A 72,089-nucleotide genomic window follows, 5' to 3' on the forward strand; every position below is an offset into this window, starting at 1 on the left:
GCGTGGTGTGGAAGAAGAAGACATGGTCTGCATTTATTACGACAAAGATTAAACTAGGGTATAAAATTTGAATATATGATTAAAAATTTACACATTGATTTTTTTCAAACATTGGATTTTTTAACATTGGATTCTCTATAGTATCCAATGTTGAAAGAATCCAATGTGGAAAGAATCCAATGTGTGTCTACAACCTATAAAAGAGTATTGCAAAGCCTGGAGTGCTAATAAGATATTAGTGTGTGTATTGACTAATAAGAGATTATTGTGTTTATGATTAGTGTGACCGATTGCGCGATCACTTGCACGGCCATTGGGGCCTAATACGTCACCTACGACTTAATCATGGAGGTATGTTTCTGTTTTTGTGTTGATTGTTGTTTAATTTAACATAATTAGTGTGTGTTTTAGTGTTGGCCAATGTAATTGGCTTGTGCACACAGTAATTAGTGTGTTTTAACATACACTAATTAGTGTATGCATTAGATTGTGCACACACTAATTAGTGTGTGTTAACATACACTAATTAGTGTGTGCATTGGCTTGTGTAATTGACTTGTGCACACACTAATTAGTGTGTGTTATCATACACTAATTAGTGTGTTTTAACATACACTAATTAGTGTGTGCATTAGATTGTGCACACACTAATTAGTTTGTGTTAACATACACTAATTAGTGTGTGTTAACATACACTAATTAGTGTGTGCATTAGTGAGTGCACACACTAATTAGTGTGTGCATTGGCTTGTGTAATTGGCTTGTGCACACACTAATGCACATTGGCCAATGCACACACTAATCCCAAACTAATTAGTGTGTGCATTGACCAATCACATTGGCCAATGCACACACTAATCACAAACTACTTAGTGTGTGCATTGACCAATCACATTGGCCAATGCACACACTAATCACACACAAATTAGTGTGTGTTAATGAGCACTAATTAGTGTGTGAATTGGCCAATCCCATTGACCAATGCACACACTAATTAGTGTGTGCATTGACCAATCACATTGGCCAATGCACACATTAATAACACACTAATTAGTGTGTGCATTGACCAATCACATTGGCCAATGCACACACTAATCAACACTAATTAGTGTGTGTTAACACACACTAATTAGTGTGTGCATGGCCAATCCCATTGACCAATGCACACACTAATCACACACTAATTAGTGAGTACATTGATCAATCACATTGGCCAATGCACACACTAATTAGTGTGTACATTGACCAATCACATTGGCCAATGCACACACGTGTAGGAGTTGTAGTGTGTAAATACATTTTGAGTTGTATTGAATTTAAATAGAAACCCGCGGGAGAGGGAGGGGGAAGGGGGTCCAGCCTTAGCAGTAATGTGTGCGGCAATATTTGCGGAAATGCATGCGGTAATATTTGCGGTAAAGTGCCGCTTGAGTATCAAAAGGATTTTCTCTCCTCATTTTGAATTCCTCTCTCTTGTTTTGCGGTAATGGCCCGCGGTAAACACCACGATCTCTCATAGTGTCATTCCATATCCTACCTAAGAGGCCGTACCCTTCTGGAAAACTCGACAAGCATTTGTATACCATGTGGGGGAAATTTCTCGGTGCGATTGCAGTCTGTGATCACAACACTCAAATATCAGATATATTGAACACTCTTGGCTTTAGGGAAACTAGGATGTATTTTGAAAAGACGGAGAATTCTGTGAGATTGTCTGACCTATATGGTGAAGCACAAAGATGATCTATACGAGTTTGATGTATATAAAGTTGTAATCAAGAATATTCAATAACTTTAAAAACCATTTTCCCTACCATGTGTACTTTTTTGTACAATAAGTAATGCCACATTCTCGTCTTATGTTTTTTGAGAGTCAAATACATTTATGTTGATAAGCTCTTATTTTTTATAATCTACAAAAAGACAGCTCGAAAATAAATTCTAATGGAGAGAAAGTCGGAAAGACATATTCAACAAATGAATAAAAAAATATGTCCTTTGTTAACAGGATGCATTTAGATACATGTAATATATGTAATTGGATGCACCATATTGTTATGCCATAAAAATATTTACCCGTCTCTTTGTAATTAAAACCATTAGTTTATAACTTTGAAAACCATTTTCCCTACAATGTGTATTTTTTTCGACAATGAGTAATGCCACATTCTCGTCTTATGCTTTCTGAGACTCAAATAAATTTACGTTGATAAGTTCTTATTTTTTTAAACCTACAAAAAGAGAGGACTGGAAAATAAATTTGAATGGAGAGAAAGTAGGCAAGGCATATTTGACAAATGAATAAAAAAATGTACGTCCTTTGTTAAGAATATGTGGATCATGAGAAAATGAAGAAGGTGTTAGTGATTGGCATGGATACAGATTCTGAAGAAGTCATGTTTGAGGTTCCTAGATTTCTCTATAAAAATGATAGAATGGTACTGCCTTGTTTGTGAAGTAGTTACTTTGAAAGAAAGAAGATAGCAATTATGAGCATAAAGCAGCACAAGTATGTGACATTATCCATAACGCTAAGAAGATTGAAATTTGAACGCTTTAGCATCCCCTCAACTTCCGATGGATTGATCCTTGAACACTTGTGTTGATCTTCTTTTCCCTCATTGTGTTGAGATGTCTTTGTCCTTGAAAATCTTTCGAGATGGTCTAGAATGTGAGGAAACACATCTCTTCCAGAGTGCTCACCAATAAGAAGATCATTGTGACCATACTTAGGTACCACAATACGAGAGTGGGAGAAGCTTGGATGGTGAAATTGCATAAAGGAATGAGCCATGGAACTTGTGTCGAGCATTACCAGGATCTCCCTTCCCCCAGATATGTAAGTGGTGGGCAATGCTAATCGCTCTGGATGTTGCAAATATGTATCATTTCCATTTGCATCCACAATGCGTCCTGCAAGGCACACTAAATGAAGATGTCGCAATGCACCAAGCGATAGCTTGGTAGTGATCTCATTATTCATCCACTCATGCATTCTTGGTGTCAAGTTTTCATGCCATAAAATGTTTCCGAAAATCCCTGAAAACACCTCACAATCTTCCCGGTTGCATCGTTCCACACGAGGTAATAATTGTGCCACTTTACGAAGTAATGTGTGCCTCCATCCATCAACATTGCTATGACCCATGGAGAGAAGTCTATTATCTCGTGCTATAGCCATCAAAACCTAAGGAATAAGTCAAACTTTAGAGCTTGTGTGTGTGTGTGTGTGTGTGTGTGTGTGTGTCGCGGTGACACAAACACACATATGTCCAGGGAAAATAAGAGAGAATCACTTACTGCAAGCATAGGAGGGATGAGTTTCGCTATTGTCAAATGTGTGGTTCTGAAGAACATTGAGGAGTTTGTGCAAAGAATCGATGTCACGTATGAAGTAGGAAGGTAGCCAACCAAGAGAGCCATATGTATCGTTAATCCTCCAAGGCAATGAGCCACGACATGGATAGATGCACCTTGCCCCACCACCTCATATATCTTTGAAAAGGCTGAGATCAAAAGTAAAGTGGTAATTAGGGAAATTATAGTATGTAGAGGAGGAATATATGGATTTAATATATGGACTGGCATGTCAAGGGGGGGGGAGAGAGAGAGAGAGAGAGAGAGAGAGACCTGCTGGAAGATCAAATCGTGCGATGTCATCAATTGTGAAGTGCTTGGGCGTTGCATGGGCTGGATGAGCCCGATTTTGTAACAACCATGGCTCATACTCCCCTCTAAGCAGACATCTAACCAAGTCAGATTCTTCAGTAGGAAGCCAAAAGCTTTCTGTGCAATAACCATTCAAAAGGAGAACAACTTCTGCGCGTTCATTATTTAGTGCATCTCCACAACTTTTTGATTGGTTGCACGGCCATTGAATCATGCTAATCGGTGTACCATCGCCTGCAAAATCATTCTTCTGATGAGTTTTTTGTGTGTCATTCCAAGGGCTTAAAAAAGTGGCTAACTAGTTATGCAAAAATATAAAATGTACTTGTATGAACATGCATCTTCTACGAATCTGAGCAATAATGATAGCAAATGGTATATATATCACTCATCATATATATACTCTATGTAGTAGTTGGCAAAGCGACCATCGATGGGGAGTACCTGTCTGTAAATCATAATGACGATGAGCTGGGTATGGATGTTTCTGGGAGATTGCAACCTTAGAATCTTGACAACATTGTGCAGCTTTGGATGTTGAGCTGGATAGGTTTGGATTCTCCAGGGAGTACGTTTGAAAGATGCTTTGTAGTAAGGACTTGACAAAGAGCAACTTATGCGGTCCACGGAGGGTGAGTATAGAGCGCACCAGCTCAAAGAGACTGATATGCAGTCTCCCTTGTAGTGGTGGTAGTGATGATGAACTAGTATCAACATGACCACCAGTTCCTTTGGATTTGTTCACCTGCTTCTCATATAAAGTAGCATGTAAGGTGGTGGACTCTCTCCAAACCAGTAACCCCTTGAGAAAAGGTCACATCTCCTTGTATCCATCAAGCACATACCTGCACAAGATTTGACATTCCATGCGTTAAATTTGAGATGAAATTACAACAAGATACACTGCACTCACAAGTGACACAATTGATCTGAACATAATCAATCCATCAATCAAACAACAGACCATTCTCAGAAATGTAACAGGTAGAATTGAGTTTTGCGCTCCATCTTAGAAATGTACTTATACATGATCCTTTATAGAAATATACCTTTTGCCTGAAGGACCAGACAAGAGCAGATGATAGTGCATATATTGAGTGAAAGGAGTTCGGGATGTTGCCTGCAACACATGTTCACTCTTCCACTCAAAACATACAACACCCCTCCATCCACTGAGTTCAGGAACAATTTGCCACCTACTTTTCCCTGCAACAACGAAAAATTGCTATCTTTCTCATCTACCCCAACATCCATATGAAGCACAAGTTTTAGGCTGCAAGGCATTCCACCCAAATTTCCTTGCAGAGTCTCTCTCACAATGACCACTGATGATCTACCATACTTTGATGATATTTCCACTGGCAAGGACAATTTTTCCTCCTTGGGTGACACTACTCCATTAAGATTGGCATATGCAGCTTGTCCATTGCCCAAGTGCCACTGTCTCTCCTGTTTATGCAGATTATGTTGAAGCGCATCACGCACTATACATCTTGAAACATGCTCTGCTGCTGTGGCTATGGTGAAACAAGGATTTACTCCGACAGAACATGGGATCAAAGAGGCATCACAAACATAAAGACCATCATGAATGACATCGCCATCTTTGGTAGAGAACATTTGGCCACTGGCGTTGGTAACACCGGTGGATTTGTCCTTCCCAACAGTGCATCCACCCAAGTAATGCACGGAGGTACTGCGGAAGCGCGAGAAATATAGAAGTCCTTGGAGACGGGTGGCTAGCTTTTGCATTGATTTCACCTTCTTAACAATTAGTTCGTCACGCGGCGGGGTGAATTTGAGGCGCTCACTTCTTTGATCGAACTGCAAAACACCATCTGCAGCATCGTGTCCCATGACATTGACTAGGATTGACCTGCCATGGTGTGATGGTACCAATTGTTTCATATCATTCCATATCCTATCTAAGAGGCCGTACCCTTCTGGCAAACTCGACAAGCATTTGTATACCATGTGGGGGAAATTTCTCGGTGCGATTGCAGTCTGTGATCACAACACTCAAATATCAGATATATTGCACACTCTTGGCTTTAGGGAAACTAGGATGTATTTTGAAAAGACGGAGAATTCGGTGAGATTGTCTGACCTGTATGGTGAAGCCCAAAGATGATGTATACGAGTTTGATATGGAAGGACCAGGTCTAGATGACATGGCGATTCCTGTGAAATCCTTGTTGCTTATGCTAGTACCTTTTGTTGGAGCTTTCGGAGCTCCAATAAATGCCAGATTATTGCCATTGCCACTCACTCCGCAGCCCAGGAGATCCGACACATGCAAACCTCTTTCCTTTGACCGGAACAGAATTTCCATCGTCCCATGCACGCCAGCTGTTTCACGATTTTGACAAGGAATGAGGACCTAGGAACTTAATAAGATTCAAAACAAGCAAAAGATTAAGGTTTGAAAGTACCTGCCAAGATGACAAAGTCTGCCGTGAGATAATCAACTTCATTGAGGTATATGCGCCACCTTATCTCGGGCTCACTGTAGTCGTGTCTAGAGCAGCCTTCGCCCACAGAGTCACACACATAACTATCCTCCTCAGCTGGAGCTCGTGCGATGAAGGAAACTGCACACTCTGTACGAATCTCAGCACCTGCCTGCAGATACCACACACGTTGATGTTTAAAGTACGGTGTTGTAAGAGGCTTTTCACTATAAAACCGGCTGGTAATTTGTTACCTGCACGGCAGCTGCAAGGTAGTTCTTATCGGTGGAGCTCTTAGCGTTGTAAGGGCATCCGTGAAAGCAGTTACCGCAGGCCTTGCAACCCGCTTGCTCCACTCCTGCAACATTCTTCTTATTGCTAAAGGTCACACTTAGCTGGAGCATATCATCTTTTTTAAGGCCACCTTCGTCCTCAATACTTGTTGGATCATTGGCTAACATAGTGTCCATCACAAGGGTTGTGGGAAAGGCATGAGGAATGGTCTCAGGTTGAAGCATGGCACGAGCTCTTCGTTCGGCTGCATGCCAGTTCTGTTCCCATTCTTTGGGCCATCGAGGATCTCTCCGCGTTCGGAGAGGAGTGGGAAGAATAATGCCACCATTGACGAGGGAACCTCCTCCCACTCCCACTCCTAGCATGGAAAGGCAGTCAGCTTGCAAATAAACCTGCGCCATTTAGGTCACAACACTTTCATGAATACGAGTGGCAAGGGAATCTAAGTAATCAATATATTTTATTAGTATAAAAGCCATATCCATTACCACCAAGCATCATTGCTTTGCGGCCATTAAATTTCATTTGATGAACTACGTGATCACTACAAGAGAAGAACAGATGGTGGTGACTGTGTGTGTGTGTGTGAGAGAGAGAGAGAGAGAGAGAGAGAGAGAGAGAGAGAGAGATATGTGTCATTTTCCTCGTGACAAAATTGAGGAAAGGAATTTTGCATGTTTGGAAAATGATTTTTCCCGAACACTGTCAATGGTAAGAGACTAGAGTCGATCTTTACCTGAAGTAATGCTTCTTTACTGCCGATAGTACCCAAGGGAGTATGGATTGTTAAAGTACGTATGAGCTGCCAGAACGTCGTAGGAAATTGCTGAGGCTGCCATGAATGGCCCTTCTCCAGAACGCAAACACTAAGGCTGGGGTCGGCTTGGGAGAGCCTGAAAGCAGCAACCGAGCCCCCATAGCCTGAGCCAATCACGATGGCATCATAGTGCAGACGTTGCGGGGGTTGTGATTTTCTTCTCTGTGTGTCATCGAAGCGTGATGCCTTCTCCATTCCAGAAGTGGGTGTTGGCGGCTGCCAGCCGGAGCAAGGAGCTGGAGGGCGAAGGAATGACAAAAAGTGAGGAGGGCTAGGAAGTTGAAAAGGACACTTTGGTGTATAGTATGCAGAGCACTGCAGTGGAGACGAAATATATAGAAGAGGCACTGAGAATCTGCGGTCAGCACGGTACAAGCTAAGTCAAAGGATCATGCTTGATTTAACATGTATTCTGAAATGAGCCGCAGCGTTCAAAAACGCTTCCTCGACTTTTCCTGCATCTGCACACAGTTTCCCCCTGAGCCTGGTCCGAATTTGAAGGCCTTGACTGCGCTTCTTCATTTTGTGCGCACTGCGCGATCATCCTTGAAGATTTAAATTTGTATAACATAAAACATGGAAAGTTGGAACCTTTGGATGAGTTGAAACTTGAGCTTGCGCGTCCTCGTCGGAGTCGTCAATAAATAATACTCAATATGCTAAAAAAGCACCGGTCATAGCAATAAAACTGGGAGTTGTAAACTCTCTTCTCTCTCTGTCTCTCTCTCTCTTTTCACAGAGGGTCTCTACACTGCTGGTTTCATAACACACACTTTCCATAAAAAATTCTTAAGGAGAGAATAGAGGAGAGGAAAAAGTTTGGAAAAGTATAAAAGTATAGGCATTTCTAGAGTTTAAATTAGACACTTAACTATCCCTACCTACTTATAGGCTACTTGAGAAAGCGCTATTCAATTTTTTTGGTGAGTTAATAAACTCACCGTACGAAAGCACCTTAAATCTCTCTTTTTAAGGTCTCTTGAGGACGGCTGACGTTAACTTCTTTTCACACACATAAACATTAATACATTGCACGTTTAAATTGCGAAAAAAAAAGCTAACACGAGTAACTAAAGTTTCTTACATCATAAACTAACGCTCAAAAGTAACAAAAGTAAAATTAAAAGTTTCAAACGTAGCTATACCATGATGGAGACCATTGATAAAATTCTTGCACCATAAATGAATACAAAAGCCTACAAATGCTCTAATTAAATACATGCGAGTCCTCGTTGGAGTCGTCAATAATACTCAATATGCTAAAAAAACACCAATCAAAGTGTGGTGAGTACAATCATACAATGTATCCAGTCTACGAATAAAAATGGGAGTTGTAAACTCTCTTCGACCAAATATCTCTCTCTCTCTCTCTCTCTCTCTCTCTCTCTCTCTCTCTCCGTGGGTCTCCACACGGTGGGTTTCATAGCACACACTCTCCATAAAAAGGTAGGAGAGGATGCGTTCCACAAACTTTTGCAAATATACAAAAGTTTGGAAAAGTATAAAAAGTATAGGCATTTCTAAAGTTTAAATTAAAAACTTAATTATCCCTACCTACTTATAGGCTGCGTGAGAAAGTGCTATTCAATTTTTTTGGTGAGTTAATAAACTCACCATGTGAAAGCACCTTCAGTCTCTATCTTTTTAAGGTCTCTTAACGACGTTAACTTCTTTTCACACACGTGTACACACAAAAACATTAATACATTGCACGTTCCAATTGCGAAAAAATAGCTAACACGAGTAACTAAAGTTTCTTACATCATAAAGTAAAGCTAAAAAGTAACAAAAGTAAAATTAAAAGTTTCAAACGTAGCTGTACCATGATGGAGACCATTGATAAAATTCTTCCACCATAAACGAATACAAAAGCCTACAAATGCTCTAATTAAATACATGCGGGTCCTCGTCAGAGTCGTCAATAATACTCAATATGCTAAAAAAACACCAGTCAAAGTGTGGTGAGTACAATCATACAATGTATCTAGTCTAGGAATAAAAATGGGAGTTGTAAACTCTCTTCGACCAAGAATCTATTTTTCTCTCTCTCTCTCTCTCTCTCTCTCTCTCTCTCTCTCTCTCTCAGAGGGTCTCCACATGGTGGGGTTTATAACACACACTCTCCATAAAAAGGTCTAAGGAGAGAATAAAGGAGGAGAGGATGCGTTCCACAAACTTTTGCAAACATGCGAAAGTTTGGAAAAGTATAAAAAGCATAGGCATTTCTAGAGTTTAAATTAGAAACTTAACTATCCCTACCTACTCATAGGCTGCATAAGAAAGCGCTATTCAATTTTTTTGGTGAGTTAATAAACTCACCGTGTGAAAGCTCCTTAAGTCTCTCTCTTTTTAATGTCTCTTGACGACGTTAACTTCTTTTCACACACATGTATACACATAAACATTAGAGCGCCTCTACACGGCACGTTTCAAAGCGCCCTGCAAATGAAGCAAAAGGTGCTCGACTGCTCAGCATAAAAAAAAGTGGCGCTTTCACCCGTTCTGCGTCTGCAGCAGTACATAGCACAATTGAGCGCATGCTTCGTCATTTTTGGGACTGGTTCATCGGTTGTTGCGGGTTGTTGTAGGTTTGCGACATGCGACTGCAGATTTCGAGGCTTAGTTTCACAAACTTTTGTTGTTTTAGCAATAGCTTGCCAAAAGGAACGCGGAGGCGACGGATCTGGGAAATTTTGCCAAACGCACCGTGTGAAAATGTTTCTCTGCAGGTTTGAAAAGGAAAGTGCCCCCTAAACACACCGTGTGGAGGGCCTCTTCATACATTGCAAGTTTAAATTGCGAGAAAAAAGCTAACACAAGTAGGGTACAGGAGCCAGTAGTGGGATGGGTAACTTGGGAGGGAATTTTATTCCATGAATTAGTTGAATTTTTGAGTGGGGAGGTACTGGCCAGCTCGGCAAGGTCTACTGGAGCATCTGGTAGTGGAATGATACCATTTGAAGTAGCTCAGTTCAAATTTTAAAAAGATATACTATTCTTTGTGTATCAAAAAGAGTATCCAATGAGAATACCTATCTACCCCAAAACCTGTCATCAACGGGTTTGCTGGTGAGGTACTGGGTCTCCAATGATGGGACGACCACTCGCCTAAAGTTAATGCTAAGCCAACCCATACAATGCCATGTGCAGTCCATCACGTGGACTCCCAAGCCTCCACCTTTAACTGCACCAGCATGGCAAGCGACCTCACATCAGCCTCAGCACTAGCATCATGTAGCCTCCACCCACAGTCGCGAGATGCTCTGCATGGGCGCATTCTCCCAACCCCTTTCTGCTCAATGGCTGAGCCAGTGCATCCGAACATCTTACTGCTAAAAATGCGATCACATCCTAATTATCAGATTAAACCACAAGACACTGCCCGCTTATTGCGTTCAATCTTGATAGTGCCCGCACTCTGTCTTTGTCTTCATAGCTCCTAAGGTCGCATTCAAGATCCTTGAGCAGGAGATTTGTATGGCCGGTGGATAGCAAAGGCCACGGCATTTCGAGAGGAGGGCAGCTCCACCTCCATATCCCTATGCAGCTATGCTTCTTGCGGAGCGGACAAACACTTCTGCTCCTTCTTGCCACCAATTCTTTGCCCTGCAATCATCCCCCGTCTGGCTCTGGATTGTGGCGATGCACTTGTCAGAGAACAAGCTACGGAGATAGGCATGATATCGTAGGAGGTCACGCACCTTGTTGCGGCAAGAGGGAGAACTCAGGATGAGCTGAACACCAGCGATGGAGATTTTGGCATCGAGGATGTTCTTGAAGAGAGGCCCGCAGCGAAGGGAGGATTTGGTGTATTACATGTACAGGTGCGAAATGCAAGGGTTTCTAAGTATGCAAACTTCTACCCTTGTTTACTGCCTGCTGATGAGTTTGTTTGGTGTGAATTTGGTAGTAGTTAGTAGTCAAAGATCAAGGTCTCCTGCGACATGTAGATATGCCATGGACATTGGTGAGCTTCCAAGCTCACTCAGTATTTATGATAGAGGCAAATAGAGGTGTCATCGTGATGCATATTGCATATTGGAAGGGTTGTCGATATTCTACGATAGTGCTTGTGTTGAACTTATATATCAATTGATAAAAACATAGGGTTAATTTTAGTGTATTTTGTATAATGTAATGGTTGCTTACCTTCTGTGTTAGGGGTTGTGTGGACCTTCTATGCTACTTATGAATAATGTACTTGATGGATTGTGTCGTTAACAGGCAGTAAAGCATAATTGAAATGCACGAAGACAAAAATCATGAGTGTCCAAAATAGATGAAAGTCTTGTGGATTAAGACATAAAAGGTAAGATTGGTGTAGCTTGGGGAACGCCGCCTAAATGATAGATATGAGGAAAGAAATGCTTGTCGAAATGGGGGAAGTACAAGGGACAAAACATGTACAAAACATGATAAATTGCTATGAATGGAAGTGACCCACAAAGCTAAACTATCAATCAAGAAGAGCTTGTCGCGTTCTTCATAACTTCTCCATCCGCTGCCTTTGTGCATAGGCATGATGGTGTATCTAGATGCAATGGCATGAGAATTAACTCTTGTGTAGAACCTTGCTTCCAAAGAATGGAGGGTAGATTGTTCTCAAAGAGTTGTTGTTGTGCCTCCCAATTCTTCCTTGAAGCCTTTGCTTGCTGCATATGAAGTTTCCATTGTCTAGCTGCCTCTTTCTTAGCTAGTATTTGTAACCGCATGTTTTCTTTATCCACCTTCTTCTCCTCTCTTGCCTTTGCTATTTCATCCTTTTTTGATTTTTTGGCTTTCATGCTCTCAATATACTGATTGGAAGTAAGAATCAAACTATTGGTATAATCTACAAAGGGCTCTCTATTTACTTGCCATGTAGAAACTTCCATCATTGGCACTCGTAGAATGTTGACAAGGCTGACAGGCTAAACTGAATCGCTTTGCTGGCTGATGTTGAGATTTGTGTTCTCATTTCCAAATATGTCTCATTGCATGTTGAGGGTAGAATTGCCAATCTGATTTGTGTTCTCGTGATTGTTGTTTCTCACAATGGGTTGCAAGAGAGATATGTTTGCTTCTCTTCTTTGCTGCCTGTAGCAGTGATTGGTTGTTGAAAGGGATGGAGGAAGAGAGTCACATGTTGGGTTAAAAGATGTTCCTTGTTGTTCAGGATTGTCAAAAAATTTGCATGTATCACCATCTTCTTCCATCAGCCGGGTGTATGTGACCCCATTGATTGTAGGTGTATTTTGAAGAAGTGTATCTTCGTTTAAGAGTTGCCTTGCCATCATGTTGAGTGTATGAATGGCTTCATCCTCTCCACTTGGTGGTAAAGGTGTGCTCGGTACCTATGACAAATAATCTTCTTCGGCTGCTCCATCCTCCATAACGCGGATATGATGTTGTTAAATTTTATTGCATCGGGTTAAATGGCCAAATTCCAGTTTCTTTGAAATCCACTTTAATATTGTCCTCTGTTAAAGCGGAGTGAATGGATTTTGTTGCAATTGTGGCCAGCTCTAACTTGCTTGCCTGCCTTGAAAGAGGCCGCAGATGCCAAGTGTCCCGCTCTTTGCGAAAGTGAGTCTTCAAGGATTTGAATACAGAGACATTCAAAGGTTGAAGCTTGTGTGATGTGTGTGCTGGTAGGGTAATAATATCTATACTTGAGTCAGGAGCCTTTTCAACAACCTCGAGGGACACATGACTACCATGGCCATCCAAAATTAGAAGATGCCGATTTTCCTTACCAACAAGCTCTGTGATAGCTTTGTCAAAGTGCTCGATCCATGCTTGAAACAACTCACTCGTCATCCATGCCTTCTTTTGCATTGCCATTGGTGCTCCCTTTCACAATTTTGAATGTAGTTTCCCAAAAATTCGGCTACCTTTGAATATGTAATATGATGGAATAGCATGCCCAGCGGTGTTCACACAACATAAAACCATCATCCACTCACATGAATCACATGTAACATTATACACAAATTTAGTCCCCTTTCTTGTTAGAATCTTCATACCTTTGTCTCTTGATCCTTGGAATCCGGTTTCATCTGCATTCCATATGTTAGAAGGTGGATACTTGTGCTTCTGATATGATGAGCGAAGGTTGTCATGCAAAGACTTTACAATGTCGGGTCGAAAGAAGGTTGCCCTTGACTGATCCAACCTCTCTCTAGCACGGAAAACTAGGCTTGGATGCCACTTTTGAAAGCCGGCCCACCAACTTTTTCTAGGGATTCCATTGGAAAAGAGTGTATACCTTGTTTGACAAATTTTTGCCACTTTCAATTTAACATCCAACACTGGGACGCCATGACCTAAATCGCACTTCGCAAATATCCAATGTAGTAAAGCAGTCTCCTCTTCCTCCGTCAAAATTGTTTGTAGTCCTTTTCTCTTCTTGAGAGTTCTTCCTTCTTCCCAATTTGCAAATGCCGTTTTGCTTATATATCCCAAATTGCATGGAGCACTTGACTAAGGAGAGTCCATTCTCCCATGCTTGAAGGGCTTCAGCCATGTCTTCTTTTGTCCACGTATGCTAAAAGCAAGATTTTGTTGTTGGTGGTGGAAACTCTTCAGAAGTGTTGTGATCTGGAGGGTCCATAACAATTGATGAAGTCCTAGGTTTAGGGAATGTTGGTTTGGCTACCACTTCAAGTGGAGGACTTCTAGTTGTAGACTTGCTGGTTCACTTCATTTTGTTGATGGGATGAGATGTTGTCTTCGTGCATATACCTTGTGGAGTGGACCTTTATGGCTTGTCTGTTGCACCTCTATTAGCTTGTGCTCTACCTCTTCTCTTTGCCATGTTGTTCCTAAAATGAAAAATCCATTAAATGTATGGTATTTGTAGCAAACGGTCACAGAATATGCTAATACATTGATAGAAAGTGGTGTAGCAAGTGAGTTGATGCAAAGCACTCTTGTGATTGAAGATTTTAGTCCTTGTAGATTTTGAGGAGATGGGAATAGTCTTTGATTGAAAACTTCTTCTTAGGTGCAGGTTGAATGGACTTCTCGAGACTAGGCAATCGTTTTTGTAATAATGTGGAAGTTTGGGGAGTGAATATGGAAGGAGCTTTGGGATTTATGAAGGGAGCTTTCTTTCTGGGTATTTTGCAAGTGAAAACAGGTAGGACGTGTGTCATAATAATCAATATCTAAATCTCCTAACTGATTTTCTCATGTTAAACTGATCATTTGATATGGGGAAGTGCCAGGGGAGAAAAATCTAGAATATTGGTTAAGTTAGCAGACCGGCCACAGTAGGGATCCAAAGGAAGGAAATTAGGGATCCAAAGGGGGGCCCATCTACAAAAGATCTATGTGCACAAATGGGCTTAAAATACCCTAAGGTTTAGCCCATTAAGACTTTCAAAATGCTAAGACTCCAAAATTCAAAGATTGTGTCCAAAGGTCAAACATTAGGGGAATTGGATGCTTTGTGTGTGTCCCAAAAAGTATTTGTCAATCCCTACATAGGAGGGGGAGAGCCTTGCAAGTAGGGTATGAGAGGGAAACTCACACACACACACACACACACACACACACACACACACACACACACACACAAGCTCCCTTTACACAAAGTGAATGAGGGACACATGTCAGCTCCCTAGCCCAGATGCCCACAAGGTGTATTCAAATCCTATTGGATGGCCTTGGAGGTGGACCAATGAGAATTAGGCTAGAGTAAATCTAGTTTAATTAATTTAAAAACACTTAATAAAAGAACCAATGCGAATTAAGCTCTCTAGAAGACTATTGGACAGTCTCCCAAGGGGTCCAATGAGCATTCAACAGCCCAATGGCTTGCCTGATTCCTATTGGCCAGGAGGCAAAGGGGTCCAATGAGAGTTTAGTTGCATTTATCAATTACCTAAAGCTCTCACAAAAGGGGAAAGGGGGACACATGTCAGAAGGCTATCACTTATGCTGCTTAATTACCATTGTCTAAGCCTGGGGAGGTCCAATAGGATGCTAGTAGCAAGAGCAAATAGCAAGAGAGGTCGAGCAAGAGAGAGAGGGGACTGATTTTTGCAAGGCATTATCACACACACACTCACACAATCTCATGTGTGAAGCAAAGAAGACTCTCTCTCCTTCTCAAGCTTTAATGGAAAGCTTACCACCTACTCCAAGCTTGTGAGAAGGAAGGCCTACACCAACAACTCTTGGCTTTGTGATGCAAATCCAACCAAGAGCCAAGCTTCAATGCATGCTCATCTCCTCTACCATGCTAATTACTAAGCTAAGCTAAGCTAATATGAGTGATTATGTGAGGAGATGTACATCTTTCTCGTAAGAATACTCCTTCTTCCTCTCAATCTACTCTCATACCCCACTAGCTCTCACCATATTCGAAGGTGTGTGAGGTCTTGGGTATGAGACCGTGAGGGAATTGATGTTGTGTTTGATAAGTGTTTTTCTTAGTGCATGAAGTTTCCATCTTCATTGCACTAGCTAGTATTGAAGGAACACAAAGAATTGTATTGTAAAATGTCTCTCTTGATGGGAGAAACCATAATACAAAGCCTTTTGGAGGGGGGACCAGCTTCATGAAAATCCGATCCTAAACTGTCATCAATTGCTTATTTCTCTCTCTTTTGAAGTATTGTTCATGCTATCTAACTAGGTATTATGCTTTTTGTTGCTCTCTCCACCCAAGCACTCTTGTTAATCTCATTAGGAATCTATTCTAATGAAATGCTCACTATGTTCATGCTATTTTCTGCTACACACAAGTTATTAGGCCATTAAATGTTACATTGGTATCAGAGCACAAGGTTTCTCTTTTCTTGCTCAAGAAGGGAGGTCCTCAAGCTAGCTATAAATGGTTGGTACTATTAATTGCATGTGAGTAAGTACAATGGGGATTTTTCAGCCTTGCAGTGCGCCTACCTCTGTGCAATTATCAGGGCATCATCATCGAGAGCTACGGTCTTAATAGAGGAGTCCTATGGGGCTTGCCTACAGCTTAACCACTATTGAGCTATTAGAAGCTTGACAGGAGCCGGTGTTATTTTGGTGTTGAACGACCCTCTCTTATATTCCTTGCAGTTAATGGTATTCGAGCCACGGGTATAGTAGGTTGAGTGCTTTTTCTAAAGGAGTAAAGAGGAGTAGCAACTAGGGCTTGAAGTGCCAAAGTATACCTAAAATGTTTACATCTAGCAGTTGTTAGAATGGCTGACAATAGTAAAGAGAGTGAAACTAATGTTGATAACTTTGATTTTTCCAATGAGCAAGCTACTAATGATGCCCCGATGACTACATTTACGTAATTGTATATACTTAAATTACACTTAATTGTGGAGAGAACATAATTGTATATATGTAAATTATAGAGATGTACGTATAGATTTGTTATGCATGTTGTAGGCACTAAGTACGGGAGAATAGCACGGCCCAAAGGTTATACGCTTTCTCTTGGGTATGGTCCTTTTTTAATCGTGGAGTTGTGGTCGTTGATCCACTCATGCATGGATTACTGCAACGAACTTTTGGTTTTACCATGGTTGAGACTATGATGATATCTAAAGAGGTGTTACTTGACCTTTGGGACTAGGTCTAGTAGTATGTATATGTATCTATGTGCTTGTGTGCACATATATTTAAGTACATATATATGGGAGAGAAAGATAAATCTCATATTTCTCTTTGTAATATAGATTTTAGACGAGAGACTACCTGGTGGGGAGCAACCATCTGGTTCTTCTTTTGGTTGATTCACATCCAGGTGGGCTCCCTCTCGGGATGGACATTGCCTCCAGTGGACCCGAGTCTTGAAGCAGTGAGACCAAGAAAATAAATTAAGATTATTTGTGGCTAGTTTTTTGTGACCATAAGTGTTATAGGTTTCTCTTTGTTATTTGTAGGCATGGTCATCCTCCCAGGGGATTCACTCTTTATACAAAACAAGACGCCACCTGCGAGCGGACAACTTTGATAAAACCTCTAAATACGACTCATATTAGGGGACCCCCCTTTTTACACTTATACGACAATCAATGCAGAAAACTACCATACCCCTATCTTAGATATAAAATTTAGGTCTCACATGATCTAACTGAGTAAAACTATTCAAGGAGCGTGTAGCATAATGACTGGCAACGTACTAAGAAACCACTTGTGTTGATAACTAGATGTACCCTCAATGTGTCTTAGTTTGACTTTCAAACTATGTGCCCGTTCAGCCTGTACTCTAGCTACTCGTCCAATTTTGACCCATCTACATGACTCAAAGAACATGGTTATAAAGTTGTGCTAGGTTCTCCATGTACATACAAACTCTTTATAGCTTTCATCCCTCAACAAATAAACTAAACAAACTATTGATACAAAGAAGTGTTAGACTCTTTTGTAAAGCCATGATTTTGAAACACAAAAACTTCCTTTTATTTTCTTCTTTTCTCACTTCTCCCCTCGCCTCCCTCCCCCTCACCCCATAAATATGATACCCCCTCCCTTATTTTTAATCTTGGGAGATAAATTATTGGGGGCCTTCCCCTAACTTATATGCTTATGTAACTTGTAAAAAAACCCCCCTCCCTTTCACTTATGTGATGCGGTAAGTTTTCCATGGTGAATCCCCCGGGACCATCCTACACCTACTCTACTCAGGTTCCTCAATCGGTGGCAGATCCAGACCTACAACAGACGATCTCTTACCAGATCAATACCTCCATTCAACAGATGCATTGTTTGGTAGGTACACTCCACAGCAACTTGTGAGCTACGATCTTTCTCTACGGTCCACGCCATGGGGGACTCCTTACATCAAGAGCCTCGCACCGACGACATCTCAGTTTACAATCCCTTCTTACCTTCCTACTCCACATCGTAGGGTCCCACTCTCATGGCATCGTAGGGTCCCATGCCAGTCCACCCCACTCTTGCTTCGTCAGAGCACCGTCGATGCACTTCTTCTAGCGGTGCGCGTCGAGGCTCGTCTCAAGGCAATAAGTGTCGAGAGAGACGGAGCGGTGAGTGATCTTGTGGCTTCGCTTGTTCTGGTAATGGGGGGAGACGGAGTCCCCTATTTCAAAGCGTGTTGTCCTAGACGTAGAGGATGAGGAAACTGATGCATACATGTAAGAAACGCATGGATGCTACTATAGGATAAAGTATGGTGGGGAGGTGGACTTTGGTACAACACAAGACCTGGCATTTTGATGCCATCTTATACATTCAACGTATAAGAATTGTTTTGTAAAGTTTAGAAACCAATTGTCCGATCATGCACGTTACATTGAGGTCATGTTGCATGCTAGATTTTCAAATGTCCCCGATCAACATTTTCACAACAATGGTTGTGGGGCTATATAAATACATTTTTGAAAAACAAACAATTCAATGGACGGTGTGCAGTGGCCAACCAAGTGAGAGATCCAGACAGGAGTGAGGCGAAACAGGAATGGCAGATGCAAAACAGGGAATGCATGCAATGAGTGAGAAGTGCAATGAGGAGCAATCAAGGAATGACTCATCCTAAGAACAAAAATTGGGCCAACCAAACTCCCACGTACTATGGCTCGAGAGGCAAAGAAACATGGAAGGACAAATATGTAAGATTGATTAAATTACAAATTAATTCAATGATTATAAAGATTTTAGTTGATGATTATTTTTTGTTATTGCTAACTTAGGAAAATATCACTCTTAGTCGACCAACTAGAGAGATGGTGAAGTTTCGAGAGCGGCATACAGAATTTGAAAGTTGGCGATGGTTTTTGGAGAACAACCACATCTCTCACGAGCAATTTGACGCAGCAGTGGGATCACTACAAGCGGTAAGTTTAAACAAATAATATTTGTATCAATTGTTTGGAGCTGTTGATATTTGTTTAATTTGGTTTGGGTTTATGTAGAGTCAAAGCGATCAAATATATGTGCATGTGGACGACGATGAAGAGGAAGAGTATTAGATACAAAATTATTTGTCTAAACTCTCATAAGTCCCAATGTGGCACAATGTAAAAAGCAACTATTTTATTTTTATTTGTATTTTTTTTACATAGTTGATCTTCTGCACATTAAATTGTCAAGGTAAAGTATATTCAATTTCAATTCTTTGTTTTATATATACACTCTTTCAAAAAACAATTGATGTTTCATATGTTTTGTACATGTCAAAAATAAAGGTGCTCATTTGGATACGCGATAATAGTCGCGGGTATATTCTTGCACTATTATCACGTGTAATACTATTCAATCAATATCGCGTATTTTGCCGCTGTTATTGCTGCACACATGTTATTTTATCTTTCTATTTTTCTTTGTTTTTCCACACAATGCTAGCAGTTCTGTGATTTTCCTCTTATATTGTAAGCACTCTTTCTTCTCCCATCATCATGAGTCCTAATCAATTTTGGCAATTCATATTCCAAGCCACACAAGACCAAAGGGAAATCATGGTAGGTGCACTCTCACTAAACGTGGAACCTTCAGACACCATAACAATGACTCCGCCAGAGTAAGCAAAGTCCACCATCATGGTAATTTAGTGATCGTAGCCATCGATATTGTGCTAGCAGTGGGAGGGGGGGGTGGATGTTGTGGAGGGTATGATGCCATCACTCCTCCATATCAAAGGCCAACAATTGATTGTATGCCATTGACCCCTCAAAGTTGTGGGAACATTAATCCACATCATACATCCATGTCATCACTCAGTCACCACACATGTGGTCAGATGCCAAATGGCACACACCCCGATGAATCACATGAACCTTGTAACCATGTAACAACCTCCCATCATGTGTATATAACTGCACCCTTGGTCATCAATGAATACACGCTTATTGCTTATCATCTTCTTGCATGCCTCATGCTTAACAGCATTCTCTCTCTCTCTCTCTCTCTCTCTCTCTCTCTCTCTCTCTCTCTCTCTCTCTCTCTCTCTCTCTCTCTCTTTCTCTCTCTCTCTCTCTCTCTCTCTCTCTCTCTCTCTCTCTCTCTCTCTCTCTCTCTCTCTCTCTCTCTCTCTCTCTCTCTCTCTCTCTCTCGGTGAGATCTCTCCTTCTCCTCTTCTCCACATGGTATCATTGCAGTAGACGACCCTGCCTGCCCTATGCTGAGCCCAGACATGCTTCCCATGTTGCTTACTGCGCATCCATTAATGCTATGGGCAAAGAACCTCCTGCTGGTTCTCCTAGATGCCATACAGCAAGCTCTCCAAGACCTCTATGGATCCTATGTTGTGGGCAGGTGACCCACCTCAAGGCGGAAGTCCCCAAGGCTGTTGTACCTCCATCAGCCTCTTCTCTTAAGGCGCAGACCCCTCCTGCAGGCACCGCTACTCGCCCTACCTCCTGCAAACATGCAGATGTTGATGTTGCTTGTGATGACCACGTCATGATAACTACCTTTCTTTGGAATCTTGTTGTTGAAGATGGTGATGGTCATGCAATTGTTCTTTCAGCGTTCCCTATGAACCCGACTTCTCTAAACCAAACAATGGTTGAAGCCACCCGACCTAATGCAACTGTTCCTTCCCTGCATGGTGCAGTCGAAGGTGCCACAACACCTCGGTATGTAGACCCTGCAGCCGGTCCTATTGCTGCCAACACTACTGCAGCTAACAAGACTTCCACGCCTGCAGACGACGAACCTGGTGCAGTCGAAGATAATCACGCTGTTGAACCATCTATTGTAAACACTTTTGAAATACTTGCTATCGACGTAGGCGCATGTTGTACTGCCACCTGTGCAACTGTGGCAGTCGCCACCCCTGTAGAAGGAGTTGCACGCTCCTCCTCATGCCAAGATAATGCAGATGCGTCGATATCTGCGTGGAAAGGCTTTATTTGCGACGCAGATATGGATGCATATAGCGACGCAGATATCGACGACCATAACAGAAAAAAAATTTCTTGGGCAGAGGACAGGTAGCCTGACCTGTGCCAAGTGAAAAGATGGACACAGCCACCACAACCAGACTTCCTGCCCTCTGCCCAAGAAAGCGAGCAGCACCAAAATCAATCGTGCTCCCGCAGAAATTTTGGCAGAGTTCCCTTCGTTTTTACATAAACTTTTCAAAAAAAAAAATCATGTATATGCCTCCTACATGCTATCCATGTAGGATCTCACATGAGATTTAAGGCCAATGACCATAACGAACCATAACCATAACTTAAAAGCATAACCATAACGAACCATAACCATAACTTAAAACCATAACCGACCAATATAACACAACTTTGATCATAACCAGAAACAAAATTAACAATAACCATAAGCATAACCAGAAAGTTAAACATAACCATAAACAAAACCTGAACCATAACTATGTCTATACAAGAATAGGAGAAATAACCATGTCTATACAATGACAATGACAATAACAATAACCGTGAGGGTCAGGAAAACAATAACTATCTGAACAATAATCATAACCATATATATATGTCTATACAAAAGGAGACACAGAAGCGTTTCTGTGTCTCACAAAGCATATATATGAAATCCGGTCCACTGATGACTAGGCGTCACAACCTGCACATAGAACAACTCACAAAATTAGTATTGATATTACTTCACATATACTTACTTAATTAAATCAACTCACACATATTGACGTCTCACCTCAAGCGATCAGCGAGACTGTAAGGCCGCCCAGTCTCTGAGCTCTCCTAAAGCATCAAGATCATTCAATACTTCATAGATACCTCTGCGATATCCATCTGACTCCTCCTGACGTGTCGGGGCTCGATGCATCGCAAGATTCTGCGTTTATACAAAAATCAGAGTAAGAAGAATACATGATTCATCGCGTTTTAAAAAACGCCATAGTTAAGATTGGATTAGAAACTCACAAACTCATAGCGAAAGGTGTCGAAGCCTCCGCTGCCAAGATGAGATGTCCCCCTGGTCATCTGTCGTATCTGCGCGGCCTCACGCTGCTGTCTGAACCGCGTGGCCGTTGTCCGCTCATCCTCCTTGATCTACAACCACGTCTCGTGTGGGATGCCTGAAGGCTTCGGCGAGCCGGTCCTGAAAGCCTTCTGAGCTGCATCTCGTCGATGTTTCACGGTGTCCCGTGCAACACCCTTGATCCACCTCCTCGGAACAACGTTAGAACCCGGAGCAGGCTGGTACTCTCTCGGGATGGTCTCCACTATGTAAGTGACTTTTTCCTTTTCATGCTGATCCCAAGACGTCAGAATGCTGGTCGAAAACTATAGCTCTGCGAGCTGGCGAATCCGCTGTCTCATCTCAGTCCCAACTCTATCCATGTCAACAAAACCATCTGGCTGTACAATATAGAGCTTGGAGGCACTAGGATCGTGTGCCCCCCAAGGTGTCTGAGGTGTGCCAAAAGGTGTGTCGAGAGGTGTGCCTGGGTAGGACGGGGGTCGTGAGCGAGGAGGGGAAAAATAGCGACAAATTCATAGGGACGTATATATCGATGCAGATATCGACGTTGTGCGTCGATATATACGTTGATGACAGCTTATTTTGTTGTAGTGTATGGTTATGGTTGTGCAAGGTTATGGTTATGGTTTTGGTTCAGGTGATGGTGATGGTTATGGTTTTGCTATGATGGTATAGCAATCGTATGATGGTTATGGTTATGGTATAACAAGCAAGTTATGGTAATGGTAATGGTTATGGTATGGCACACAGGTTATGTTTATGGTTTTACAGTTTTCGACTCATATTTTAATCATGTTAACAAGTTATGTTATTCTTACAATTTTGCTAATTGCCATACACTCACTCTTTAGCGTCAGCTTGTAGGTGGAGTGCGGTTGCTTGTGCACTCTTCCTTTGGGCAGAGAGGGCTGTTTTCTTTCTTTTGCAGTACATGCAGCATTAGTTCCCAGCCTTCTCTGCCCAAAAACATTTTGCAGGTTTTGATCGTCGGTACAGGTTACGGTATCGCCGTCGGTAGGGCCAACGAAATGAGCGTCAAAATTTAATTTATTAATATCGATGCTTGTTCCGTTGATATTCTGACGCCTATTAATAGGCCTACTCTGACACCTGCTACACCGATAGACATACCAACCCTATGATACCGGCGTCTCTTTCAAGGCTTATTTCAGCGCTTTTTAGTTTAAAAATTAGCGCTATTTTGTCGGTACCTGCACCGACTTCTGTGCGACCTCTTGTAGTGAAAATACACACATTACACCCTCACCTTTGGGTGGTGTTGAAGAGAATTGCTACTTGATTGAGACCTTGATTAGAACCCCTTAGAAATAACTTATGTCAAATAGAATGACAAATACGACGTCGTGTTGCCTTGAACCGCAGGTTGATGTGTTGAGAAGTATAACGTGGGACATTTGCAAGTTCTACTTGGTCAAAGCTTGCCACATTGCCTAGTAGGTAGTATGTGCTTCATAACTGCTAAATACGAAGTCCCCGCTACTTTTTGTCTCTTTTTTGAAGGTGAATGGTATTGAGTGGAATGCCACCCATACTAATGTCCATGAATGTCACGTTTAAATAGTAGTTTGCCAGATGCACGTTTGGATTATTGATGAGCGGACTGAATATAGTGCCTTCCGCCACTACAAGAGGTACTTCACATTAGCGACGCTCAAAAGTGAAAATCCACGGCGTCGCTATGGGTATTGCTATAGGCGTGGCTATTTTATTTGTTGCATAGTGACGTCTATAGCAACGCCCATATCGACGCTCATAGAGACGCTGATAGCTAGGGTAAAAAATAAACCGAGAGTGCCAGAAACTCAGATCTCAAATCTGAGTTTTTAGCGCTCAAGTGAAAGAGCTAACCTGCGCTCTTCCTCTATCTCTCTCTCTCTTCTCTCCCCCCCCCCCCCCACACCCACCCACACAACGACGATCACATATATCCTCCTCCTCTCCTCTCAGGACCGTACGTTTATCTCTGCCCTCTCTCTCTCTATCACTCTCACTCCCTCTCATCCCAGTCAGAGAGTCAGACGTCTATCGAGTCTCACTCTCTCTCCGTCTACTCACACACACACACACACACACACACACACATTGTGTCTTTAAGAGAGAGAGAGAGAGAGAGTAGAGAGAGAGAGAGAGAGAGAGAGAGAGAGAGAGAGAGAGAGAGGAGAAAACAAAGAGAAAGAGAAAGAGGGAGAAAGAGAGAGAGAATAAAAAACCAGAGAGAGAGAGAGAGAGAGAGAGAGAGAGAGAGAGAGAGAGAGAGAGAGAGGAGAGAAGACGAAAGAGAGAGGTAAGGGGAGAAAACAAAGAGAGAGAGAGAGAGAGAGAGAGAGAGAGAGAGAGAGAGAGAGAGAGAGAGGAGGAGAAGACGAAAGAGAGAGGTAAGGGGAGAAAACAAAGAGAGAGAGAGAGAGAGAGAGAGAGAGAGAGAGAGAGAGATTGGGTTAAGATTTAAATTAGACTTAAGATTAGATTAGATTACATTTAGATTTATGTTTATGTTGAGTTTAAGATTAGGTTAGATTTAGATTTACGTTAGATTAAAATTAGGCTAGATTTAAAATTAGGTCAAGATTTAAGATTAGCTAGCTATGTTAGATATAAGCTAAATTAGATTTAGGTTTAGAATTCAAGATTGGATTAGATTTAAGTTTATGTTGAATCTAAGATTAGATTAGATTTAGATTTAAAATTGAGACAAGATTAACTAGATTAAATTTAGGTTTAAGTTACATTACGTTTAGGTTTAGGTTAAACTTAAGATTAGATTAGATTTAGGTTTATTTTGAGTTTAAGATTAAATGAGATTTAGATTTATGTTTGATTTAAGATTAGATTAGATTTAGGTTAGATTACAGTGCATGTCAATGAAGGCGCGCATTGCCCAAAGAGAAAACACTAGTTACACCTATTAACTCACACCCCTAACCATAATCAAAAATTAGCTGCGAATCACCCCATGTTCAATTAGGTTTAGATTTAAGATTAGATTTTGGATAGAGTTTTTTATATTAAATCTATCTTCTAGAATACGATAAAAAAAAATTAGTTGCTAAATTAGATCCCTTGATCCCTCTCTTCCTGTCTACGGTGGATGCGACCTTAAGTTGGAAAGCTTTCAATGGCATGATACTTAGATTGGAGGCCAACATGTAATGTGCTAAGTAATCCATCAAGCAAAGATCTGATGTGAAGGGATGTTAAGATGCTGTGAATTGCTATAGCTAGAGAAGAGGCAAAGGGGTTTTGTCCACTACATGCGCTATCATGTAGACGTGGGTGTGTAGATTTCTCGTACCCACAAATATAGGAATTGACCAATAAAGACGAGATTATAAGCCGGTGGTTCTGATCTTCGTGCACCTCTAGACCGAGGTGTGCAGGGATTGGACATGACTAGAGAATGTGAGGTTACAGTGTGAACAAAGAGAGAGAGAGAGAGAGAGAGAGAGAGAGAGAGAGAGAGAGAGAGAGAGAGAGAGAGAGAGAGAGAGAGAGAGATAAAAGATGGAGGATGCCAATAGAAGATTAAATTTATGTCCACGTTATAAGGTTTTTACCTTCATTATGAGTAGTGACGAGGATGTGGGGCTGTCCAACCAAAACACCTATCTCTCAACAAGGATCTTATGTCCTTGTAATCAATGCAAGCATGATGTGCGACGGCAAGACGTGTTTCTTTGCAACACGTTTGCAAATTTGGCGAGTTAAAACCATCTATTATAGATCGAGTTGTTGCCACTTATAACTCGTCGGACTCTGACATGCAGCAATCTTGCAACCCAATAGACGTATTCGCATGCGCTTTGGTCAATCAGCATATGTGAGGCCCCAAGATGTAGCCTTTGACAGCTCGGAGGATGATCATGCAGACCAAATTTCCAACGAGGCAATGTTTGAGCCCGAGATTGATGAAATGATAGAGACGATCATGGATTCAAAAAGGCTTATCTATGATGATATGAAAAGTGAAGCCGATACGACATTGTATGATGGAGCACATGTGTCTAGATTGAAGGTACTCGTGGTTCTTCTCAATATGCAGGCAAAATTTGAATGGAGTGACACTAGCGTCACAACGCTTTTCAGGTGATCTGTTACAATGTGTTGACTTTAATAAAAAACTCTAGATGTACAATGATTTGATAGATTACTTACACAAGTGTACCACATTTTTTTCGCTGTATAGATTGCTCACAGAGCACATACTGCCAGCTGATAATGTGATGCCAGATTCCAGAGAGGAAGCAAGAAAGATCTTCCAAAACTTGGGGATGGATTACAATTCGATTCATGCTTGTTCTAACGACTGCATTCTTTTCAGAGGGGAATACATAGACATGGAAAAGTCTCCGCAATGTGATTCTGAGAGATATCGAGTAGATCACCACGGACCAAAAATTCCACAAAAGGTTTTGCAACATTTTTCTCTGCTTCCTCGCATCAAGCATTTCTTTGAATGTAAGTCCATGGCCGTCCTAGCATCATGGCATGAGGAGAATAAATCTTTGGATGGTGTGCTACGGATTCCTGCAGATTGCACAGCCTGGAAACATATAGACAAAACATGGCCAGATTTTGCCAGGGAAGCTCAAAATTTGTGCCTAGGCCTGGCTATGGATGGCGTAAATCCATTTGGTCAAAGATCATTACCTTACAGTGTATGGCCCTTTAATTGTCATCGTCAACTACAACATTCCCCCTTCGGTATAAAGTGAAGAATATGGATGTGTATCTTCGTCCACTATTGGAAGAGCTACAACAATTGTGGATTGGCATAAAAGTGGTGGTTATGAGCCGACACACAGGTCGACGGAATGCTTTGATCAGAGCCATTCTAATGTGAACTATGCATGATTATCCCGAACTAACAGAATGCTTAGGTGATTTACACTCAAACTCAAACACTGTAAATCTTGGGTTTTCTCAAGCTTATCTATTGTCATGTGTATACATGCAGGGCTTCAAACAAGTGGATACAGAGCATGTGTCACATGTGGACCTAGACTGAATGCACATCGAGCGCTCTCATTGAAGAAGCAAATCTACGAAGGTATCTTGCAGAGAATCATGTGTTGCACGATGGCTTTTTGGAAAGAGAGCCACCGAGGATGTTTGCACAAGCATGGTTAGAGCACAAGGAGATGTGTGATGACGGTTTGTCCCCAGGAATGAAGAGACTCTCTCTATGGTACGAGTTACCATATTGGCCCCGACTCATGATCAATCACTTGCTCGATCCAATGTACATATTCCAGAATGCAGTGGGTAATCTGCTATGGGACCATCTGACCGGCAAGAAAGATACTTTGGGAGCCAAGGTTGACCTTAGAAATGTGGATCATATGGAGCAATATTGGCCGCAGACAGCATCCGATGGATCGATAAAACTGCCTAAAGCGCCATGGATTTTAACAGGAGCACAAGAACGCAAAGTAAAAGAGACCATTCGATCTGTGCGGACCCCCATTGGTGTGATGCACTCGCTCTGAACATGTTTCACTAAAGAAGGAAAGCTTAGCGGTTTGAAGTCACACGACTGGCATAAAATGTGTCAGGTATGTTTGAAGTGGAATATATCATAGTGAAAATTGTGTAACAAATTTGTGTGTGGACTTTAATATCATTGCTAGACGTGTTTTGCAGTTTATTTTACCGGTGGCCATTGAGGGATGTTTGTCTCCTGACGTTTGTAACACAATCTACAAACTTGCGAAGTTGGTGCAATGGATCCCATAAACGGAGATCAATGTAGACTCCATACCATTCGCCAAACTAAACGTTACGGAGGTTGTGTGCATGTTTGAGAAACACTTTCCTACTACCATGCTAACCATTCAGGTGCATCTTCTTGTTCACCTAGTTGATGAGGTGGAAATAGCTGGCACAATACATTCCAGATGGATGTTCTTTTTAGAATGTTTCATGAAAACACTTAAGGGATATGTGCGTCAGAAGGCACGTCCGAAGGGTAGCATGGCAGAAGGTTGGCTGATATCAGAGTCCCTAGTTTACATTGAAGAGTGGCTAGATGGATTTGATAACGCCCGGGACATGCTATGGAGAACCATAGATGATGAGCGTATATCTAATATTGTCATGTGCAATCTCGGTGTTTAGAAGAAGATGACGGAAGATCTACGGGTTAAAATCAATCAATTTTGCATGCTTCACAATCCAGTGATGCAAAAGTGGATTTCATAATACGAGGATGCAAAGCATTCAGCACACTCCAAAGCTTCGTGTCGACGAGACGATCTTCACACTCGTCTAGGCATCGACGAGACGATCTTCACATTCATCTAGGCATCGACGCTCTAATGGTGGCGATGGCGGTTGTTGTGGGGATGCCGTTGCTGATGCCTCGACACCACCTCGTGTTTGATGAGGCTCTTTACCTTCTCCTTCTTTGCCCGCCCCCACACCAGCCACAACATCGCCATCTATGTCAGGTTTTGTGCTGCTATCGGTCGTTCTTGGCTACACACCACTACCTACTCCTCCAAGAATCACCCCAGTCGATACTCCTCGCTTCAAAGCCCAGACTCCAGTGGAGACACCTGACGTTCGTACCCCCCATCGACACGCCGCTAGAGACCCCTGTCGGGATACCCAGGTTCATGTGTCACAGGCGAGAGGGCTTGTCGTACTCCGTCGACTTCAGCGGCGGCATCATCTTGGATGATGAAGGCAAGAAGGTGATCTCGTGCATGCGCGGTCTTTGCTCTCAGGTGTTTAGACATTACATACTAAACACTTGGAGTGAAGTACCAAGTGAATTAAAAGACAGAGTCATCAGCATGCTGCATGACGAGTTTCCCTGCATGACGAGTTTCCCCTGTCAACACAGGATGACTGCTTCAATGAAGACCTGATGAAGGTTCGAATGCGCGAATACTACAAGCACAAGCATTCTAAAGTGCAAAAAGCAATAAAGCATGGGTGAAACATACCAGATTGGCTGGCCAAAGAAGATTGGAAGAATGCGAAGCGAGTAGCGCGCAAGAATCCTGACAAGTAGAAGCAACAAAAGGAGGCAGCCAAAGCGCGAGTAGAGGTAGGGAGCTTGCACCACTTGGGGAGCGGCGGGTGGGCATCATTTGAGGCTGATTTTGTAACTGTTTTTGCATTGCTCTTTATGTTTGGTAGTTACTTCTATTTGTACTTTTAATTCTAACATAATAGATTCTTTGTGTTTTTTGAACAGTGTTCGATGACAAAACGTAACCCCACACCGTACGAGCACAAGTACTCAGGTATAAAGGGGCTTAAACGCCTTGATGGACATTCTGAGTTCTCGCGGCAGCATGGTTACTATTAGAATTTACTCTTTTCTATTCGTTGTATTGTTTTGTAAATTATATGTTTATACTTATAGAAAGCTGTTTTATTGTTTTTTTTTTTTTTTGCAGAATCCGACAGATACGCTGCTTGAACGTATTGAGACATCTGATTAGACGACGGCAGTTTAGCCGTAGCTAGATAGCATTAGTTTCCTTGTGTCATAGCATATGTATAATGAGATGTGTATACATCTTTTTGTAACTTTTGAAAAACCATCTATATTTTCTCAATAATAACAATGGTGTTGTAACTATTACATTTGCAAAGCTTAACAATCAAGTGATTTTGCCTATGATGTGTACAATTGTCATTGATTTACTTTCATCAATTTAGTTTTGTGAGTTTTGTTTCTTTATTCTGCAAACAATACTATGGATGATGGAGTTAATGGTTATATTGTCTTGTGGGTGACTACTTTGGGTCTATACCTTTGCACTTTCTTTCAAAGGTGAATCTGGGCTTATCTTGGAATCATTTAGGTTTACTCTGTTATTGAAACATTCAATATGGTTGATGGGTGGCAGGGCATTCAATATCCTTCCACCAAATTTTTTTACTCTTGAACGTCGCTATAGAAGGCTCTATAGCGTCGCTAAAAGCATCGCTATAGGTAGCCTATAAGCATCGCTATAAGCGTCACTATATAGCGACGATTGTAGTGATGCTTATAACGACGTTCCCGTAGTGACGCTATTTGCGACGGTCTTAGCAACGCCGGGAGTATAAAAACCCAATGTATTTCCGTCGCTAAAAACGTCACAAGTGCACACAACCTCTTGTAGTGCGCTATGGGGATGCGGACCTCAAGATACCCATTATCATGTGCAGTTAGGAAGCATGATAGAGAATGCAGGTTAGTCAACATGGAGGCAAGAATACATAATTAGTGACCAAGCAGCTTACATCACACACACACACACACACACACACACACAGAGATAGATAGAGAGTGAGTGAGAAAAGGTAATACTAATCAAAGAACATAGAACATAAAGTTACATCTGCGTGTTTTGTGTATGATAGGAAGGACATATATTCACAACATAGCGCATTTCAATTGCACAAACGTGACTCCAGCTCGACAACATTGCAAGGTCCGTTATTTGCATCCGCCTTTTCATGCGCACGCGTTTTCTTGGTGCAACACATAAACGCTACGGGGTAGGACACGGATTCTGTTTCTTACAATTTTTTAGAGAGATCACCACATTGCCAACTCTCCATGATCCACCATACTTTTGTATGGCACCTCTGTATGATGTGCACTATATACTTTTCACTTTCAGTTTGTGACGTTTCATTGTAAGATGATATGTTTAACTATTCACATTGCTTTTTTGTAGCTTGACTCAATTATCAACCTGTAGATTGGACAATCGAAAAGCATCATTACAACATTGTAGGTCAATAAAGCACCCCATTCATGCTTTACCTATTTGCTTGTTTTAGAATTTTTTGCATTACTTCCTTTCCTTCGGTTTATTTGGATTTCGTTTTCAAAACTATACACTCGATGTCGATCAACATCTGCACATGTTAGTTACACACGCAACTCTTTGCATACCGTTGCTAGCCAATGCATGTGATCTATTATAGTAGTGAATGGATGTGGTGTATCGCAATAGTGAATTCACCTTGTGCATCGTTACTTAAGCTCTAAATAACTGATACCATACTAGGTGTCTAAATAATCGATGTCATACTATATATATTCTCGTTTCTCCCGTACTAAGTATCAATATGAAGTTCTCAAGACCTAGAAGATTACAATCCAAGCGTCAATAAGCTAGGGAGCAAACTTCATCCAACTTGAAACTAGCTTATCGTCCATATGCTAGGTCATGATTTGAAATTACTGCATTGTATATTCGAGCATGCAACGTGACATCTTTGCTCATAATTCAGAAATATGTTCCGCTTCACGACGACGTACCTCACATATATAGTGATAAACAAGGTCGACATATAAATGAAAGACACTCTTGCTTCCCTCACGTGTGTCTTATTGTTGGGTGATTTGCCATCAGAACGGCAACAACAAGACTTAGCAGCATTGCATCTATAGTCCGTTACGAGTTCAAGATACCAACCAAGAATCAATAGTATCCCCTCTCTACTCATGAGACAAAGACAAAACACAAGCGACATCCACCTTCAAAAACGTGAGTAGACGTTCTGCACTACCAACCATTCAATGAAAATTTTCTTTTTGAAATAGTTTTTGATTGCAAGAATTTACATGTAGCACGTATACTAGAAAAAACATTCATCAGTATACATAGTAGTTCCTTTCAATGCTAGATGCTAAATAGACCCACCAAGCAAGACTAGTTTTTTCCCCTTCTTTCTTTCTTCCCTTCCTAAGTTCCCTTTCTTTTCTTGGAGAGGAAACGAGATCAGAGATAGCACCTTTTGAAAAATGATTGAGCATGTGATGTGATGATGAGTGGTGGACTCTATAAAATGTGATTGACAGAATGAAGTGGGAGTCGATAGGAGTAGAATAATATTGGACTAGTGGGTGGATTTGTCTAGGGGTCGATTGACAAGCGAGGAGTTGCAACAGCAAAGAGGGGGGCAGCCAAGGGAGTGGACAACCCAAAAACCTCAGTCAGGTCGATGTCGTCCTTGCTCATGCCAGCAGGAGGCGCCCAGTTGAAGCTTTGAAGAAGGCGACCCACTGCAAGCATGACTATGATCATGGCGAGCGAGGCCCCTGCACACCTCCTCCTGCCTCCTCCGAAGGCAGTGTAGTGGAACTCAGGCCCTGGGCCATTCTCCATCCTGAACCCCTTGCCCTGCACGTTCTGCATGTGCCTCTCCGGCACAAACTCTTCCGTCCTCTCCGGCCACACCTTTGGATTCCTCCCATGTGCAAACAGATTGAATATCACCATCGTGTTCGCTGGTATCTCATACCGTGCCACCTTCGTCGCCTTCAGACACTCTCTGGGTGCCACAAACGGGCCTGGCTGCGACAGCCGCAGCACTTCCATCGTCACGCACCTTAAGTATGGCAGATTCCGCAGGTCTGCCTCATCCAGTGCGCGCTCTTTCCCTACCACATTATCCAACTCTTCTTGCAACTTGCACATCACATGCGGGTGCCGCAGCAGCTGTACCATCGCCCACTCGTTGGTCACAGCGGTCGTGTCTGTGCCGGCCCCCAAGAGATCCTGCAGAATTAGCAATATTCAAGCAAATTATAAGTCACAATAATTCTGACTCGGCAAACAATTATGGTAGATCAATCGAGCGCCAGCTATATCTAGGTAGGTTGCCTCCTTACCAGGATGAGCGCTTTGATCATAACATCGCTCAATACGTCCTCCCCTTGCTTTTCCTGCAGACTTAGCAGTAAATCTATGAAGTTTGACGGCTCCACGTCAGGATTGCCTTTCCTTCTTGCCCGGTGGTCTTCAAGCACCGGATTTACGACCTCCTCCATCCTTTCCAAAGCTTTCTGGCAACGCCGGTTGTATCCCTGCAAATCCAGCCATCTTAACCAAGGGATGTAGTCCCCGATGTTGAATGCTCCCATCAGCTCGAAGGCATCGCCGGAGAGTGCAGCGATTCGGGCCGTTTCTTCGGGGCCTGCATCTTGTAGGCCAAAGAAACGCTTTCCTTGAAGCATGCGTGTGGTATTATTCAGAGAGAACGATTTGAACACATCCCGGAGAGGGACGAGCTCGCCTTTGAGTGACTTTTCCATGACGAAGCGAACCATGCAGTCAGCTTCTTCCCTGCGGTGGCGCTGAAAGGATAGCGTTTGGCGGTTGCTAAGAAGATGCTCAACGCCAATGCGTCGAAGGCGTTTCCAGGCATCGCCGTAAGGACCCATGACAAGATCCATACCATTGTAGCAGAAGTATTTGATGGCGATACGCTGGTAACGAGAAGCAAAGATGTGATCTTGGGTGCTCATCATCTCCTTGAAGATTTCTGAGTCGTTGGTAGTGACGGTATGGACGGAGCCGAGGCGAAGGTAGACGAGAGGACCATAAGTCTTGTGGAGGTTGGCTAGGAAGCGATGGGGGAGGGGACCAAGCTGAAGGAGGTTTCCAAGGATGGGGATGCCGGGGGGACCAGGAGGAAGATGGTGGTGATGACGGCCACGGATGAATGTGAGCAGAGAGGCGAGGAAAATGAAGAAGGGGATTCCTAGCACAAGAAGTAGCTGACGGAGATCAGAGAAGCTAGACATAGTGGAAACAGATTGAGTAGCTAATGAAAAGGCTGACAGCTTGTACAGATGCGCAGTAGTATATATAAGCTAATGAAAAGACTAGTGAAAATTTCAGAGCAGAGTTGCTGCTTATACCTAGCTATGCATGCATCATTGGGTACCAACGTTTCTCATTGACTGGGTACAGTGCATATTGACGACTCCGACGACTCCGACGAGGACGCGCAAGCTCAAGTTTCAACTCATCAAAAGGTTCCTACTTTCCATGTTTTATATTGTACAAATTTAAATTTTCAAGGATGATCCCTTCTTTTAATTAAAGGGTACTGCGCAGTGCGCACAATATGAAGAAGCGCAGTCAAGGGCTTCAAATTCGGACCCTGCCGCCAGCCTCCCAAAAGGCTCACGGGGAAACTGTACTGTGCAGATGCAGGAAAAGTCGAGGAGGGCGACAATTGCGTTTTTGAACGCTGCGGCTCATTTCAGGATACATGTGCGCACAGCGAACCCTTAATTTCAAGGATGATCGCTTCCTTTTTCAAACTTCCACTCTTTTAAGTTTCAAATTTGAAATGGTGCTCACTGCTCCGTCAGTAAGTGCCTGCGACCAAAAATCTCTCAATATCTCTCTCTCTCTCTCTCTCTCTCTCTCTCTCTCTCTCTGTTTAAGGTCTTTTGATTAACTTCTTCTCACACACACACACACGTATGCACACATAAACATTAATAGACTAAAGTTTCTTACATCATAAGGCAAAGCTAAAAGTAGTAAAAGTGAAATTAAAAGTCTTCAAATGTAGCTGCACCATGATGGAATGATGGAGACCATTGATAAACTTCTTGCACCATTAACGAATACAAAAAGCCTACAAATGCTCTAAATACTATATGCGCACGTGCGCAGCGGCACTTACTGAGCACCGTTTCAAACTTCAAAGACTGAACGAATCTAAATACAATGGGCGGTATGCGTGGTTCGGAAGAGAGTCTGGTGACTACAATCATACAAGCACCTAGGAATGGGAATGGGAGTTGTACACTTTGACTACTTTGACTGGTGGAAATTTACAAGGACTTTGATTTTGACTTTAGACTTAGCTTGTACCGTGCTGACCGCAGATTCTCAGTGCCTCTTCTATATATTTCGTCTCCACTGCAGTGCTCTGCATACTATGCACCAAAGTGTCCTTTCCTAGCCCTCCTCACTTTTTGTCATTCCTTCGCCCTCCAGCTCCTTGCTCCGGCTGGCAGCCGCCAACACCCACTTCTGGAATGGAGAAGGCATCACGCTTCGATGACACACAGAGAAGAAAATCACAACCCCCGCAACGTCTGCACTATGATGCCATCGTGATTGGCTCAGGCTATGGGGGCTCGGTTGCTGCTTTCAGGCTCTCCCAAGCCGACCCCAGCCTTAGTGTTTGCGTTCTGGAGAAGGGCCATTCATGGCAGCCTCAGCAATTTCCTACGACGTTCTGGCAGCTCATACGTACTTTAACAATCCATACTCCCTTGGGTACTATCGGCAGTAAAGAAGCATTACTTCAGGTAAAGATCGACTCTAGTCTCTTACCATTGACAGTGTTCGGGAAAAATCATTTTCCAAACATGCAAAATTCCTTTCCTCAATTTTGTCACGAGGAAAATGACACATATCTCTCTCTCTCTCTCTCTCTCTCTCTCTCACACACACACACACAGTCACCACCATCTGTTCTTCTCTTGTAGTGATCACGTAGTTCATCAAATGAAATTTAATGGCCGCAAAGCAATGATGCTTGGTGGTAATGGATATGGCTTTTATACTAATAAAATATATTGATTACTTAGATTCCCTTGCCACTCGTATTCATGAAAGTGTTGTGACCTAAATGGCGCAGGTTTATTTGCAAGCTGACTGCCTTTCCATGCTAGGAGTGGGAGTGGGAGGAGGTTCCCTCGTCAATGGTGGCATTATTCTTCCCACTCCTCTCCGAACGCGGAGAGATCCTCGATGGCCCAAAGAATGGGAACAGAACTGGCATGCAGCCGAACGAAGAGCTCGTGCCATGCTTCAACCTGAGACCATTCCTCATGCCTTTCCCACAACCCTTGTGATGGACACTATGTTAGCCAATGATCCAACAAGTATTGAGGACGAAGGTGGCCTTAAAAAAGATGATATGCTCCAGCTAAGTGTGACCTTTAGCAATAAGAAGAATGTTGCAGGAGTGGAGCAAGCGGGTTGCAAGGCCTGCGGTAACTGCTTTCACGGATGCCCTTACAACGCTAAGAGCTCCACCGATAAGAACTACCTTGCAGCTGCCGTGCAGGTAACAAATTACCAGCCGGTTTTATAGTGAAAAGCCTCTTACAACACCGTACTTTAAACATCAACGTGTGTGGTATCTGCAGGCAGGTGCTGAGATTCGTACAGAGTGTGCAGTTTCCTTCATCGCACGAGCTCCAGCTGAGGAGGATAGTTATGTGTGTGACTCTGTGGGCGAAGGCTGCTCTAGACACGACTACAGTGAGCCCGAGATAAGGTGGCGCATATACCTCAATGAAGTTGATTATCTCACGGCAGACTTTGTCATCTTGGCAGGTACTTTCAAACCTTAATCTTTTGCTTGTTTTGAATCTTATTAAGTTCCTAGGTCCTCATTCCTTGTCAAAATCGTGAAACAGCTGGCGTGCATGGGACGATGGAAATTCTGTTCCGGTCAAAGGAAAGAGGTTTGCATGTGTCGGATCTCCTGGGCTGCGGAGTGAGTGGCAATGGCAATAATCTGGCATTTATTGGAGCTCCGAAAGCTCCAACAAAAGGTACTAGCATAAGCAACAAGGATTTCACAGGAATCGCCATGTCATCTAGACCTGGTCCTTCCATATCAAACTCGTATACATCATCTTTGGGCTTCACCATACAGGTCAGACAATCTCACCGAATTCTCCGTCTTTTCAAAATACATCCTAGTTTCCCTAAAGCCAAGAGTGTGCAATATATCTGATATTTGAGTGTTGTGATCACAGACTGCAATCGCACCGAGAAATTTCCCCCACATGGTATACAAATGCTTGTCGAGTTTGCCAGAAGGGTACGGCCTCTTAGATAGGATATGGAATGATATGAAACAATTGGTACCATCACACCATGGCAGGTCAATCCTAGTCAATGTCATGGGACACGATGCTGCAGATGGTGTTTTGCAGTTCGATCAAAGAAGTGAGCGCCTCAAATTCACCCCGCCGCGTGACGAACTAATTGTTAAGAAGGTGAAATCAATGCAAAAGCTAGCCACCCGTCTCCAAGGACTTCTATATTTCTCGCGCTTCCGCAGTACCTCCGTGCATTACTTGGGTGGATGCACTGTTGGGAAGGACAAATCCACCGGTGTTACCAACGCCAGTGGCCAAATGTTCTCTACCAAAGATGGCGATGTCATTCATGATGGTCTTTATGTTTGTGATGCCTCTTTGATCCCATGTTCTGTCGGAGTAAATCCTTGTTTCACCATAGCCACAGCAGCAGAGCATGTTTCAAGATGTATAGTGCGTGATGCGCTTCAACATAATCTGCATAAACAGGAGAGACAGTGGCACTTGGGCAATGGACAAGCTGCATATGCCAATCTTAATGGAGTAGTGTCACCCAAGGAGGAAAAATTGTCCTTGCCAGTGGAAATATCATCAAAGTATGGTAGATCATCAGTGGTCATTGTGAGAGAGACTCTGCAAGGAAATTTGGGTGGAATGCCTTGCAGCCTAAAACTTGTGCTTCATATGGATGTTGGGGTAGATGAGAAAGATAGCAATTTTTCGTTGTTGCAGGGAAAAGTAGGTGGCAAATTGTTCCTGAACTCAGTGGATGGAGGGGTGTTGTATGTTTTGAGTGGAAGAGTGAACATGTGTTGCAGGCAACATCCCCGAACTCCTTTCACTCAATATATGCACTATCATCTGCTCTTGTCTGGTCCTTCAGGCAAAAGGTATATTTCTATAAAGGATCATGTATAAGTACATTTCTAAGATGGAGCGCAAAACTCAATTCTACCTGTTACATTTCTGAGAATGGTCTGTTGTTTGATTGATGGATTGATTATGTTCAGATCAATTGTGTCACTTGTGAGTGCAGTGTATCTTGTTGTAATTTCATCTCAAATTTAACGCATGGAATGTCAAATCTTGTGCAGGTATGTGCTTGATGGATACAAGGAGATGCGACCTTTTCTCAAGGGGTTACTGGTTTGGAGAGAGTCCACCACCTTACATGCTACTTTATATGAGAAGCAGGTGAACAAATCCAAAGGAACTGGTGGTCCTATTGATACTAGTTCATCATCAGTACCACCACTACAAGGGAGACTGCATATCAGTCTCTTTGAGTTGGTGCGCTCTATACTCACCCTCCGTGGACCGCATAAGTTGCTCTTTGTCAAGTCCTTACTACAAAGCATCTTTCAAACATACTTCCTGGAGAATCCAAACCTATCCAGCTCAACATCCAAAGCTGCACAATGTTGTCAAGATTCTAAGGTTGCAATCTCCCAGAAACATCCATACCCAGCTCATCGTCGTTATGATTTACAGACAGGTACTCCCCATCGATGGTCGCTTTGCCAACTACTACATAGAGTATATATATGATGAGTGATATATATACCATTTGCTATCATTATTGCTCAGATTCGTAGAAGATGCATGTTCATACAAGTACATTTTATATTTTTGCATAACTAGTTAGCCACTTTTTTAAGCCCTTGGAATGACACACAAAAAACTCATCAGAAGAATGATTTTGCAGGCGATGGTACACCGATTAGCATGATTCAATGGCCGTGCAACCAATCAAAAAGTTGTGGAGATGCACTAAATAATGAACGCGCAGAAGTTGTTCTCCTTTTGAATGGTTATTGCACAGAAAGCTTTTGGCTTCCTACTGAAGAATCTGACTTGGTTAGATGTCTGCTTAGAGGGGAGTATGAGCCATGGTTGTTACAAAATCGGGCTCATCCAGCCCATGCAACGCCCAAGCACTTCACAATTGATGACATCGCACGATTTGATCTTCCAGCAGGTCTCTCTCTCTCTCTCTCTCTCTCTCTCTCCCCCCCCACCCGCCCCCCCCCTTGATATGCCAGTCCATATATTAAATCCATATATTCCTCCTCTACATACTATAATTTCCCTAATTACCACTTTACTTTTGATCTCAGCCTTTTCAAAGATATATGAGGTGGTGGGGCAAGGTGCATCTATCCATGTCGTGGCTCATTGCCTTGGAGGATTAACGATACATATGGCTCTCTTGGGTGGCTACCTTCCTACTTCATACGTGACATCGATTCTTTGCACAAACTCCTCAATGTTCTTCAGAACCACACATTTGACAATAGCGAAACTCATCCCTCCTTTGCTTGCAGTAAGTGATTCTCTCTTATTTTCCCTGGCCATATGTGTGTTTGTGTCACCGCGACACACACACACACACACACACACACACAAGCTCTAAAGTTTGACTTATTCCTCAGGTTTCGATGGCTATAGCAGGAGATAATAGACTTCTCTCCATGGGTCATAGCAATGTTGATGGATGGAGGCACACATTACTTCGTAAAGTGGCACAATTATTACCTCGTGGGGAACGATGCAACCGGGAAGATTGTGAGGTGTTTTCAGGGATCTTCGGAAACATTTTTTGGCATGAAAACTTGACACCAAGAATGCATGAGTGGATGAATAATGAGGTGACTACCAAGCTATCGCTTGGTGCATTGCGACATCTTCGTTTAGTGTGCCTTGCAGGACGCATTGTGGATGCAAATGGAAATGATACATATTTGCAACATCCAGAGCGATTAGCATTGCCCACCACTTACATATCTGGGGGAAGGGAGATCCTGGTAACACTCGACACAAGTTCCATGGCTCATTCCTTTATGCAATTTCACCATCCAAGCTTCTCCCACTCTCGTATTGTGGTACCTAAGTATGGTCACAATGATCTTCTTATTGGTGAGCACTCTGGAAGAGATGTGTTTCCTCACATTCTAGACCATCTCAAAAGATTTTCAAGGACAAAGACATCTCAACACAATGAGGGAAAAGAAGATCAACACAAGTGTTCAAGGATCAATCCATGGGAAGTTGAGGGGATGCTAAAGCGTTCAAATTTCAATCTTCTTAGCGTTATGGATAATGTCACATACTTGTGCTGCTTTATGCTCATAATTGGTATCTTCTTTCTTTCAAAGTACCTACTTCACAAACAAGGCAGTACCATTCTATCATTTTTATAGAGAAATCTAGGAACCTCAAACATGACTTCTTCAAAATCTGTATCCATGCCAATCACTAACACCTTCTTCATTTTCTCATGATCCACATATTCTTAACAAAGGACACATTTTTTTATTCATTTGTCAAATATGCCTTGCCTACTTTCTCTCCATTCAAATTTATGTTCCAGTCCTCTCTTTTTGTAGATTTAAAAAAATAAGAACTTATCAATGTAAATTTATTTGAGTCTCAGAAAGCATAAGACGAGAATGTGGCATTACTCATTGTAGAAAAAAATACACATTGTAGGGAAAATGGTTTTCAAAGTTATAAACTAATGGTTTTAATTACAAAGAGATGGGTAAATATTTTTATGGCATAACAATATGGTGCATCCAATTACATATATTACATGTATCTAAATGCATCCTGTTAACAAAGGACATATTTTTTTATTCATTTGTCGAATATGTCTTTCCGACTTTCTCTCCATTAGAATTTATTTTCGAGCTGTCTTTTTGTAGATTATAAAAAATAAGAGCTTATCAACATAAATGTATTTGACTCTCAAAAAACATAAGACGAGAATGTGGCATTACTTATTGTACAAAAAAGTACACATGGTAGGGACAATGGTTTTTAAAGTTATTGAATATTCTTAATTACAACTTTCTATACGAATGGTTTTGATGACAAAGAGATAGGTAAATATTTTTATGGCATAACAATATTGTGCATTTAATTACATATATTACATGTATTTGAATGCATTCTATTATGCCATGTCAAGAGTACTCTATCACTTTACTCTGTTGTCATCTAACAATGAAAAAACACTTTTTGCCAAACAAAACACTTTTAGGAAAGAAAATGACATTGCATTAGATAGAAAGTCTGCATACAAAAATGCATCAAAAAATGAAGCAACGTGACAAATATATGTGTGTGAACATAAGAAAGATAGTGTATGTTTATGTTACATGCTATATCGACGGCTTTCAAAGAAATATAACCGCAGATAAAGAAAATTTAACAAAGACCAAAAATCATATGCAACTGGCATACGATAACCATATACATATACCATAACAAAACAAGGGCTACCTAATATAAGCAAAGTCCACTAACAAAAGGACAAAAGAAAAAGAATTGCTAGCACCTCAACATTGATTTAACTCAAAAGTGCAGGAAGATGCACAATAGGTTCTTGCAAGACAAAAACATAACGCCAAAATGTATACATATTACAATACAAACATCACACGATACAAACCATTATGATTGAGACCTTACCCTACTACATGCCACCCCAATTGATCCGAATGTTGTCTTGTTGCTGCAAACAGTCAAGGGGAGCATACATATTATTCTTAAACGTATATTTCTCCTCGGCAGTTGTCGGCAGCCTATTGACAACTCTCTCCTACATGCATAAATTAAATAATAAATAAAAAAAGGTTGAATGCACAAAGAAAGAGGGAAAGCATTTGGAGGTATATATACTTACAAAGTATGCATGGAAGGAATCCTATCCCTCGGATCCGAGATGAGAAATTTCCACACTCTCCAATCTCCGTGCTATTGGCCTCTTTTGTTGAATGTAGAGTTAAGATTCTCTCCATGTGCCGTCAACTCCTTGTCCCACTCCTCTTAGTCCCAAAACCAAGGCTTCTCTGTCCCTTTCTTGATGGCCCATGTCACATTGCTACAATGATGTGACAAGTATATTTTCATTTGATCCATAATCCATTTATGTAGGATGACACCTTCATGTGGATGCAACCCGCTCAAGATTTGTTGGACTAACCCATCTTTCTTGGTTGAAGAAAGCTAGGGAAAGTGTGCCATAACCTCATGAGTAAACACTGTATGAGTGAGTTGACGAATTTGAGTCTTCATATCTTGGTCCACATCATCCATGATGATGAGCTCAATAACACATGAAGTATAGACTCAATTATCATCATGGGGCAATGCTATTGAACTATATTAGTGGGAAGAGGAGCGCACGCCCACACTTTGAGGGATCAATTCCATCAAATCAATTTCTGGCCTTTGATGTGGAGCAATTTCATTGAGCTATATTACTGGGAAGAGGAGCACAAGCCCACACTTTTGTAGAGAAGAGGAGAAGGAAAGATCTCACCGAGAGAGAGAGAGAGAGAGAGAGAGAGAGAGAGAGAGAGAGAGAGAGAGAGAGAGAGAGAGAGAGAGAGAGAGAGAGAGAGAGAGAGAGAGAGAGAGAGAGAGAGAGAGAGGGTAGGCTGTTAAGCCTGAGGCATGCAAGAAGGTGATAGGCAAGAAGCATGTATTCATTGATGACCAAGGGTGTAGTTATATACACATGATGGGAGGTTGTTACACGGATACAAGGTTCATGTGATTCATCGGAGTGCGTGCCATTTGGCATCTGACCACGTGTGTGGTGACTGAGTGATGACATGGATGGATGATGTGGATTAATGTTCCCACACGCCCGCATAAGACACATCGTCCATACAAAGGCATGTGTAGGTTCATAGTAGGAGATGCAATCTACTGTATGCTTTGCTTTGTACAATCATGCTCATGCAGACTTGAGGTTGGTTCATCTTCAAACACTTCAACACGTATCTAGGTTTGACTTCATGATGAAGAAGATAAGCAACTCCGATTGCTGCTTTGGTCGAGCTTTGAAAGGCTTTGTTAGGTTCACAAAAAGAATGCTTTCTCGAGCTTGGACATGACCTAGTCGCCCCATAAGGGAGATGAAAGCATGAAGTTTTCCATTGGATGAACTGCAAGAGAGCCAAGGTGGAAATAGAGCATCCTTCGTTGTTGAGGTTGAGACAGCTGAGAGTGCAAGACGATGTCGAGGATAAGATGTAATAGTTGTAGATCAGTGTCATCAAATATCTAATATCTAACCAGCCCAAATGATTTTCTCATATTAAATTGATCATTTAATATGGGATAATAAACGAGAACAAGGGTTAGAATATAGACACGTGCTTACGGATCTATCTCAACACGGGGCCAATGGTAAAGGGGCCCAAATGAGAGATGGTCTGCCAAAGAGCAAGGTTAACTAATGAAGCTTAAAAGACCTTAGGGTTAGATTCATTAAAGACCTCCAATGGTTAGTGTTAAAAGTCCTTTTGACCTTAAGCAAGCTAGGGTTGTGCTTGAGGCGAGAACCTTAGGCAAGCTAGGGTTGTGCTTGAGGTGGGAACCCGATCTAAACTTAGGTAAGCTAGGGCTGTGCTTGAGGTGGGAACCCGACCTAAACTTAGGCAAGCTAGGGCTGTGCTTGCGGTGGGAACTCCACCTAAGGTGCTTGTCATGCTTGATGACTAAGGTACTTGAGGTACTTGTCACATTTAATGAGGAAGTTGCTTGAGAAGCTTCCTATGCATGGGGGGTAAGATACTTGAGTCAAAAAGAGAACCTACTCAATGAGGAAGTTGCTTGAGAAACTTCCTATGCATAAAAATCTCAAAGTTAGGGGAATTCTAGAAGAGCACATGGAACACATGTCAGACTCTCACTAAGCTTAACCACATGGGTGCTTGAATGCTATTGGTTGGGCTAAAGAGGGGTCCAATGAGCTTTTACTTCCACCTAACAAATATCTAGATATTTTCAAGCTCTCTCTCTCTAAGGGGTAAGGAGGACACTTGTCAAAAGACTACCCATATGCTTGACTGCATGCTGGATGTGATTGGCTAAGGGGAGAGGGGTCCAATGAGCTTGTAGCAAGTAGAATTTTTGCCCAAAGCAAGAAAGGGGGGTGCTAGGGGGATATACACCATCACACACACTCATTGGAGATACCATTCTCACTTGGTGAAAGTTGAGGAACACCACCTCCTTCTCCAAGCTTGTGACCTCCTCCACAGCAACCACCACCTCCACCTGACGATCGCCGAGATCGGCGAGTGTGCCTGTGCTGCGGAGATGAGGACGTACCCGCCTCTGCCCCACCCCTAGGTGTCGAAGCGGCCATGATGGGAGAAGCAGGCGTCGTACCCATAGGCGTCCCCCCCCCCCCCCCCCCCCCCCCTAGGTGTCCCCCCCCCTAGGCGTCGAACCCTCGGGTGTGAAGTCCGGAGGCGTAGTACTCGTGCCTCTGGCTGCCCAGTACTGAGAAGCCTCTACCATCTGAGCAGGCGTCATCCGTGTAACGAAGCCCATGAATGCATCTGCACTCATAGAAGCGGGATCTGGAAACTCGTCTGCCGTACTAAAGTCCTGCACAAAGAAAGTAAAATAAAGCGTCAGAACACAGTTGTTTAAATTAACTTTAAGATTAATTTTAAATCACCGTCTTCACACAAATACTTACAGGCCTAGGCCTCGACGAGTGAGCATCATCGATAAGATCTTGCACCATTTCATCGTCTATCTCTAATTGCAAACATAACTCTGCCCCAACTCGTTCTGGCAAATTGTCTTCATCCATTGCATCTTCATCTACAAGTGTCAATTCTGGCTCGTCTGCGTCATCCCTCGTATATCTGTCAGCTTCCTCTACCATACCTTCGTCCATCTCATCTAATGTCACAGTAGTATGGACGTCGTCTGACTGACTTTCCTCCAGGAGATCTTGCCCTTCAAATACTTGTTTATTTCTGTTACCATACACATGTGGTAGTGATGTGTGTGAACACACTAGGACCGCCGGGGCATTTTTTCCCTCTTTAGGAGGTTTTTTCCCCCGTGCATTGTCTATACGCCCATCACTCTAGGGCTATCTATCTTTCCATTGCACACTAAGTAACACACTCTCTATAGTGTGCCTGCAGCTTCCTTCGTCTTCTACAAGCTGTGTGTGTTTCTCTACAACCCTAATTCCAACAATTGGTATCAAAGCAGGTCACGTCCTCCCGGGCTTAGTTGCCAGCTGCTCCAGCACACGCTTGCTCACTTTCTCCGATTTCAGTGAGCTTTGGTGAGCGTTCGCAGGTCGACAAAAATTTAGGGCGCGTTCGAAGAGCTCGGTCTGCTCAGAATTTTGATTTGGGCTCATTTCGGCCTCCGTTTCCACTACAGGTAGTACTGCACAGGCTATTTCGTCATTTTGTGCAGAATTTCTGTCAATGCCATTTTCTGCATAACAGGTGCCTTATAGTCTTCTACGGTTTGTGCTATATAGCACAGGTTGTTCTCGCTCCATTTCTCCTATTTTCGGACAGTTTTCACATCAGGTCAGCATTTACCATGGCTGACAACAACAACACAGATGTGTTCAAGATGTTTGCTGCTGAGGACAGGTTGGATGGGGACAACTACCCTATGTGGGCTTATATGATGCAACATGTTCTTGTGTCAAAGGGTGTCTGGAACATTGTGCATGGCATTGATGTACGTCCTGGTTCTGAGGATGTAGGCGATGTTGAGGATGTTGCAGGTCTTGCTGCAAGGATTGCAGCTGTTAGAGTTGTTTTGCCTATGGCAGAACAAGCTCGTTGGGATGTTAAGGATGCGCAGGCTCATGCATTTATTGCGTTGTCTATGAAGCGCACCATTGTTCCTCACATCCATTCAGCAAAATCTGCAAAACAGGCTTGGGATATTTTAGCAGGTCTTTATGCAAGCCGCAATGAGGCTAAAATTGCTTTGTTGCGTAAAGAGCTGGAGTCGAAGATTATGCATGAGGAAGATGATATGGACACTTTCCTTGCTAGTGTCAAGGATATCAATAAGCAGCTTATTTCTACAGGTGAAGTCATTTCAGACAGTTCCCTTGTGCAGACTGTTCTTGATGCCTTACCAAATTCCTACCAGACTTTTGCTAGTACTTGGAGACTGATGACCCAAGGAAATCTTGAAGTTGTCAAGTTTGATGCATTATGCACATTGCTGTTGCAAGAGTCACTTTCCAATAAAAATAGGACTAGGCATCGTGCAGTTGAACAGGCTTTTATTTCTTCTCAAAGAAAGGGTGGTAACAGCAATGCAGCCACTTCTTATGGTTCTGCTGCGAGTGGCAAAAATTATGTTCCTAATGCTTCTGCTGGCAGTACTTCGTCTAGTAATTCTGGTGATAAGGGCAAAAAGAAGATGCGTTGCCATTATTGTAAAGCCAATGATCACTTGATCAAGTCGTGTCCTAAGTTGAAGGCCAAAGAGGCTAAGAAGAAAGAGGGTGGTTCCACTGCAAATGCTGGTTCCACTACAAATGCAGCCATTGTTGAGTCTTTTGTGAAAGGAGACTGTGTTGCTGATGTTGATGCAGAATGGGCTTTTAGCGCAGAGTGCACTTACAATCCTGCTGTCCATGATGCATGCTTGTCAGTTTCTGCAGATTCACATGTGGTATTTCGACAGTGATGCTACAAAGCACATTACCTCACATCGTGAATTGTTTACCTCTCTCAAGTCTGTCCCTCATGGGAATTCAGTCACTTGTGCCAACAATGCCTCTTATCCAGCTCAGGGAGTTGGAAAGATTGTGCTTACTGCTGCTAATGGTAGTTCTTTCACACTTGTTGATGCACTTTATGTACCTGGGATCAAGAAGAATCTCTTATCTGTATCCGCACTTGCTAGACTTGGACTTGTAGTCAAATTTGTGGATGACAGATGTACAGTTCATGATCTCAGTTTTGGTGATGAAATTGTTGCATCTGGGCTTTTGTGCCGTGGGCTGTATAAGCTCACTTTGTATGACAAGTGTGGACAAAACTTTGCAAATGCTGTTGCAGATTCAAGGGCTATTTCAGATGCAAAACTTTGGCATGCACGTTTTGGTCATCTGAATTTTGCCAGTTTGCTGCGTTTGCAGAAATCTGACATGGTTGCTTCTTTGCAACCTCTTGAAGTACCTGTCAAACATGTTTGTGAAGGCTGTATTTTGGGTAAGATGCAGCGTTCTAAGTTTCCAAAGGATGGTTCAGTTCGGGCGGCCACATGCAGGTTGCAGCTTGTGCATAGTGATGTTTGTGGGCCCATGCAAACTCCGTCCTTGGGCAATTTCCTGTACTTTGTGACTTTCATTGATGATTACTCCAGGCATGCATGGGTATTTCCGCTTAAAGCGAAGTCCGAAGTTTTTATGTGCTTCAAACAATTTCTAGCTATGGCTGAAAATGTCTCGAAATGTACTATGGGCACCCTCCGTTCCGATCGAGGGGGGGAGTATATGTCTCATGAATTTAATGCATTTCTGGCTAGTCGTGGGATAAAACACCAATGTACAGTGCCTTATACACCTCAGCAAAATGGTGTTGCTGAGAGGAAAAACAGGTCACTTACGGAAATGGCACGATGTATGGTCAAAAGTCAAGGTTTACCGCATTCTTTTTGGCTTGAGGCCATTATGTGTGCCACTTATGTACTTAACAGGTGTCCTACGAAAGCTTTGCAGTCTATCACTCCATATGAAGCATGGCATGATAGAAAGCCTTCTATTGAGCACATGCGTGTTTTTGGCTGTTTGGCATATGCTTTGGTGCCACGAGTGCAGCGCAAAAAATTGGATGATAAGGCTGTCAAATGTATTTTTGTTGGTTATAGTGCTGAAAGCAAAGGTTACAGGTTGTATCATCCGCAAACAAAACGTATTCTGGTTTCTCGGGATGTAGTGTTTGTGGAAGATTCTGTTCAGCACTTGTTGTCATGTACTAGAGACAGTAATGTAAGCTCACAGGACATTTATGACACTTTGTTGCCTCTTTTCAGTGGTGGAAATACGAATAAAAGTTCCAATGAGGCAAATGTACAGCCTATGGGGGTTTCTGAAAATGTTTTAGATCAGCCTATTACTGATGTAGATGTACATGATGTACTTGATGAGGAAAGGGCTAAAAATGAGTAGGCTAGAGGTATGCCAAAATGGCTGGTGCACACTTTGCGTGACAGTAAATTGGATGCACCTTTGTCTAGTCGTACTCGTTCAGGCTCTCGCCATGCATCTTATGCATCAGATTGTTATGCTTTGGCTGTGTCTAGCTTACATGATGTTGAGGAGCCTTTGTCTTTTGATGAAGCACAGAATTCAGAAAATTGGATGGCTGCCATGCAATCTGAATATGATGCACTTATAGAAAATGACACATGGACTTTATGTGATTTGCCTCCTGGCAAAAAGGCCATTGGTACGAAGTGGGTTTACAAGTTGAAACGCAAGCCGGATGGCGAGATTGATCGCCATAAGGCTCGACTTGTTGCAAAAGGTTATGCACAGCAAAAAGGCATAGATTATGAAGAGACTTTTGCTCCCACTTGTCGTATGACTAATGTGCGTTTTCTATGTGCATTGGCAGCTCATTTTGGTTGGGATGTACATCAATCAGACAATGTTATTGCTTTCTTGAATGGTGACATATTTGAGGAAGTTTATGTAACGCAGCCAAAAGGACAAAGTGTGCAAATGTAACAAGGCTTTGTATGGGTTGAAGCAATCTCCTCGTGCTTGGTATGAGAAAGATGACACTCATTTGGTCAAACAAGGCTTTCGTAACAGTCCAACAGAAAGCACATTGTATGTAAAGCGTGAGGGTGATGTATTTCTCATCGTGGTTCTTTATGTTGATGATTTGCTTATCACTGGACCAAATGAGAGACATATTGCTGAATTTAAGGCTGATTTGAATGCTACTTTCAAGATGAAATATTTGGGGCTGTTGCATCATTACTTGGGTATACAGTTTAAGAAGTGTGATGGTGGTATTGCCTTGTGTCAGAAAAGTTACATAGAGACATTGCTATATAAGTTTGGACTTGAGGATTGCAAACCTATTGCCACTCCCATGGAAACAGGTTTGAAGTTGAGTATACATGATGCTGGCAATCCTGATGATGTCACTCTTTACCAAACTGTTGTTGGCTGCCTCATTTATGTATGCAACACGAGGCCGTATATTCAGTTTGCAGTCTCACAGGTCAGCAGATTTATGCATAGCCCAGGGTCTAAGCATTGGCAGACTGTCAAGAGGATTTTCCGCTACCTTAGTGGCACTTTACATCTTGGCTTGTTTTATCCCAAGGGGGGATCATTGCCGCTAGACTTACATGCTTTTTCGGACCCAGATTGGGCTGGTTGTTTTGACACGCAAGTGTCCAAAAGTGGTTTTTGTTTCATGCTTCGCAGTTCATGTATATCATGGTTGAGCAAGAAGCAACCTATTGTGGCCACTTCGAGTTGTGAGGCTAAGTACAGGGAAGTATTCACAGCTACGATTGAGTGTGTATGGCTCAGACACCTTATGGCTGATTTGGGTGTTGGACAGGACACTGCCAACACTACCTACACTGACAGTCAGAGTGCATTGGCAGTTGCGAGGAACCCAGTTTTTCATGCTCGCACAAAGCACATTGAGGTGCATTACCACTATGTCAGGAAGAGGCTCTCAGTAGGAGAGATCAGCTTGGCTTATGTGCCAACACAGGACAACCTTGCAGATCTTTTCACAAAGGCATTGTCTCGTGAGAAGCTTGAAGCTTTCCGCAAAGCTTTGGGCTTACTCCCCTTTGTGGACTGATCCTGTCCTCAGGGCATGGCACTTCCCTTTACTCATGTGCCAGCTCTCGTTCACCGCATCACTCCAGGGGGGGTTTGTTACCATACACATGTGGTAGTGATGTGTGTGAACACACTAGGACCGCCGCGGCATTTTTTCCCTCTTTAGGAGGTTTTTTCCCCCGTGCATTGTATATACGCCCATCACTCTAGGGCTATCTATCTTTCCATTGCACACTAAGTAACACACTCTCTATAGTGTGCCTTGAGCTTACTTCTTCTTCTCCAAGCTGTGTGTGTTTCTCAGCAACCCTAATTCCAACAATTTCTTGGAGCAACCTGAACTACAAACCACCACTTTCGCTCTCGAGGGTCCGGTACAAAGACCACTTGCTCGCAATGTTCGGGGAGAGCAAATGTGTCGCTCGCATCTGTCCAAACCTTTGTAGAATATATTTGCACAAGTTTGTTTCCATCTCTACGTACCGTTGCATTGCGACCATAAGTAATCACCTTGAACCACTTCACATCCAACAAAAACATCTCAAACCGTGTGAAGCTTACTTTCAGGATATCTGACACTAGACCACAATAATCTAGGTTGCTAGTGCTCTCATTCGTGTCTCTGGAACTAGCCCTGCTCTTTTGCATGAAACTAACCATTACCCCACTGTCAAACGTGTTTCTTCAGCTATCAATTTGTTGTGTTCTAAAATGCTTTCCATGCGACCACAGTGCCATGTATGTATGATACTTCCAGTCACATCCAATAGCCAGCTCTTCCTCGTCTAGAGATATGGGTTCTCCGATCTGTCGAGCTGCTCTCACTGTCTTGTCCAACCATGCCATTGTAGGGAATTCAAGTAGAGGAGCGAGATAGTCTCGCAAGGGTAAGCCTCTAGTCGTTCGGCTTCGCCTGAAATCCTGTCGCTCCCTATTGCGTCTCTCTTTCTCTTCTTCGTACCTTTCAAGCCATTTTTGCATCGGCGCTGAATTTATTATACAGAACTTCATGATCTTTTCTCGCATGGCGTCGTTCATTTTCTTCGGCACCCCTTGCCCTTGCGACTCCTCTCCCACCAGTCTTGCATTCTCCTCATCGCTCCACAGTCGAGGCATTTCTGGGTCAGAAACGGATAGAAATTCGGTCGTCAATACATGAGACTCTTGCACTAACCATCCTTCAGACATGCTCCCCTCTGGACGCGCTTTTTGGCGAACAAAACCCTTAACACTAGAATGGTAACAGGACACTTTTATGTCCTTGGACACTTTTGTGTCTTGTTAAGTGACCATTTTGCTTGAATTATTTGAAGAGTATGAAAATGAATTTCTAGGTGCTATATATCCACAAAGTTGCCTTATGAGCTGAAAAAAACTTAGCATTTTTTTTTGAGTATCGATCTCACCATTAACCTTACTCTTGCACAACATTTTTGAGCCTAAACTGTGTGAAAAAATGGCTCTTGTTTTTGGCCTTTTTTCAAATTTTGGCAACTATACTACTCAACATGTTTTGATGCTTGTAGGGAGAGCTAAGTGTTAAAATTGAAAGTTATGACGAATTTATAAGAATTGTATAATCCTGTTTTTTGACCAAAATTAGCACTTTTATGATTTTTTTGGTGGCTTTCTTGATATCCAAATTCAATTTTGATTGTGTAAGTGTAATGTATAACATAAAGCTAATCTTCCTTGAGTTTTGGGAGACCTAATATGCTATATAGCATAGTATATGATGATGGTTGAGTTTTTTGATTGCTGAAGAATACGATACATTTTAGAGTAGAAAGTATAACTTTCTCAATATTGCTAGTTTCTTAGGCCAATTGTGTGTATTTTGTAGGTAGTAACCATATCTAATCATAGACTACAAACTTGACTAGATATTGAGTAGTTTTTATGGGTTTCTAGAGGTCATAATGCTAAACACAGTTTTTTCATGTTTGCTGTATATATCATCACTTTATCATTGCCCCCAAGGTTCCAATTGTAAGAGATCCATTATCCTTTTGACATGCTCCATGGCTCCTTTTGAATCCAAAGGCCCAAAGGAAACTAAGAAAACATGTATATAGTATCTGTATTGAGTGTGACTATAGAAACTTTGATGATAGGTCCGCAGAATGGAAAAAATGCAACTTTTTTTAACCTAATTTTTTTGACAAAAAAAAAATAAGTGAGGTAAAAGCAACCATATGTTTTGGTCACCAACCCATTGAAGTTAACGGGGCATTTTATCTCATGTCCTACAAAAATCCCCAATCTTATTTATATCAAATCAACCGTAAGAAATTGCTGTTTTGGCCAAAATACACTGATCCATCAACTTTGGAGGCTTGTAGTGACCAAGGGATGAGAAAAATTACAAGTTTCTCATTTTTTCCATATGTAGTAGTTATTGAACTATAAGCTCATGAAAGGATTTTTCAAAATGAGTGGATCTACTATAGTTTTGGAATTTTTTTCCAAAACCCTGAAAAGACACTTTTATGTCCTGTTAGGTTACCATTCTAGTGTTAAGTGTTTTCATGAACCGCTCTAGAAAGAACATCCAACGGCTGTGGACTGTACCTGCCACTGCAACCTCATCTACTACATGGATGAGCAAGTGCATTTGGATAGTTAGGCAGCTCGTGGGTAGATACTTCTCAATCATGCAAACTACCTCAATGGAGTTAGCCCTTGCGACTGCAATAGATTCCTCCTGTATCTCCTTGGAAGAGATCCACCGCACTAGCTATGAAATCTTGTATATGCAGGTACGCACATCTTCCTCCGTTAAACACCCCTTGATCACAATTGGAAGAATGAATTGCAAGAACTTATGCCAGTCGTGCGATTTCAGTCCTGACAGTTGATCATCACAAGTGAATGCTGTCTTGAGACATCGCATATATCCTGTTGGCGTCCTGAACTCTGAAATCACCCTTTTAACTTGTCGCTCTTTGTTTTTTAGCAGTACCCATGGCGCTCTTGGAAGTTTTGTTTGGCCAGCTGCATTGGTGAAAGGCCACAGCTCTGGCATCTTTCCAACTGACTGCAAATCATCTCGTGAAGCTCGATTGTCTTTCATTCCCATGATTGTCTTCCAGAGGAGCTCTCCCACATTCTTGAATATATGCATTGGATCCAGCAAATGGTTAATTAGTAGATCACCCCAGTACGGTACCGAATGGAGAATGGAAAAATGTTTCATTCCTGGAACAGGTTGCCCCTAATGTTGCTCCCATCGGCGACGCCACTCTTGTACATGCATAGGACTTCATTCGATGCGACCAAGTTGACCTTCGTGCAAGTGATGGCCATCTGGAAGATAACGGTGGTGGCCTTGATAAATTGTCTTTCGAAGAGATGAAGAATAGCGCACATCCAAAGACTGCCCGCAAATTGGACATGCATTGTATCCCGAAGTTGTTAGCCCTGTATATATTAAAGCATGAATCAGGCCAAGGCAAAGTGCTTGCGAATAGCGAGAATTTTGTAAATCAAGAACCATTACCAGAAGCTTCTCCGTATCCTGGCCAATCATGCATAGTCCACATAAGAAGTCCATGGATCCTTGCATGTTGTTGTCCTACTGGTTCAACCGCATCTGCTATGTCGATCCCATGCCATAACTCTTGGAGCTCGTCAACTAGTGGAGCTAGATAAACATCCATGTTTTTTTCCTTAAACTTACCAGGTACAATCAAGCTTAATATCAAATGACCCTTCTTGATGGCAAGCCACGGCGGGAGGTTGTAATTGATGAGGCACACAAGCCAAGTGCTCCATGACGAGCTTCTCAAGCCAAATGGATTGACTCCATCCATTGTCATGTCCAAACGCAAATTGCGTGGTTCACTCTTAAAATGTGGTCAGGTATCTTCGATGTGCCTTTAGGCCTTTGAATCAGCAGGCACCCTAAATGTTGCGTCAGTGGATCTATTTGTATAATGCCATCGCATCAACTTTGCAATGGAACCACAACGAAACATTCTTTTTATCCTAGGAATAATAGGGAAATGCCGCAACACTTTAGCTGGCACTGTCTGGCCAACTGCATCTTGTTTGTAGCGCATTGCTCCGCACTTAAGACACGACAGACAATCTGTGAATTATTCATTGCGAACAAGAATGCAATCATTTGGACATGCATGAATCTTGTTGTAGTCCAAGCCAACTGAGGTCAATAGTTGCTTTGCGTCTAGCCTGGAGGGGGGCATTTCATTGCCAGCCGGGAGAAGTTGCTCCCGCAACAACCTGTTTAAGCCACATTAAATTAAAAAGCTCTCCAAGCACGTCACCGTTGCAATCAAAAAATCTCTTTTGTAAATTACGTACCTAAACAAAGCAGTGACACTTGCATCTGACCACCCGTACACTGACTGAAGATTCAAAAACGCCAGACAAGTACGAAGTGTCGATATTTTGGCACCTTCATAAATTGGTTGACGTGCCAACTTCCTCAACATGTCTTCAGGAGATAGGCGCACGGCTTCTGGTGCTGCTTCGTTAGCGTTCTCCTCGCTTATCTGGAAGAAGGCATCCAACATCTCCTCCATGTCATCGTCTTCTGTCTGTAAGTCCTTTTCTGCTTCCATCCTTGGCTCTATATTGGTCGGACCTTCACGCATAATCCTTTTTCTCTCTCTCTCAGATGTAGGTGCTATGTCGCGAAAATCAATGCCCGTTCCGTAGGAGTCGTATCGTAGATTCTATATGGTTTCTTTAACAAACTCTCTGTACTTGTGCACATGCTCATTACATATCCTACACTTACGCAAGATTTGATACTTGCAGAGCGTGCACGAGCATGCAATCTTTTCCTCCATGTTAGTTGATGACGTTGCCATCTACAATGATTATGAATGTTGTTTTAATATATATACTCCTGCACGCATTCTCTAGTCTTGCCCAATCTCCGTACACCTCGGTCCAGAGGTGTACGGAGATCAGGACCACCAGGTCAAAATCTCGTCTTTATTGGTCAAATGCTATATGGGTAGACACATACGTGCACTCCCAGGTGTACATGGCAATGCATGTAGCGGGAAAAACCCCTTTGCCTCTTTTAGTTCCATAGTTTCTTCAACATCCAACGGCTATCCGTTTGACCTACGGATTGCCATACGCGCTCTTGACATTGCTTTAAGACTACGTAATGGACTACGGATGGTTTCGGTAGGCATAGAAGCCATTTCCGAAGTCCGTTTGCGTTTTTTCGTAGAAAAACGCAACCGGATTTGACCTACGGCTTGTGTATTTGGCGTTTCTTCTATCCGTTTGACCTACGGCTTGCCATACGCGCTCTTGACATTGCCTAAAGACTACCTAATCGTCTACGGATGGTTTCAGTAGGCATAGAAGCCATTTCCGAAGTCCGTTTGCGTTTTTTCGTAGAAAAACGCAATCGGATTTGACCTACGGCTTGTGTATTTGATATTTCTTGTGTCTGTTTGACCTACAGTCTGCCATGCACGCTCTTGACATTGCCTTAAGACTACCTAATGGACTACAGATGGTTTCGGTAGGCATAGAAGTCATTTCCGAAGTCCGTTTGCGTTTTTCCATAGAAAAACGCAACCGGATTTGACCTACGGCTTGTGTATTTGGCGTTTCTTCTATCTGTTTGACCTACGGCTTGCCATACGTGCTCTTGATATTTCTTTAAGACTACCTAATGGACTATGGATGGTTTCAGTAGGCATAGAAGTAATTTTTGAAATCCATTTGCGTTTTTCCGTAGAAAAACGCAATCGGATTTGACCTACGACCTGTGTATTTGGCGTTAATTCAAACCCATTGACCTACGGCTTGCCATACACTCTCTTGAAATTTCTTTAAGACTACTTAATGAACTACGGATTTTACCGATAGGCATAGAAGCCATTTCCGAAGTTCGTTTGCGTTTTTTCGTAGAAAAACGCAACCGGATTTGACCTACGGCTTGTGTATTTGGCGTTTCTTCTATCTGTTTGACCTACGGTTTGCTAACGCGCTCTTGAAATTGTCTAAAGACTACCTAATCATCTACGGATGGTTTCAGTAGGCATAGAAGCCATTTCCGAAGTCCGTTTGCTTTTTTCCATAGAAAAACGCAACCGGATTAGACCTACGGCTTGTCATACACGCTCTTGACATTGCCTAAAGACTACCTAATCTTCTACGGATGGTTTTAGTAGGCATAGAAGCCGTTTCCGAAGTCCGTTTGCGTTTTTTCATAGAAAAACACAACCGGATTTGACGTACGGCTTGTGTATTTGGCGTTTCTTCTATCCATTTGACCTACGGCTTGCCAATACGCGCTCTTGACATTGCTTTAAGACTACCTAATGGACTAGGGATGGTTTCGGTAGGCATAGAAGCCATTTCCGAAATCCATTTGCGTTTTTTCGTAGAAAAACGCAACCGGATTTGACCTACGACTTGTGTATTTGGCGTTTATTCAAACCCATTGACCTATGGCTTACCATACACACTCTTGAAATTGCTTTAAGACTACTAAATGAACTATGGATAGTTTCGGTAGGCATAGAAGCCATTTTTGAAGTCCATTTGCGTTTTTTCGTAGAAAAACGCAACCGGATTTGACCTACGGCTTGTGTATTTGGCGTTTTTTCTATCCGTTTGACCTACGGCTTGCCATACGTGCTCTTGAAATTGCTTTAAGACTACTTATTGAACTATGGATGGTTTCGATAGGCATAGAATCCATTTCTGCAGTCCGTTTGCGTTTTTCCGTAGAAAAACGCAACGAATTTGACCTACGGCTTGTGTATTTGGCGTTTCTTCTATCCGTTTGACCTACGGCTTGCCATACGCGCTCTTGACATTGACTAAAGACTACCTTATCGTCTATGGATGGTTTCAGTAGGCATAGAAGCCATTTTCGAAGTCCGTTTGCGTTTTTTCGTAGAAAAACGCAACCGGATCTGACCTACGGCTTGTGTATTTGACGTTTCTTCTGTCCGTTTAACCTATGGCTTGCCATACACGGTCTTAACATTGCCTTAAGACTACTTAATGGACTACGGATGGTTTCGGTGGGCGTAGAATCAGTTTTCGAAGTCCGTCCGTGTTTTTCTGTAGAAAAACGCAATCGGATTTGTGTATTTGGCGTTTCTTCTATCCGTTTGTTCTACTGCTTGCCATACGCGCTCTTGACATTGCCTAAAGACTACCTAATGGACTATGGATGGTTTCGGTAGGCATAGAATCAGTTTTCGAAGACCGTTTGCGTTTTTCCGTAGAAAAACGCAACCGGATTTGACCTACGGCTTGTGTATTTGACGTTTCTTCTATCCGTTTCACCTACGGCTTGCAATACACGCTCTTGACATTGAATTAAGACTACCTAATGGACCACGGATGGTTTCGGTAGGCATAGAAGCCATTTTCGAAGTCCGTTTGCGTTTTTCCATAGAAAAACGCAACCGGATTTGACCTACGACGTAGAAGCCGTTTATGAAGTCCGTTTGCGTTTTTTCGTAGAAAAACCCAACCGGACTTCAAAAATGGCTTTTATTTTGGGCGTTTCTTCTATCCGTTTGACCTACGGCTTGTTATATGCCCCCACCCAACCTTTTTTGAGGAGGAAGCTTGTCTCTAAGAGCAACGACGACGCTGTTGTTGCTCCCTAGAGGACTTTCATGTGTAAAGGTGAGAGTTAAGCTTCAAATGTATTTTGAGCTGGTCAAATGAAGTCATAGGCTGCATCGGACGATCCAGGTCACTTTGGCTCGACATGCACAACGCCCGGTCAGACTACTGACCATGGAGGAGATTGATGAGATCCGCCAACGACAAATGCTGGATCTCCTATGATCTACCTATCCCAGCTAGCTGTTTTAGCCGTTTAGTCTACACCCAGCAGTTTAGGATTCCATAATATTTTATTTTGTCATCTTTTTACTCTGACTTTGTATCAGATCCACCACATTGTAACTTTCTGGTCTCATAGGTCACTTTGGCCTTTCGAAGACGTTAATATAACATTTCATTTCATTTCTCTCTTTAATTTTTCTTTCTTTAATTTTAATTTCCTACGCATACATTAATTCTCTCTCTCTCTCTCTCTCTCTCTCTCTCTTTCCTACACACACACACACTTCTCTCTCTCTCTCTCTCTCTCTCTCTCTCTCTCTCTCTCTTTCCTACACACACACACCACTCTCTTTCTCCCACTCTCTCTCTCTCTCTCTCTCTCTCTCTCTCTCTCTCTCTCTCTCTCTCTCTCGCTCTTTCCTACACACACACACATGATGTAGAGAGAGAGAGAGAGGGGTTGGGGGGGGGGGGGGGGGGGGGGGGGGGGGAGAGTGACATAATACCTGCGCAGCAGTTTTCGGCCATGATTTGAGCAGGTGAAAATGGCCCTTGCGCACGTGGGTTTCCCTTTTTTCTCCCAAATTTTTTTGCATCTCAATGAGCGTCGATATACCCGTGGGTCGCTGCGTCGATATAAGCGTGGCAAATAAATCCTTTCCACGCGTATAGCGACGCTCATTGCGACGCGTATTGATAGCCGTTTTTTGGCTCTCCATAATTGCCATACTAAGTTACTCCACCCTACCAAATTCACCCAAACGCTATGGCTATCCCTACCATTTCACTGTACATAGGCGTGTGTGAGTTAGGGGGCTTTTCCCATATCTTCTTAAAAACCCTCAGCTAGCTAGTCACTGGGCTAGTTGAACCAAAAAATAAAAAAGAACAAAAAAATAAAAGTATATTATGGCCTCTTTGTGTGTAAATATTTCATTGTATATATGACCTAAATATAGGGATTTTTTATTATTATTTTGGTATTTTATTTAAATATTTCTACTTAGGTGTGTGTTTTATTAAACCTATGTACACCTTCTTTCATCCTCTTACACCATAATTAAATTTTTTGCCAATATGTACATACTCTAACCTCATATTTTTCCTTTATACAAATCACTCCTACATTTTCACCCTCACCCTCGTGAAAACAAAAAATTGATTTCTACTCATTGATTACGTTTATTATATTATTTACTTGCATACCTTTTCCTCTTTCACCCAAAATAATTCAAGGAGGGACCATATCATATGATTCCAATATCTTTTTATATCCATAACTCCTCCATATTTTTATTATTATTTTTACTCATTATTCTAACACCATGTGCTCATTGAGCTAAAGTCCATGAATAGTCCATACACTAGTCCCACCATGTATATATTTCTTTATTCACCAATAATCCTCCTCCATGCATGGGTCAAGGGCAACTTAGATGCTTTGTATTATGATATGACAAAGGAGGGGCTCACTCTTGGATGCATTGTACAAATTCAACAAAGGAGGGGGCCACTGAAGACTTTTTGTGAAGAAAAAACAAGTCTTTTGGTGGGATTTTTAATATCCATCTCCTCTCCGAATTCGGAGCGGTGGTCAAAAGAGAAAATGTATCCCACACTCTGAATAATCACCGCAAATTGTTTCATGATTTTTGGAGCTACCAGCGGTGAGATATGATTTTTTGAGTGGACCCCAGTCTGCCCACTTTTCTCACAAGTAGTCCATAGTTTTCTCTCACCTCTTTCCACACTTCTACACACACACACACACACACATTCCTCTCAATCCCTCACTCAAACCTGCACCTTCAATGGTTTCTCTCACCTTCTTCACCATTAACCTCCCCACATACTCCCATAGATCTCGTATGAGCTCTCCATGTACATACACCATCTCTATGCCTCTCTCTATCATCTCCAAAGTACAATTCCATCTTAACCCTTATATATATATATAAATTCAGCATGTGTACCATGCTTAACCTCTGCAAATCAAGAGATCTCATCAACGGAATTACCATTTTCATCACGATAATCAACCTTGGCGGCGGTGGCGTAAAGAAGGGAAGACGAAGAAGAAGATCGATAGTCATTTTGAGAACCTACACAAGTAAGTCCAAACTTCTTCAAGCTTCACCATCACAAGGATTTGCTCACTTCATTCAACCATCTTACTTCAACCAACCACCTCATTCTACCCATTGTAAATGTAACATTAACTTTCTAGTGATTACTAACACTAACCACTAACATACTAACACAAAATAGCATTGACCTAACCATAAAAGACACCTCACCTCAAGACATGTACAAAGTAACTCTCTCTCTCTCTCTCTCTCTCTCTCGCTCTCTCTCTTTCCTTAAAACTCTACTTTCACCTTATTCACCATCAATAATGCTCTCTTTTGAGCCCACACCCATGACTCAAGCAGACAAAGAAGGCCCGCAATGTTTTGATATTCAAAAAAATCATAATCCTAATTTGTTAGCTTGTAAATTAGGATTTTCAATAATCTTTATGAGGGGTCTCCAACCTATAAATAGGCCCCTCTCCTTCTTGTAAAACAACCTCCAACATCTCACATAGCACCCCAACACTCTATGCATGAGGAGAGACTTAGGTGTAGCAACCACTTGTGAGCTTCACTCTTGGTGTGAGAGAAGCCTTCAAGCTACACATTGGAAGTGAGAGAGCGTGAGTTCCACAAATCTCAAAACCACTATTGTATATGCTCCTTCATCATCAATAAATTGAGGTTTGGTGCATCAAAGGTGTGATTCGACGTTCAAATCTTCGTCCTTCCATTTGTGCAATACGGTTTGGTGAATTCAAGGTGACTTGTGTATTTGAGTTTTTATCGGTTGATCTTGATTTTAGAAAGTGTTTTAATGTGTTTTTCATTGCCAGTTTTGTGTCCATTGTAAGAGGGTATTGTGGTGAGAGGTCTCCCACACCCTAAGACAGTGTGTGTGTGTTTTGGCAATGTTTAGCAATCACTAAGCATTGAGTGAGTTTTATACAAGTTCTACGATAGCATCATAACAAACCATCTCCATTTGCAAGTCACAAATAAGGTATTACGCAAGATCCTTTTCTCTCTCTCTCTTCCCTTTGCTCTAGCTCTCTCTGGTCCAGTTTGTGTGTGTCTTGGTGTGAGGTTGTTTGTGTGTGTTGTGTGGTGCATCTTCTTGGTTGTGCCAAAATCTCTCTTGCGTCCTAGTTCGCATACCATAACTAGGTGGTGCCCCTATCTTGTTTGGGTTTGGCTGTGGGTTTGTTGTTGTGTTGTGCTTGTGGTTGCCCCAGGCCCAATTGAGCAGCACGGGAGCCTTGAGGGGTGTTTAGAGGTCGCCTCTCTTGTTGCCCGCCCCGGACCGCCTCAATTTTGGTGCCCCCACGGAGGACAGGCTTGTGTATGTTTTGTGAAGGCTCAACCTTTAGCATAATCAAGTAGCTTGCATGAATCACGAGAATTTTTATGATCCCTTCATTCCCATTGCAAGGCAAAAGGTACACATAATTGTTAGTACTAAGTTGCAATTTCAGCGAGTAATTCGTAGAATTTTAGGTCCTCTTAGGTTGGTAGAGATAAACGTATCAGTAAATCCTTTTATTTTGCCTCTCATTAGGTACGACCTTAGTTTGGACGTCTATATTTTTGTTTTGTTTTAAGAATTAGGTCATGCATAGACCATGGATAATGGCCCAGGAATACAGGTTTTTCCCTTTCATCTCACTCCACATTGCAATTAGTAGAAAAATCCATTTTCAACAACGTATGGTATTCATGTTTGGTGCCCAAAGAGTAGGAGAAATTATCGCATCACCAAACCCTGTCATTCTACCTCTTATTGATTATCATAGGTCATTTGATGTGAATATTTTTATTTTGTTGTAGAATAGATTGTAATTGGAAACTATTATTGTGTAAATCTTTTAAAGAAAGAAAAAACAAAAACGCGTCACTTTGAAATCAATTCAATGGAGAGCCAACACCAAATGTCTGGATATCCTCTTTTCTATGGAGAGCCTGGAGAGGATGCAGAATTATTTCTAGCGAATTTCAAGATGTCTTGCCGTATCAAGAGGATAGTAACTGATCAAGAACATGTAGAAATGTTTGAGATGGTCCTTAGGAAAGATGCTAGCACTTGGTTTGACTCTTTGCCTGAGGAAGTTAAAGGGAATTACACGGAAGTTTTGAATCGTTTCAAGAAATACTTCTTTGATCCCCAAAACACTCAGAAATTATGGCAAGACATTGTTTCTCATAAGCAAAAAGACTTAGATGACTACTACTTGTACAAGCAAGAGTTCCTACGTCTTTGGGCTCTATGGATACAAAATGTTGTTAACCCTGGTGATGGTGCAGAATTTCTAAAGAAGGAGAGGTTCATAGCGGGACTCTCTCCTGACCTTAAGATAAAAGTTGAGGCGGGTGCACCTGCTACCTTTGATGCAGCTGAAACTAGGGCTGCTGAGAAATATAGGAAACTCAAGTGCTTAAGGGGGGATGTTCCAATAGAAGGTCTTAGACCCAAAGGTAAGTCACAAGCATCAACATCTAAGGAGCTTCCTGAGGTAACGGCGGAAGTGATTGAGAAGTTGAATGAATCTTTAAGCAGCTTGTCAATTCACCTTGCACAAGCTGTAGGTCCAAAGGGACAAGCAAAGAAGTCTGAAGAGCGAGACCCACGACCTAGGAGAGTCTTGCAATGTTGGAATTGCGGTGAGTCTGGACATGGGATGTATAATTGTCCTTGGCCCCGTGGGGAGCCAGGGAGACCTAACTTGAATTACCCAGTGATGAATGCAGGTGAAGGAACTAGTCAGCAACCACGGCTTATACAAAGGCCAAATGGAGCAAGACCACCTCCACAAGGAGTGGAAGGAGTTCCACCTTTGCCAGACCCAAACGTGCATGTGGTAGAGGTGACAAATTCAAGAGAGGTTGACATGGAAGAAAATGGCATTAAGCGTGGCCGAGGGAAAGGTAAGGAGAAAGAAGGAGTTACATCACAAAGTGACCATGGACGAGAAAAGAAGGCAAAGGAGACCAAGGAAGCCAAGAGGACTCGACGTCGTATCAACCTCCAAGACTTTCCTCTTGGACATGGAATGGCTCCATACAACCTGTTGGAAGACATGAGAGGTAAGGGTCTTGATATCTCATGGCCTCAATTTCTTGCATTATGTCCACAAGTTAGGAGGGATTTAACAAGGGCAGTTAGCACTAGGAGAAAGGTAAAAGAGAGTGTGCCTGTTGTAAAAATTGCACAAGCTGAAATGAATGAGGACATTACACCTGTGCTAGATTGTTACATAAAAGGGAGATTGGTTAGGAAAGGTCTAGTGGATGGGGGTGCACAAATTTGCATCATGACAGAGGGACTCATGCAAAAACTAGGAATGCACATCCATGAGACACTTGAAATTAAGGTCAAGATGGCAAACAATAGCAAGACTAAGTGCGTAGGCATTTGTAAAAATGTTTTTGTGGAGGCCTTTGGCATTAAGAAGGTAGTGGATTTCTATGTCATGTCTACCAAAGGAAATGGTTACCCATTTATCCTAGGGAGACCATGGCTAATGAAAATGCGAGCTTTGCAGGATTGGGAGAGTGGAAAGCTAATTTGCAGGAACGACAATCATAAGAAGGTTGTCTTTGACATGAAGGAGCAACGCCAAGAGGAGCTCCATGAAGAATCATCTCAAAGTGAGACGGAAGAAGGTTGGACCGATAACACTTCAGAAGAAGAAAGTAGCGGCATCATTACTGAAGAGGAGTCTTCCATCAAAGTCATGGGGGTAAGGTTTAAGCCAACCAACCAAGAGACCTCTTGTCAAGGTTTGGAGGAGGTAGGTTCCCAAGAGAACCAAAAAGTGGAAGATGAAAGAATGCTAGAAGGTATGCTATCTACAACACTTACAAAGGATGAAAGAGAGGAGTTCAAATGTGTGCTAAGGAAATCTCCTAGGCTTTTTGCTAAAGACTACACCGATGTGCGTGGAGTAGATGCTGTTCAACACAAAATTGAGTTGAAGCCAGAGGCCACACCTAAGGCTCAGAAGCTACGAAGGCTAGGAGTCATCAAGGAGCAGGCTTTACTCAAGGAGGTAAGAAAGCTTCTAGCAGCAGGTTTCATTTATCCAGTGGAGAATTCAGAGTGGGTCTCTCCCGTTGTTGTCACTCCTAAGAAAAACGGAAAGTGGAGGGTGTGTGTGGATTACCGTCCACTCAATGAGGCAACAAAAAGAGATCACTTTCCCCTCCCATTTCAGGATGAGATACTAAATGAGGTAGCTGGTCATGAGAAGTACACTGTGTGCGATGGTTACTCAGGTTACTTTCAAATAGGGATTGCATTGGAGGATCAATTGAAAATAACCTTTATCACTCCTTGGGGTTGTTATGCTTTTAGAGTCATGTCATTTGGTCTGAAAAATGCTCTTGCAACATTCCAACGTTTCATGAATATGGTGTTTCAAGCATTCTTTGGAAAGTCAATTAGGGTGTTAATTGATGATTTCTGTATTTATAGCTCAAAATCATTGCATCTACAAAGGGTAGAAGAAGGTTTAGAGAAGCTCTACGACATGGGAGGTCAACTCAACCCCGACAAGTGCCATATAGGTGAGGATGAAGTAATCTTGCTTGGTCATAAAGTTTCTTACAAAGGCATTGAAGTGGATCCTTCAAAGGCAAAGGATCTTATTGAGCTACCATCACCCAAGAGTCTTAAGGAGGTCATCTCATTCATTCAAAAGGTGAAGTATATGTCACGCTTCATTCACTTAGCCTCGGAGTTACTTCACCCTTTGCAAAAGTTGACACAACAAGTAGAATTTGCATGGTCTGATGAGCTTGAAGAGTACTTTTGTAACATTAAAGCCATTTTGTCAGAGCTACCAACACTCATTCCTCCTTGTTGGGAGTACACATTCTTTGTTAGCTCTAGTGCTGGGAAAGAAACAATTGGTGCAGTTTTGTTACAACAAGATCCCTATAGTACCAGGATACGGCCCATCTACTTTGCTAGTAGGGTCATGAATGCTTTAGAGAGAGGCTACACGGAGGCAGAACTCATGATGCTTTCTCTCATGTTTGCGATAAGGAAGTTTAGATCCTACTTGCTCCCAAAACCTTTTGTAATTCTCACTGCAGAAAATTTGTTCCCTTGGGTGTCATCTCAAATGAATCTTAGTACTAGGATCTCAAAGTGGATTATGGAGTTGCAAGAGTTCCAATACTCTTTCAAGGTAGAAGATAGTGTGCGTGCACAATTGACAGGGATTCTCACTTATAGGGTACATGAGAAGGAAATTAAGGTGCCTCAAGTAAAGACCCTACCATTGCCACCACCAAAAAGTATTCCCAATGCTTTTACCTTGTTCTTTGATGGAGCTTTTTGACGAGCCACAGGGAAAGCAGGGGGAGGGCTAGTGTTGCTCAACCCAAGTGGAGAGGTGGTCATGAAAGAGAAGGTCAATCTACCAGGTTCAACTAGCAACAATGAAGCTGAATACGACACACTACTTCATGGTTTGAAGATGTGCATTGGCCAAGGGATAAAACGTCTCATGGTAAAAGGAGATGCACTTCTCATTGTTAAACAGATTTTAGGCATTTGGGCATGCAAGAATGAAAGCTTAAGGACAAAATTTCATGCCATTCGTAAGATGTTTAATCAGTTTGAAGAAGTGCAACTATATCATATTCCGAGGAAACAAAATGAAGATGCCGATTTACTTGCACAACAAGCAGTTACATGTGTTGAGAGAGAAGTGCAGGTCATCATGGTGACAGCAGCTGTCAAGCAACCGAGATACCAGGGATTGGAGTCATTGGCTCCCATTATTGGCTACATTTTGGAGGGTGAGTTTCCACAAGACTTCACGAAGGCTCAAAAGAGGAGACTCATGAAGAAGGCAAGTTTCTATCTCTTCCTAGAAGGCTCCCTCTATCAAAAAGGGAAGGATCAAGTGTGCAGAAGAGTACCAACTATCGAGGAAATTCCAGCCATTCTAAAAGGTTTGCATGAAGAGGCATGTGGTGGTCATTTTGCCCAAGAATCAACTGTGAAGAAGATTTTGCTTGCGGGGTATGTTTGGCCAAGCTTGCATGTGGACGTTCAACATTGGTGTAAAAGCTGTCACAATTGTCAGATAAATGAAAATAGAAGGTTGGTGCATGGCCCGAGGCAAATAGTTCTTGCAAATGGACCCTTTGAAAAGTGGGGCATTGATGCTATGGGTCCTTTGCCTAGGACAAAAAATGGTAAACTCTACATTCTAGTGGCTGTAGACTATATGACTAGGTGGGTGGAAGCTCAAAGTGTGGCAAGAGTAAATGAGAGGACAGTTAGCAAGTTTGTGTACAATCACATTTGTTGCAGATTTGGCACACCTTTGGAGATTGTTTCTAATAATGGTCCAGGGTTTAGGAAGGGCTTGCTCACAGAAGTTTGTGAAGAGCTTCACATTCTACATCGTCATAGCACACCATACTACCCACAGTCAAATGGTTTGGTGGAGAAGGCTAATGGTGTCATTGCAGGAATCATTAGAAAGATGGTGCAAAACAAGACAAAATTATGGGATGACTTCTTGGATGGTGCCTTGTGGGCATATCGAACCACATATAGGGAAGCCACGGAGCTCACACCATTTCACTTGGTCTATGGTCAAGAGGCTTTGCAGCCTATCGAGCTCAACATTCCAACAATGCGACTTCATGGCAAAGGAGCACAAGATGATCAAGAGGTATGGATGCATCGACTTCTTACGTTAGTGGAGCTTGAGTGGAAAAGAGAAGCAGCATATGAGTGCTACAAGAGGAAAGCCACACAAGCGAAAGAAACGCACGACAAGAAACTGAAGGACAAAGGAATCAAGGAAGGAGAGCTTGTGCTAAGAGCACTCCAGGAAGGTAAACGGGTATCGCTTGAAGCCCTATTTGAGTCGCCTTCTAACAAAGGATCTACCAAAGATCTGTCCAAAGGCCGCTGTCTCATGTAAGTATTGTTACATGAAGCATGAGTGTAAATCAAGCCAAAATTCTGAGGGGCCAAACAATGAAGATCTCGTCAAGGACTCTGAAGCACTCTCTTTGGAAAAGATGCTCTATGATGGTACATGAATATACCATCATCCTGGGGGAGGGCTAATGATAGCCGTTTTTCGGCTCTCCATAATTGCCATACTAAGTTACTCCACCCTAACAAATTCACCCAAACGCTATGGCTATCCCTACCATTTCACTGTACATAGGCGTGTGTGAGTTAGGGGGCTTTTCCCATATCTTCTTAAAAACCCTCACCTAGCTAGTCACTGGGCTAGTTGAGCCAAAAAATAAAAAATAAAAAAAAAATAAAAGTATATTATGGCCTCTTTGTGTGTAAATATTTCATTGTATATATGGCCTAAATATAGGGATTTATTATTATTATTTTGGTATTTTATTTAAATATTTCTACTTAGGTGTGTGTTTTATTAAACCTATGTACACCTTCTTTCATCCTCTTACACCATAATTAAATTTTTTGCCAATATGTACATACTCTAACCTCATATTTTTCCTTTATACAAATCACTCCCACATTTTTACCCTCACCCTCGTGAAAACAAAAAATTGATTTCTACTCATTGATTACGTTTATTATATTATTTACTTGCATACCTTTTCCTCTTTCACCCAAAATAATTCAAGGAGGGACCATATCATATGATTCCAATATCTTTCCATATCCATAACTCCTCCATATTTTTATTATTATTTTTACTCATTATTCTAACACCATGTGCTCATTGAGCTAAAGTCCATGAATAGTCCATACACTAGTCCCACCATGTATATATTTCTTTATTCACCAATAATCCTCCTCCATGCATGGGTCAAGAGCAACTTGGATGATTTGTATTATGATATGACAAAGGAGGGGCTCACTCTTGGATGCATTGTACAAATTCAACAAAGGAGGAGGCCACTGAAGACTTTTTGTGAAGAAAAAACAGGTCTTTTGGTGGGATTTCTAATATCCATCTCCACTCCGAATTTGGAGCGGTGGTCAAAAGAGAAAATGTATCCCACGCTCTGAATATTCACCTCAAATTTTTTCATGATTTTTGGAGCTACCAACGGTGAGATATGATTTTTTGAGTGGACCCCAGTCTGTCCACTTTTCTCACAAGTAGCCCATAGTTTTCTCTCACCTCTTTCCACACTTCTACACACACACACACACACATTCCTCTCAATCCCTCACTCAAATCTGCACCTTCAATGGTTTCTCTCACCTTCTTCACCATTAACCTCCCCACTTACTCCCATAGCTCTCATATGAGCTCTCCATGTACATACACCATCTCTATGCCTCTCTCTATTATCTCCAAAGTACAATTCCATCTTAACCCTTATATATATACATAAATTCAGCATGTGTACCATGCTTAACCTTTGAAAATCAAGAGATCTCATCAACGGAATTACCATTTTCATCACGATAATCAACCTTGGCGGCGGTGGCGTAAAGAAGGGAAGACGAAGAAGAAGATCGATAGTCATTTTGAGAACCTACACAAGTAAGTCCAAAACTTCTTCAAACTTCACCATCACAAGGATTTGCTCACTTCATTCAACCCTCTTAATTCAACCAACCACCTCATTCTACCCATTGTAAATGTAACATTAACTTTCTAGTGATTACTAACACTAACCACTAACATACTAACACAAAATAGCATTGACCTAACCATAAAAGACACCTCACCTCAAGACATGTACAAAGTAACTCTTTCTCTCTCTCTCTCTCTCTCTCTCTCTCTCTCCTTTTCCTTAAAACTCTACTTTCACCTTATTCACCATCAATAATGCTCTTTTGAGCCCACACCCATGACTCAAGCAGACAAAGAAGGCCCGCAATGTTTTGATATTCAAAAAAATCATAATCCTAATTTGTTAGCTTGTAAATTAGGATTTCCAATAATCTTTATGAGGGGTCTCCAACCTATAAATAGGTCCCTCTCCTTCTTGTAAAACAACCTCCAACATCTCATATAGCACCCCAACACTCTATGCATGAGGAGAGACTTAGGTGTAGCAACCACTTGTGAGCTTCACTCTTGGTGTGAGAGAAGCCTTCAAGCTACACATTGCAAGTGAGAGAGCGTGAGTTCCACAAATCTCAAAACCACTATTGTATATGCTCCTTCATCATCAATAAATTGAGGTTTGGTGCATCAAAGGCGTGATTCGACGTTCAAATCTTCGTCCTTCCATTTGTGCAATAAGGTTTGGTGAATTCAAGGTGACTTGTGTATTTGAGTTTTTATCGGTTGATCTTGATTTTAGAAAGTGTTTTAGTGTGTTTTTCATTGCCAGTTTTGTGTCCATTGTAAGAGGGTATTGTGGTGAGAGGTCTCCCACACCCTAAGACAGTGTGTGTGTGTTTTGGCAATGTTTAGCAATCACTAAGCATTGAGTGAGTTTTATACAAGTTCTACGATAGCATCATAACGAACCATCTCCATTTGCAAGTCACAAATAAGGTATTACGCAAGATCCTTTTCTCTCTCTCTCTTCCCTTTGCTCTAGCTCTCTCTGGTCCAGTTTGTGTGTGTCTTGGTGTGAGGTTGTTTGTGTGTGTTGTGTGGTGCATCTTCTTGGTTGTGCCAAAATCTCTCTTGCGTCCTAGTTCGCATACCATAACTAGGTGGTGCCCCTATCTTGTTTGGGTTTGGCTGTGGGTTTGTTGTTGTGTTGTGCTTGTGGTTGCCCCAGGCCCAATTGAGCAGCACGGGAGCCTTGAGGGGTGTTTAGAGGTCGCCTCTCTTGTTGCCCGCCCCGGACCTCCTCAGTATATAGACGCCTATATCGACGTGCTCTAATTCCGTCGATATATGAGTGGAAAGGCATGGCCGTCGATATATGATGCGTCGATATCTTCATGTTATGCTGTAGTGATAGCAAAACCATAACCATAGCACGATTGCTATACCATCATAACAAAACCATAACCATCACCTGAACCAAAAACATAACCATAACCTTGCACAACCATAACCATAACCATAGCAAAACAATAACCATAACTATAACCATAACCTTGCACAACCATAACCATAAACCATAAACATAAGTGGATTGTCAAACCTTAACCATACCATAAACATAACTATAAACCATAAACATAAGTACTACAAAATTGTACATATGCAAGAGGTCACTGAGTGAGAAGCCCTGATGGTAATGCCTCCCAATCAACATCCTCTCCCTCCTCCTGCAGCTGGGTCAAAAGGGCCACAAGTCCATGCTTGTATCCATACTTCTCCTCTTGGCGTGTCGGAAGGCGCTTCACGGTAACTTCCTGAATAATTATGGTTTAATCATTAGATAAATCTTCAAATAACATATATACTATCAATAATTTAAAGCATACGTATAATACTTACAAACTCATGTTGAAGCGTATCGTAGCCTCCACTCCCAAGATGTGACGCTCTAGCAGACTCCAAACGTGCTTTGGTTGCATCTCTCTGCCTACTGAAATCTATTGGGATTGTCTTGTCTCTCGTGCAATCCCAATCCACTCCTCTGCGTCCAACCATGCCGTCTTGGGATCGCCGTCATTGAACCTGTCTCTGGCCTCTGACCGACGGTGTGACATTGTGGACCTCGCCACGCTCAAAATCCAGGCGTTCGAGACCTAATCGTACCCCTCTGTCGGCCTGTACTCTCTTTGAATGGCGTCGACAATGTAATTCTTTCTCTCAAGATTGAGATTTTCCCAAATCTCCATCACAGTATGACCAAACTGAATGGTACAAAGCTGTCGAATCCTTTGTCGCATTTCCTTTCCCACCCTATCTGCCACAGCAGACCCATCCCTGATCCTGTACACCTTGCTAGGATCATGCTCGTGTGATCCCCAAGGTGTATGTGGTGTGCCCATCGGTGAACTATCTATTGAAGAGAGTGGTGGGCGCTCTCTCGATGGTGTGGACGCATCGATACAATGGCTACCACAACAACCACCACCTCCAGAATGGCGATGACGTCTTCTCGAGGATGAACCACCCGTCGGTGTAGAGGGAACACCAGTCCTAGGTGTAGGGAGCACACTAGACTGAGGTGTGGGGCCGCTCGGTGTAGTGACCACACTAGTCCCGGGCGTAGGGTCTCGGATGTAGTAGGTCTAGAGGTACCTGCACCTGCACCTGCACCCCAAAGCTGATGTTCCATCGCAATCTGCTCAGGTGTGAACTGAGACAAAAACGAGCCCATCTGCTCGGGTGACATGCCGATCGGAGTGACTGGAAAACTAAAACTAGGAGAGTAGGGTCATCATCATCGGCCATGGCTAATCATACACAAACAACACCCACAAAATACGTTAGTTTACGTAAGAAATGCTTAATCAATACAAACAACAAATCAATGAAACTGCTACACAAATGAAACAAATCAACAAAACTGCTACATAAATGACCAAAATCTAAAGTGTATTGTAGACTAATAAAAAGATCCATGCAAAAGGTTTCCTAGCAAAATTCATTAGTTAATCTCTCATCCTCTATGAGATTTGATGCACCAAAGATGTCTATCTCAATATGTACTTCTGCATCTTTGTCATCGAACTCTACTTCTTCGTCGCTCTCCGCATCAGCATCACTATTTGACACCTCATCTCTAGGTTCAGACAATTGCTCAATGCTGACATACACCTCAAAATCTAAACTTAAAGTTGGAGTCAACCCTGTGATTTATTCATGAATCACCTCTTCGAGCTCAACATCCAATCCTTCACACACTTGCTTGCTAGGTGGAGCAACTTGAACGACATAGAGCTAGCAGGGTTTAGACAGATCATTCTCATCATTTTCTGTCCATAGTGGATCGTGTATGAACACAACTTGTTCACAATGCCGCGGAAGTACGAATGTATCCCGCACATCTGTTTACACCCACCTAGAGTTAACTTGAATCAATCCACTCTTGTCTTTGCGCACAGTTGCATTAGGGCCACTGGTAATAACTTTGAACCACTTGACATCAAAGATAAACATATCAAACTTTCTAAAGCTAATCTTCAAGATGTCTTGGATGTAGCCAAAGTATTCAAGGTGGTCAGTCTCTGTATTCTCATCCCTTGCACTACTCCTACTTTCTTGGACGAAGCTTGCCCTAACACCACTGTCGAAAGTGACCCTTTGTTCGTCGATCCCTTGCACTCTGAAGTGCTTCCCATGCGATCACAAAGCTCCATATTTGTGATACTGTAGCCACAAAATTGAAAAAGACTAAAAGTTATTAAAGCAAACTAATTTTCATGTAGAGCTCAAAAACGAAGTTGTGAAATGTACATGCCAATCACAACCCCTTGACATCTCCTCTTCCTCTTCAGTAATCAACACTCCACTCCTCTTTGCCTCTGAGAGTGTCGTATCTAACCACCGCCTAGTTGGAAAGTCAAGAAATTTTTGAAGATGGTATGGAAAAGGAAGGTTTCTAGTTGCACGATTGCGCTTGAATTGAAGGCGATCTGTCAAAAGTTGTTGCTTTTCCCCTTCGTACCTCTCTAGCCACTTTTGCATGATGTCTGAGTTGAGAAGGCAAAATCTCATAACCTTTTCTCACATTGTGATGTCCATCTTCCTAATGATGCCTTGTCCCTGCGGCTCGTCCCCTGTCACCTTGATGTTGACCTCAGTAGTCCACATTCTGGGCATCTCTGGATCAATTGAGACCAAAAATTCACTGATGAGAACAAGGACTCTTGTACAAGCCATCCTTTGGCCATGCTACCCTCGGGGCGAGCCCTTTGACGAACAAACCCCTTTAAAGTCTTCATAAATCTCTCCAAGAAGAACATCCACCTGCTATGAACCACCCCATCAACTACAACTTCTTCGACCACATGCACAAGTACATGCATTTGGAT

At 42.3% G+C, this 72,089-nt stretch overlaps 4 protein-coding genes and 1 pseudogene across 4 annotated transcripts; 1 reads left to right on the plus strand and 4 right to left on the minus strand.

The window, feature by feature from the left end:
* The window catches only part of LOC147430324 (uncharacterized), a 16,306-nt pseudogene extending 14,551 nt beyond the window's left edge, over positions 1-1,755 (minus strand).
* A 706-nt stretch (positions 1,756-2,461) lies between these two features.
* On the minus strand, positions 2,462-3,181 carry LOC147430325 (uncharacterized). The gene has a single exon (XM_086495649.1). The coding sequence runs from the start codon at positions 3,179-3,181 to the stop codon at positions 2,462-2,464; it is 720 nt and encodes a 239-aa protein (XP_086351775.1).
* Positions 3,182-12,627: 9,446 nt separating this feature from the next.
* Positions 12,628-13,053, minus strand: LOC147430326 (MFS-type transporter clz9-like). The gene has a single exon (XM_086495122.1). The coding sequence runs from the start codon at positions 13,051-13,053 to the stop codon at positions 12,628-12,630; it is 426 nt and encodes a 141-aa protein (XP_086351248.1).
* An 18,614-nt stretch (positions 13,054-31,667) lies between these two features.
* On the minus strand, positions 31,668-33,792 carry LOC147430327 (cytochrome P450 703A2-like). The gene is made up of 2 exons (XM_086495650.1): positions 32,744-33,792; positions 31,668-32,630 (listed from the first exon to the last, which is right to left on the minus strand). The coding sequence occupies exons 1-2, from the start codon at positions 33,656-33,658 to the stop codon at positions 31,986-31,988; spliced, it is 1,560 nt and encodes a 519-aa protein (XP_086351776.1). The 5' UTR covers positions 33,659-33,792; the 3' UTR covers positions 31,668-31,985.
* A 1,045-nt stretch (positions 33,793-34,837) lies between these two features.
* LOC147430328 (uncharacterized) lies at positions 34,838-40,033 on the plus strand. The gene is made up of 9 exons (XM_086495651.1): positions 34,838-35,188; positions 35,521-35,952; positions 36,035-36,224; positions 36,308-36,549; positions 36,653-37,608; positions 37,813-38,213; positions 38,424-38,696; positions 38,836-39,041; positions 39,151-40,033. The coding sequence occupies exons 1-9, from the start codon at positions 34,913-34,915 to the stop codon at positions 39,916-39,918; spliced, it is 3,744 nt and encodes a 1,247-aa protein (XP_086351777.1). The 5' UTR covers positions 34,838-34,912; the 3' UTR covers positions 39,919-40,033.
* Positions 40,034-72,089: the final 32,056 nt, after the last annotated feature.

Source organism: Adiantum capillus-veneris, chromosome 22 (assembly GCF_014529385.1).
Source record: "Adiantum capillus-veneris isolate H3 chromosome 22, ASM1452938v2, whole genome shotgun sequence".
NCBI classification, from domain to species: domain Eukaryota; kingdom Viridiplantae; phylum Streptophyta; class Polypodiopsida; order Polypodiales; family Pteridaceae; genus Adiantum; species Adiantum capillus-veneris.

Excerpts from the sequence above, each read along its gene's own strand:
- LOC147430325 (XM_086495649.1), bottom strand. The coding sequence starts at position 3,181 with ATGGCTATAGCACGAGATAATAGACTTCTCTCCATGGGTCATAGCAAT.
- LOC147430326 (XM_086495122.1), bottom strand. The coding sequence starts at position 13,053 with ATGGCAATGCAAAAGAAGGCATGGATGACGAGTGAGTTGTTTCAAGCA.
- LOC147430327 (XM_086495650.1), bottom strand. The coding sequence starts at position 33,658 with ATGTCTAGCTTCTCTGATCTCCGTCAGCTACTTCTTGTGCTAGGAATC. Across the intron at positions 32,631-32,743 it reads TGATCAAAGCGCTCATCCTG|GATCTCTTGGGGGCCGGCAC; the intron begins GTAAGGAGGCAA and ends CTAATTCTGCAG.
- LOC147430328 (XM_086495651.1), top strand. The coding sequence starts at position 34,913 with ATGGAGAAGGCATCACGCTTCGATGACACACAGAGAAGAAAATCACAA. Across the intron at positions 36,225-36,307 it reads AGACTTTGTCATCTTGGCAG|CTGGCGTGCATGGGACGATG; the intron begins GTACTTTCAAAC and ends ATCGTGAAACAG. Across the intron at positions 36,550-36,652 it reads CTTTGGGCTTCACCATACAG|ACTGCAATCGCACCGAGAAA; the intron begins GTCAGACAATCT and ends TTGTGATCACAG.